Consider the following 72089-nt stretch of genomic DNA (forward strand, 5'->3'; position numbering starts at 1 on the left):
TCAAATACAAATTATTATCTGGAAACAATTAGAAATTGAATCTTAAGTTCTTCTATAGCCTTGTAGGCTTATACGTAGACAAGAATTCAAATTAGTAAACGTCAGATATTATACTATTTCTCTTTGTAATGATACTGCCAACTACAGCAATAGCATTTATTGCTGAAATGACACTAACAAGCAACACCCATGCTCATGGCGGGATTAGAACCCAGGACCCCTGGCGTTGTAGTGTGCTGTTCTAACCACTCTGCCACGGAAGTAGGTTATATTTATGTTTGATTCTTCAATATAAGTAATTCAATGTGTATGCAGAGAAGAATACTGAGGAACTAATAGGCACAAAGTTTGCCAACAACCGTTCTTTTTTTTTCCAATTTTAGATATAGGCCACCATAAATGAAACTGAAGAGAACGTATGTAATCATGTACTATATACATATACATATATGTGTGTATATATATTATGCATATACATATGAGAGAGATAGCTATGTGTAAGTCTTTTCTTCTCATAGTGGTTCGGATCCCACTTTAAACTGTAGGTCCAGTCCCAATTAGCCTGTTTGTGCTTAAAAGTAGTCATAAAAAACTCAATATAAAGTATTTTAAAGTAGAATAAGCATTTAAAACTCCACTTTGTTGATAATGCTTGAGATTCATCAGGTAAATAATTGGAAGATTTGGTTATCTTGCATGCCAACCCAACGTGAAAATAGATATATTCTGATTCTTAGTTCATTTGACCTCACGTTCTGCACACGTGTGTAAAATCTGTTTTCTATGGCAAATATTTCTCATTCAAAAATTTCTTTGTTTCACATTATGAGCACTTGAATTATTATATTTTGTTTTCATTCGCTATTAAATAACTTATGTGCCAAATGCGATACAGATCGATGAGTTACATATCAATGGTCTTGTCTAAGTAATATTTCATTTTCCTTTGTCCATACGAGCATATATTAGATCACTTAATTTTCTCTATATTTTTAGAGAATGGAAATGTACAGGTAACTTCTTTTTGAAGAGTTTGTTTTAACCTAGTGTTATTAAGATTAATATTATTGTTTTATGGAGCATATGAGGACTGTAGTTGGAATTTAATAAGTGGATGTATTTTTCGGTTTATGGCTGTCGAAAAAAGAAGTTCTGTTTGTAGATCTGAATTCTGTTCAGACAGAAATTCAGAATCTGTACTATGAAGATCTTTTATTTATTTATTTATTATATTTATTATTTTTTTATTATGGTGGAAGGTCTGCCATCATAATTGATTGATTGGTCTTAGATTTTGACAGATTTCTAATTATAGTTTCATGCTTACGGTTTCTGCATAATTTTTTGACATGTGGATTGTCTTTCGAATTTAAATTTTATGGTTGAAGCACTCTCGACTTTAAAGAGCCTTCACATGTTAAGTGACATAAACCAACCATTTACATGACTGTGTCATTTCTTGACTACAAGCGTGAGAAATACCTAGTGCTTTACAAGAGACTCACTGCGTTCACGTCTTGGAAAGACATTCCACGGGACATAAAGTCTTGAAGACGTTTACACGTTATATTCTCTTCTGATATGAATCCGCCGGCCATCTATCTTAATGCGTTAACATGTGGAAATACTCAACTTTTTAAATCTTAGTCTTAGATTTGTTTTCATCAAGAAAATCAGCATTGTTTATTCTCTTAGGTAACCTTCACAACAGAAGTGAGCCATGTATAAAAACTTTTACACTGACCAGATAACTTGTAGGTAATTTTGGGTTTGTTCTGCAGGGTGGTTTCGAAGAGTGTTTTCTCATAATCATACATCCTATAAACATACAAATTATACTTTATGTTCTCATGCAAACGCAGATCAAAGATCTAATCTTTCTGGAATCCATGCCATAAACACTGGGTAATATATACCCGTTTAGTGACAATGAAACATAAACAGGTTTACTTCAGGGGTTTATGAGATTATTCAATCCGGAGGGTGTAAACAAGAGTTTACGGGTTTTGCAGATGCAATCTAGGGACAGTAGTTCGTAAATGAGGTATTTAGGCAAAATTTTGGAGATTTCTTTAAAAAAAAATTAGGAGGTTTTGAGGCGTGTTTGGTGTGTGTGTGGATAAATTACTGGTTTACTTAACCTCCCCTTCCCCAAAAAACAGGTAAGTAGCAGAGCGGTAAGTTCATGTTACTGTTTGGAGTCTGAATTGGTTATACGTTTGTCCCACGATAATCAGTTGTTCATCAGGAAGGTTAATGTTGAAATATTTACAAAATAATCTGTTTTCCCGTGAAGGGATAATAATTATAGATTTGAAACCCGTATGACCTGAATGTACTTTGCGTTTGCCTTCATATATAATATTTTATAACTTGCATTCAGCCTCATAGTCGCGATTAACATAAGGAGATAGATAAGTGAGGCAAAGCAACAAACATATATAAAAGAGAGTGTAGATTCCGTGCCCAAATATAGTGTTTCTGACAAAACAGTTATACTAATTAATGCATAAATCTCAACATTTTTTGGTAAACATATACATAATTGAAAGTGAAAACAAAAAATACAAAATTGTATGGGATTTATAAAGAACTATTCCCATACCTTGTGTTTTTGTTGCATCTTTCCTGTCACGATATCATTCTTTTTCAGTCATGACCCCTTTTTCGCTTCAACTTGAACATGCAAAAAGCTGTCAACAGTAAATTACAAACTATTACGTACGGTTGTAATACTTGGATTTTAATTTGCCATGATCACGTCGCTAACCCACATCACGATATCTTGCGGTTTGTACGTATACATAATACTAAAATTTGCAGTTCTGTAATTAAACTCCTGTTACTTTGATAATCACTACTTCCTCGTCCGCTGCCTTAGACACTGCAAACCCTATAAAACACATGACGTTGAAAGCCAGAGCCTGCCGGGCAAGATTTCCCTTGGGTCATACATGGTCGGCGTGTTGATGTCCAGCTCTGAAAGCCAGAATTTTCTACTTCTTCATGCTCATAGAGAGGTTAATTGTCCTCCGTTCACTTGATTGTACCTAAAATTTGGCCTCACATTAGGGAATAATATTTGACGCACCGATATGCGGAACCCAAATGTCAACCTCACTTCCTCGTAGTACACCCTGGTAACTTTAGTCTTGCAGGCAGTGTTTCTTTCAGAAAATTTGCTCCGGGGGGGCATTCCAGAGAACCGGGAGGGCGTTGTGAATCTCATCTGCGAAATACAACATATGTGCGTTTAACATTGAGAATTACCAGTAGTCGTTCGTGGTTTGTCAATGAACTTGAGCGTTACAGGTGGCAAATGACGTACAGTAACAAAAATAAAGTAGAATTCGTTGACCTAAGTATACTTAATTCAATGTGGAAAGACAAAATGTGCGCTCTACAGTGCATATACAGAATCTCTTTGTGAGCCTTTTCCGAAAGCTTCTTTCTCACACCTCCAATATTCCCAGCCATATTTGAGGCACCATCAAAGCCGAAAGCAACAATATCATCGTATGTTAAATCAAGAGCAGAGACCTCTTCATCAATAGCATTTGCAATAGTTTCTGCCCTTCCAATAGTAATTTTAACTAATGACAAAAACGTTTCCACGGGGACCTTATCCTCAACAACTCTGAACATTATACTTAACTCCGTTTTATTTCTCGAAGAGACGCATTCATCTGCTAAAATGGAGAGCTTCTTGTGTTTCAACGTTTTCTTCAGTTCCTCCCTCAATACTTCGCCCAAACACACCAGCAATTCACATGCTCTGTCCTTGCTGCTGTAATTTGATCTATCACTCAGAGTTTCTCTCCACACCTTAAATTCATCACTCATTTGATCCAGAATACTTTCAATGATGCTTTCATATTTAGTAGTGAAACCTACTTCTTCCTTCACCAAAAGTACAAGCCCCTGCAAAGTATTTTCAAACATTTTCTTTCTGTTTAACCCTCTTTCACTTTCACCCTGTTGAACAACTTGAGCATAAACGGGTTTCTTCATAACCTGCCTTTTGAGGTTTTCCACTTGTAGTACACTTACAGTATGAGCTGAAGAGTGTTCATGTTTCTCTAAGTTCCCATTTTTTTCCAAAGCTTTTCTGATAGATGTGAAAGGAGCAGTTATGAACACGCCACATGACTTTTGCAGAACTTTTGCGTCATTCTTAATGAAATTTTGGAATAGTTTACAAAACACGCCTCCTTTTTCTTCACTATACTCAAGCCAACTGTACATTTCTTCCCACTGTTTGTTGTAGTGACGTTCTTCTTTTGCACTTGATGATTTTTCGAAGGATGCAGGTTGGAACTGGACGATCCCACGGTAGGCTGTGACAACTTCCCAAGATTTATTTGCTAGCTCCTGCCGCTGAAACACTAAAATAAAAGTATATTGTTCTCTTCGTTCTTCTTTTGTCGTGCAGCAAATCCCACTGCTACAACTGCAATGCAGCTCAAATGCGTCTTGTCTTTTGTAGACCACCACTTGTATGTAACGTTTACCTTCTCGAAGGTATACAAGAAAGCAATGCGGTGGCTAGATTCTAACAATCGCATAAATATATATATATATTTAACTCAACCCTTTTCAGTCAGTCCACCTTTGACTCAACAATCGATTTTCTTATCGTTTACAAATATACTGTTGTGTATCAATTACAAAGAAAATACCGTGTCGGCTCTGATGACAACGAGTCTGCGCTTTTGGTGTGGAAAGCACTACTGCACATTCGAGATGGGAGAGAGTAGATAAGGCTAGTGCGGTTCCCAATTTTATTCTGTTTCTTCTGTAAGATGGGACAAGTGTGGGCGTTGTTATTTACAGAGGGAAATACATATAAAGGCAAACATATTCGCCACACAAAGTAATGCGGTCCGATGCGAGGGAAACAACGGTAGCAGAAAAGTTTTATACTTTGTTCTGTTGTGCTCTGCACCCCCGGAAAGGTGCCTGAAAAAAACACTGCTTGTAGGCGAACGAGGCTTTGGCGTTTGGACCTACGGCCAGTATAATCCTCTATAGGACTTAGTGTTTGTCCTATATATGTGCCGAGATTCCCTTTACAGTCTCGGCTTTTAACTAGATAAGGAGATTTTAGTCCTCAGAGACAGCTATTGATTTTATCTACTGTAAGGCGCTGGACCCCGTATAATGTGACAGGTGCAAATAGCCAAGGTGCTAACGCACCCACAATTTTAATTTCGATCAGTCAACATCAGGAGAGAATTAACAATTAACTTGACCAACATTCAAGGTGGTTGACAGTCGTATAATATTCCATCATCGAATCACTTCGATTGATTGATTTGGTTCATACTGTAGCCTCAACGTGGATGTTCCTTTATGTTAGTCTATTTATCTTAATCTTCAATGTCATCGACCTCCTCGATGGAGTAATGGTAGCGCTCTCGCTTGGTTATCAATGGGTTCCGGGTTCGATGCCTGCTGGAGTGTTTCGGATCTAACTTTAAACTTCAGGTCCAGTGACGATTAGTCTACACTCTGTCTCGAGAATCGGTGGAGAATGGTCGAGCATAACGGTAGAGAAGGGTAGAAAGTGAGTTGCTGGAGCAAAGCAGGGCGCAGCTGCTGTCTCTCTCGCTAGTTCATTGGTCTAGCCTTCTGGATTCACTACTTGCGCAGAGGCTTGTTTTCTTTGGCTTGCTCCAGAGATTCCTGGAACAGAGTACATCTGAGCGTAAGGTGAACTTTGGCAAACTTTTGGGCATGAATTCGCGTTAGTATGCACCAGTGGCGTATGATGAGTCCCAAAACCTGGACTAGCTCACTATGACACGTGGATCTAGGCTATGGAGGAAGGGAGAGGACTAGGCTCGCGTAAACTCCAGGTAAAGTGATTAGACACACCCATTTTGCTCGTTCTTGACGTCTTAAAGGAAGTCACGTTGCCATCCCAACGGCAGCCGGGTTGCCACTTCTAAGAATTGAGGTTGCCAACCTCTAAGAATTAAGATTGGCAACTTCTAAGAATTAAGGTTGCCAACTCCTAAGAATTGAGGTTGCCAACTCCTAAGGGTTGAGGTTTCGAACTCCTAAGGATTGAGGTTGCCAACTCCTAAGGATTGAGGTTGCCAACTCCCAAGGATTGAGGTTGCCAACTTCTAAGAACTCAAGTTGCCAACTCCTAAGAATTCAGGTTACACACTTCAGAATCGCCATCATTATATTTAAATTAGGCTTATTCACAGTTTCTAATCGATTTTTCTTCAGGATTTTACTCTCTAGGCTTCAGGCTATGCACCTAGCTAGCCTAGAATATACCATACTGCTAGGCACGAACAGAGGAGAATGGGCGTTTTGTATTACGTGAATTGATTTCTTACTCATTTAACGAAGGACGTGGATTGCATGAAGGTCGCTGAGCACCCGTTGAGGTGTGACTTGAGGAGCAGTCTTTCAACTAGTGACGTCACGTAATTCTCTCTATGCATTCGTTTCTTTCGAGGAATAATGCTGTCCATCTCCTTAGCATGTAAACACAAGTGTGCAAAGATAGGAGCGGGGATTTCTTATTGTATTACTTCTTCCCAGGTATCTTGTTGCGAGAAGAATTAAGACGTGTCTGTTGGCACCGAGGCCAATGTCAAACCTTGCGTGCTTGGGCCAGCATCATTAATCTTAAGCTGCGCAAGCGCTAAGGGAAGAACAAATGCCTTTAGCATTGTTGAATGACAAAGCAGCACGAGTGTGATTTTTTTAAGCTGCGTCAAATTCGATCCCTATCTAAATCAATACTGCTTATTTCTAATTCACTTTTGAAATACACCGCGCCTCAAACGTGAGGATTATTAACAATTGTTTGTTGTACTTTCTAATTAAAAGTAACAGGAAGATTTCATACCGAAGCGACACGTGTCTCTTGGTAAGCGACTTGCAGAAATAAATGCAACCTTTCGAACCGAAGCGGCACGACTAGCTACCGTCGCTTGAGTGTTGATCGGACTGGGCCGTTTTCTCAATGTGAATGTTTTGATTTACAATGAAAGGGTTCGTCTCTCTTGTCGCTTTTATATGAGGGAAATTTGAGACGAAAGCAACAAGCTACACAACGACAGGTGACAAGCGACACGGATAATTCACACAGAAGCTCCTAAGTGACAAGCAATACGAGACAATTCAGTTTAAAGCAAAATATACATCGCGCGAACAACAGAGCAGTCCGAGCGGCACGCACGCGACAAGCGACATGTGCAGCTTGTTTTATCTCTTCGGTTTGGTAGGTTTCATTTATTACTGTAGGTTCACATCCAAGCGACACGTGTTCCTTGTCAAGTGTCGTTTATCGCTTCGGTGTGAAATCTCCATGAATTCTCCGTGTCGTTTGTTGCTTTGGTCTGAAAACACCCTTAATTTTAAAGTAATGGACTGTTTTGCTTTAAGATTTGATTAAAATGTATTTTAGCATTCTGAAGAAGCAAATATTTACCTGTTTGAAATTTAACTTAGTTTGGATGGATTAGAAATGCAAATGCTCACCCAGCAAAGTTTTCACTCTTTGAACACACTGATAATTTATTTGGTGGTTTAATGTGTTCAGTTCATTGATTAATCAACATTAGCTTGTGCACATATTTTACAATAATACTTTCGTCACAAGGGAAAAATATATACATTAAGTTTGTTAATTGAATTTCATCAGATAACGGGCTGAATTTCTACACTGTCTACCGAGACACTTACCGGAGCCACAGACAGTCTATTCACATAGAAACGCTATTTCTTCTCTGGCTTAATGCTATACTGAGCGCGGGATGTAAACCGTGTTTGGCCTAAGCTGTCACTGTTCTCACATTCACCGAACGTTGACCTTTCTAGCAGAAGCCACGCGGCGTTGTGGCTGCCTACTGCTAACTCCCAGTGTTGGGAGAAGCTTAGCTTCGAATAAGCTGCACAGTAGTGTACAAATTTGCATACAGCGCACGAACCGCTACGACGATAATTGTGCAAAATGAACTTATTAAATGACATGAAATAAAAGTAAGAAATTAACTAGGAAGTGGCAACAGCGCGTCCGTAAACGTTGCTTATATGCTTCCCATTCGCTCCTCGCTGTCCAGCAGACGACATTTCGTTCCGATTGGCCTAGAAACTGTCGAGCGATCGCTAGCGCGGGAAAGGTGACAGGTTGATACAGAAGGCGGTTGATGAGTGACTTTACCGTAAGCACCCAAATGTCAATTTCGCTTCCCTGGTACTGCAGGCCAACGAGGATCTGGCGTCTGCACCTACAGCCAGTATAATCCTCTGTGTGATTGTGTGTTGCATTGTGTTTTATATGTATATGTGTTGAGTGCCCCTTTACAGCCTCAGATTTTAATCTGGATAAGGAGATTTTTAGTCGCCAAAGAGATGTGTTAATTTTATTTTTGGTAAGAGGCTTGACCCCGTACGATGTAACGAGTGCAAATAGCCCAAGTGCTGACAAACCCACAAGTTTCAGTCAGTCAGTCAATGAAAACTTTACTGAGCGAAGCGAACTTTCGCTCGCCGAGTTGGTGAGCAATGCACACTGTCAGTCAAAATTTAGGGAGGGGGCAGAGCTCTATGATCCCATGACTGACACTGCCAGTGATTGTTTTCACAATACACACAATGTTGATTGAATTATTTAGTTTATTTTACTTTACTTTTCTGCCACTTTTGGCTAATCGCGATGATGGGAATGAGTGATGAAATGATGAAAGTGAAGAGACCCTCGCAAGGAACACCCATGCTCAGGCCGGGATTCGAACCCGGGACCCCTGTCATCATAGCGCGCTGTCGTAAGCACTCAGCTACGGAGGCCGGCAATACAGACAAGAAAATAACATTAACATGGCTTTATTATAACAGTATTACCCAATAATAATGTTAAAATTTGCATTATAAATAGCTGCCCGGTGGAGACACAAGTGGTTCGGATCCCACTTTAAACTGTAGGTACAGTCCCTATTAGCCTTCATGTGCATAAAGTGGACTTAAAGTCAAAACTCGGAACCACAAAACTCATAAGCCAAAACTCGCTGTAAACAGTGATTTGGAGTAGGAACTCACGGAGGCGATCTAAACAGGAAATTGGCTGTTTAGAAAGCTACTACTGTCAGCAAGTAGTATTCTTCTAAAAATAATTTCACAAATTTTACACTCTTGACTAACTAACTTTTATTTTTATTTTCGTTCAATTTCCACGCATCAAATCTTTTGAATGAAGGAGATTTCTAATCGAAATCAATTTTAATCCGAATAATTTTATATTAATGCTGCGACTGATACATGCTGTTTAATAATAGTATAAATTATATACTAATACAAAATATATCTTAATTTTAATTAAATACGTTCTGATTTAGCTTCAGATGAGGACATTTTTATGCTCAATCTATTCACGTTCCCCTTGCTCATATCAAATTTAGGAGGATCCTACTGTGACAGCATGCAATCCTTCTTACATAAATCATTTGACATTTGCTTCTACAGAAGATAAGTGACCTCACTCGCCGAAGACGCATACGACTAATTTATTTTTCATTAGTGCTTGTCTGTGCTTTCGGACTTAATGGCAGGGGGGCAGATATACTGATTTGCGTGACATGAGATCTATTCATGGATTTCATAAGAGATATAAATAATGCTCTCGTGTAGTATTAATCCTTTAACGGGTATTCAGTAAGCAGCTTCTTTGACAAATTGTATGGTCATAAAACACAGAGGAACAAGGAACGAAGGTAAATTGAAGGTTACTTGTCGGTTAGGTTTTCTGCATAGCTAAGGGTACAAACTGCAAGTTTGCAGACACACGTAGTGAGTGTTAGTTACGCTTGTCTGTTTGTTTAAAATTTACTGCTCAAAGTAATTACCAGTTTGAGTTATGTTCTCAGGCCCACACAAGCACACACTTAATTCTACTGTGCTTTTCGTCAAGAGACTCAAATTGGTTTTATATTTATTTGTTTGTCTGCTCATGTTACTTAACAATTAAAGCACACGGTTATACTTCAAGAGGTTGCTCTTTCTATGAATCTCCAATACGCCCAACGATTGTCGAAAACATTGCTGTTAAGGTGTTATCGAATATCAAACTCTACAGACCCAATCAAAATACGTCTTTTTCGTAATGTGCATTTTTATATTTGATATGTTGGATAGCACGAGGGTGAAATGGAAATGAGAAGCAAGTTATGATAAGTCCACTTCAAATATTGAATTTTTAAATATGTTGTATAATCAATATTTGATTTTTTGTTCTTAAGTCCACTTTATGCAAGGATGGGCTAATCGGGACTGGACCTGCAGTTTAAAGTGAGATCCATACCACTATGTGCCTCAACCAGTGGCTGGTAGTCTGGCTCTATGGGTGTGCATTTCACCCCTGTCAATACTCACAACTTCTTTTGCGTACATAATGATGCTAAATGTATTGTCAACCCAACTTTTGATCATCTTTCACTGAAAATGAGGCTATGACAGAGTTATATTTCATGTTGTATTTTTAACACAGAGTTTTTACAAATTTCAAATATTTCGGTAATTTTCCAGCCAATCACGAGAAGAGCGATGTTATTGTGCCATATGTAATTCAGCATTCGTAAACCTGACAATATCACTCAAAACATAGAAATACCGATCTACAATATCAATACTATTGTCGACTTGCAAAATATTTCGTAAAAACTTCCTCCCCCGCTCCGCTGACATAAATGAAAAAGGAGAATAATAACATTGGCGTACACCAAAGAATCCGATCCAATTACCCATGGAGGAAACCAGTTGTAATCTACTAGCTGTTTATTTCTAATGACAGACTGATCGAACCAAGCAAATCAATCGAAATCAAGAGAATAATAAATCTTAAAGAAAAGTACAGTACTCAATCAGTCCACACTGCCCTGCTTCGTAGTTCAGAATTTTTCCTTCCCTTCCGCCATATCCATATATTACTGCAGTTGCTACAGGCTTTGTAGCTAACTTCCCTCGAAAATTTCAACAACGATAAATAATAAGTCTCTGCTTTCGCTATGTACAGTTTCCCTGTTCATCATGAAATCAAACACTTTGCACTGAAACAGGAACGACCGTTTGACAGCGCTAAATAATTTTGCAATGCAGTAACAGGCACACGATGCGTAACAGCTGACTGATTGATGTACGCTTCCACCGCGCAGGTTGATAATTCGGCTACTGCGCCGGACGGACAGTTTATTTTGGACAAGATGCACTAAGCAAAGGCAAAATCACACATGTTTAAAACACCAGTCTCGCTTTCAGTAGCCCTACTCCCCTTCCCCTTCTTTCTTGCCCCTGCCATGCTCGGAACAGGATGAGAGGGTCAATATACAATCGAAATTTTAGTTTTCTAAAAAAATACTCAATTTGCAATGATGTATGGGTTCCCTCGACTTCTTCACACGGTCTCGAATGGAATGGGTTTGAAACACTACATTTGCTAACACATTGGGTTTCATTATTATGCAAAATCCCCAGGCACCGCCCCCAAGTCAGAAGACTCAATCAGCGTTCTCTACGCGACTGCTGTAACAGTGTCAGGAGTAACGAAACTCGCATAGTGCGAGCTCGCCTCGGTCTACGCGGGTTGATATCACTGATCCCACGCTTCTCCACCACCTCTCTTGGTGAAGCGGCGTGGGAAAACTGGATGTTTCGAAGGAGTTAGAGTTCAATGAATTAGTATAATAATAATGATTTGCATTACAGATTTATTTAGGTGTGCACGTGCGAATAGGCAGAAGCCGCTATTGCCCTCAACCTTTCTCATATTAGACATACAGTAGCTATGACCAGTTAAAGAAAACTAAGCAATAATATATTATTATAAGAATGATAAAAAAATGTAAACTTACTTCTGGGAGAAAACGCACTACGTATAACAAAGGAAGAAACAACAAAAATGATTTGCGAATGATACAATAAAGAATTCGCAATAAAAATTCAACACAAGGGGACGGTTTGAAAAGAAGGTCATGTTGTGCACATGGTGGAATATTGATGGTCCAGTGTTCTGGAAACTCGTACTAGACGGTCGTGCTGCCAATGGGAACCTTTACGCTGTACAACTGCAGCGGGTCCATGATGTTATGCTCCAGAAGTGGCCAACATTGATGCGTCGGAAGAGAGCCTTCTTGCAGGTCGATAACGCCCCATGTCACCGGTCATGAATTGTTACCCAGAAACTGCAGGACTTCGAAGGAATTGAAGTGTTGCCTCATCCTATGTACAGCCCTGATCTTGCGCCATCCGATTACCATTTTTTTCACTTTCGCACGCATTTCCTGCAAGGATTACAGTTCGACACATTGGATGCTGTGGAAACAGGGGTGCGCGAGATTTTGGCCTCGAAACCAGCCGAATGGTATCGTCGTGGTATCGTGGCTCTCACGGAACGTTGGCAGAAGACCATACAACAGAATGGCCTATACTTTGCCGAAGAAGTCCGATGTGACGCCTTGTCTCCAGTCTCAATGTCCATGTGCAAAAAGGAATGAACTTTTGACTCACCCTGGTAATTGAGGGGTCTAGTGAGAGAGGGAGCTATGCCACTTCGACAAGAAATGTAAATAAATTGAGTTTTCTAAAGCATTGCGTTGAGTCATAATTTGTATAACAAAGGGTATTTTTTTTCTGAACATATTGTTAGGTAAATTATTCAAAAGGAAAAATATGAATTTCAATATAAATACCATTTATTATGAACATGTATGGTATATTGTTATAGTATATCCATGTGGAAAAATCAATCTAGCACATCAAATACTTCGAACAAGGCTTAAATACTTTTACCTGGGTGTAAAAACATGTTCACAGGGTTACATATGATCTACATAAAGACAACAACTTCATATGTTTTCTGGAGGATCTTCAATGTCCATAGTTTCTGTGGATTTTAGTTTTTGGAAAACCATGAAAACCATGAAAACCATGAAAAACTGGAGGAATATAAGGCATTATTGCCATGTGATCTTTTAACTTCAGAGCTGATATTAAATCTAGCACCGGTTACTGCAACACAACCTCTGCCACTCCTATTGCAGACACCATCAGTAAGTGGCATAGCTCCTTCTCTCACTCAAAATGCTGACGAGGACGTATTCAAGAACTCAGAAAATCTGCTGCAGAACAAGCGGGAGGTATGCAACATGGTTGTAGTTCACATGATAGATGGCAGATTGTAGGAGAGGACTGAAAATGGCAAAAAATAAAATTTTCATGATTTGTGGCATAGCTCCCTCTCTCACTAGACCCCTCAATTGTATCCAGTGATACAGACATAAAAGGTCGTGACTTTCTTGGATAATTAATAAACCATATTTCAATCAAACGTCATGACATGATGTACCCGTTCCCTTATATCATAACTTCCAATCGAAGAGTGGCCCACCTTCTCTTAATATTTCTTTCTTAAGTACATAGTCAAATTAATCTATTCATTGATAGCTCGGTCTTTCCTCTGAAAGAAATACGAGTACCTTCCGTCAGTTGCTGCGAGCTGGCCGCTGTGCTAACGAGATTGCAATCGGCAAGGCTTCATTCTTGCTAACGTAAGGCGGAAGCGAGTTTCATTTAAAATATGATGGATTGGATATGTGCTTAACGTGTTCTGCAATTAGCTTTCTATTAATTATGCCTTCTGATTCAGGTTTGGTTCAACCCAACTTGCCATGGAAGACATATGACGTCATTGCGCTTCGGGGTCTGCTTGGCCACTCCCATCTCAGTTCGGGCTTGTCCAAATGGAGAGAAAGACTTAGAGCCAACACAAGGCCAGAGAAAATATTCATGTACAGTACTCTTGACTGAATAGAGTTTGAAAGCAGATAACAGCCGGGAGAAGAAACAGAGGCAATGTATAGAGTTTACAGAAGTAAAGATCCATAGATTCTTGTCTACGGTTCTTGGAAGAGGTCATGTGTGAGCGTTCATACACACACACACACACACACACACACACAGATCATTATACAGAAAACGTACCTTTAAGAAGGTACATTCGAAAAATATATTAACCATAACAGCTTAAATTCAATTTTCAAATACATTAAATTCTGTTAACTGTGATGTAGATGTTTATATTGTGTCTCTCTAATTATGAATTTATACAGCAAAGAAAGTTCGAGATGTGAATGAAGGATATAAAATTGTGAAACAAGAAAATATCATCTTATTTGACACGTAAGAGCAAGAGGGGTGTAAGGGGTGACCTTCCACGTAGTACACCCAAATGTCAACCTCACTTCCACGTTAGTACACCCTGGACTGAAGACTAACGAGGCTCTGGCGACTGGTCCCATGGCCAGTAAAATTTTGTTTGTGTTGTCCTGTGTTTTGTCCTTATTTGTGCTGAGTGTTCTTTGCAGGCTCGGCTTTTAACGAAAGTCAGAACATTTTAATATTTTATGATTTTAATTAAGCAACGTTAGAGTTGTTATGTGAAACGGTAAGGGGCTGGACCCCGTATAGTGTGACAGGTGCAAAATAGCCTTAGTGCTGACGCACCCATAATTTTAAAATCAATATCAACGTAAGAGAAAGAATATATGAAAACTTATACAAAGTTTCATCAAATGGTTTAACAAATTGTAATAACACATTAACATCATGAACAAAGAAATAAAATTTACATGCACTTTTGTAAGATTTGTCACTCATTTCAACTGCGTTAAAACTTGTAACACATCAATATTATTTCCAATAGAGAAAAGGACACAACAAATTAATGTACATAATACTTTCAAATGTGAATACTGTGTGTTGAATTTTTATTGCAAATTCTTTATTGTATCATTCGCAAATCATTTCTGTTGTTTCTTCCTTTGTTATACGTGGTACGTTTTCTCCCAGTAGTAAGTTTACATTTTTTTTATCATTCTTATAATAATATATTATTGCTTAGTTTTCTTTAACTGGTCACAGCTACTCTATGTCTAATATGAGAAAGTAAATTATATAAAATTAACATGTTCATGAATGAGGTTGACAAACCTCTTGAACACTCTTTTCAAAAAATAGATTACTGGCTATATCTACTGTGTTACCAGTCTTGCTCCCAGATTCGATTCTATGCCTGGGTATGGGTGTTCTTTGTGAGTCCCCCTTCATCAGTTTAATGATATCTTCACTAATCCTCATCATTGTGATTAGCTAAAAGTGGCAGAAAACGGATGATAGACAACAAAAATTAAACTAACTGTGTACCTCCGTTATATTCATATTTTAATTGATGATACAGATACGGAAGATATTCTCCCAGGTTTTGCTCTGTATACATGTTTCTATAGAGGTTAGAATGTAATAGCTCTCCATATGACTTTATACAACACTCTTGCATATAACTTATGAGCTTGTTAGTTTGTTTAAATTACACTTAGTTTTTGTATGGTGCGTACACAAGATTCGTACCATGTTGACCAACTATGAAACACTTACAAACACCTTTCTCCTGAACAATATTTCTTGTCAGGAACAAAGGAAAATTTTCTATGGCTTTCTATTCTGTTCTACTGCTGTATTTGAACATAGCTACCACGTTGAATATCCTTATATTCGCAAAGGTATCGTGGCGAAGTACGGTGAATATCTAAACAACAGCACACCAAAATTCACGTGAATTCTCTGGAAGGAATTCTAAGCAGGTGTAATTTTTCATAGCGGATTTCTAGAAGGGATAGAAAATATCTGAAAAGGCTTCGCTGGCGTCGGTCAAAGGTCCATGGGTGCCTTAAAAGACTGTAATTCATTGGAATTTGGAATTGTTGTTATATATTGTATGAAGTAAGAAGAAAAACAGAAACCAGGGGAAATGTTTCTTGACAATAATTCAAACCTGCTGGATTCCCCGAGATCAAACAACCCCGTTACCTGACAACATTCCAACGCGATTCCCGTTTCTGATCGGATCTTGCTCTGCGTTTGTCTGCTGTATTGTTATATTGTGTTAAATTTTCTCATTTCCTTTGCTTTACATTTGTTGTTTATGTCACTTAAATGTCACTCTCCTTTGTCTCTTGGTTAACAGAAGATACACAAAGAAACTTGCATACCTTACCAAGGATTCAAACCTAGAATCCTTTTCTTCACAATCCGTAATGTTTACCACTCACCCAAAAATTTCAATTCCCAAGATATATCTCTCGTTTTCGTTTCTGCTTTTATTTTTACATACTCAAATACAAAGAGCTATTTTTCAACATGTTACAAAGAAAATAAAATCTGGTTTTGTTATGAAACCTTGTCGATATTTGTTGTAAGTTCAATTCATGCTCAAATAGTTTAATTGGGACTGAACTTACAGTTTAAAATTAAATCCGAACCACTGTGTAATGTGCCTCCATCGGCGATCGAATCCGGGACTTATTCATTACAAGGCAATAGTGGTAATGTTGAGTTTTTATAATTTTCACACTCAATTCTTTATCAGTATCGTTATCACTTTGGTTGGTTGGTTGGTTCGTTGATTTGGTGTTTTAAGTCCACTTTATGCACAGTAAGGCTAACCAGGACTGGACCTACAGTTTAAAATGGGATCCGAAAAACTTGTACCTCCACTGGGTATCGAACCCGGGACCCCTTGATTACAAGGCGACAACGCGTTATCACTTTGGAAAGAAACATCTCTATTTAACTTGTTTCTGTACATCTATATTTATTACAGGGGAAATAAATTAATGAACACAACTTCAAGTACTACATAATAATAAAAATATAGATGGAGTAGCATTTATTGTTGACAAACACTGCCTAGATTTTCCAATATTCATCAACAGCGAGCTGTAATTCGAAGTATGCTCACATGAACATTTCTTAATGTATTTCTCTTTTATTTTTTGTGATGGAAATCAGTTAGCCTATATCTTGCAGCAATGCGGGCAAAACGAGTAAATAGCAGTAATTTATGCAGCTGTCAAGTTTAAATTATCTTCAGCACATTAGAGGAATTTTTATGAAGCATTTATTTATCTAGCACCACGCATGTCCATACATGTCGACAAAGACAAGAACAAATTATTCCTTAAAAAAAAAAAAAAAAAATTCAACATTTCGTCAGTTTACTGCTCTACTTCTCTATTTGCTTTCAGAACAAGTAAAAAAAAGAGCCTAATAAATAGCGTAGTGGCTGATATTGTCGCCTTGTGATTCCAGGTGGAGGAAATGATTAGGACGGGCCTAGTCCCAATTTGATTATTTGAGCATAAAGTGGACTTGAAACAAACTTTTCGTCCTTACAGAAAGAGTAAAAACACTGTAATTGAACAACTGTACGTTTCCTCTACGTGGTTCAATAACAGGGGTTTACAGGAATAAGTCATACCCACCAAAACATTTCAAAACAAAAGGGCCCAGAATCGCCTCATTACTTCCCGTAAGTGTATAAAATAGTCAGATTCAGAATTTAGTTTAGTTATCCGTTTGGATGGTGCTAACAGGTAGTAAAACTCGTGACATTGCACTTTGATAAGTTTGAGTTTGTTTTTAAAGTCTACTTGATGCGCCGAAAGGCTAATCAGGAATAGACTTACAGTTTAAAGTGAGATGCGAACCACTGTCCCGATATCGAATCCGGGACCCTTTGATTACAAGCGACGACATTGATATTTTGATAATTATGTATATATTCCATTCCATGTTAGTAGAATGATATTTAAATGACCAAATTGCCAACCTCCATGTATCAGTGATTAGAGTTGCATGCTGAGGGGTCAGAAGTCCTCGGCGTGAATCGTGTGTAAGGCATGACGTTCCTTTGTGTTTTTTGTTCCTTAGTCGATTTCATCAATTCACCAGTCATTCTCATTGTCGCGATTAGCCTAGAGCGTCAGAAAGCAACGTAAACTAATACAAAACACAAAAAATTGAAAGCCATATGTGAAAACTTGTCCAAAATTAGGTGTTTTAGCAATCTTTTTAGCTGTCCATTGAACTGTGTTTGATGAAAATTTTAACATCTTAAACTTCTCTTCCACTTTTCTAATACTCAGTTTTAATTGTAATTACCAAAACGAACGTGTTTCGGAGTTTTATATATTTTTAGCAAGATCTAGCGAAATTTTAGAAATTTTTAAAATTGTCACAATTCTAAAAAAATGCAAATTATCCAAACTGGCTTGTAAATATTTGTTTCCCGGTTCATAAATTCTAACAATTGTATAAAAATCCTCAGAATTTAAAGCAAACCACGTGCTGGTTTGATGTAGAAAATATGTAGATAGATTAATTGAAAATAAGTTATATTCCCAAATCAGTAACATTCTTTCCTCACAAAGTCCAAAGAGAGTACTCGCCGAGAACATACACCAAAATATCAGTAATGATATTACTGCAGTTAATTTTGGCATTGTGGCCCATAGATTGTTTCACTTCATACAATTGGTAGACGTGATTTTAATAAATGCAAATACTTCCACTTCATAAAAAAAAAATCTATCTGAGAACTGGAACTATCTTGATACGATGAAGCAGATTGAACTTTTTATACTGGTCAAGGTGTGCTCGTTCACGTACCAAACATTGAGAAATTAATTTTTGATCGTTGAGCTCTGGTTTTCCATTGCATAATCGTTTGCGATGTAGAAGATCCTCAGTGATTTATATCTTACCACGACGTAGGTAACAATTAACTACAAGTGTGGTAAGATTGTGTATGAGATTAATCACAGTAATTTCTCCTCTCATTAACGCGACCGCGTTTGGTTTGCATTTTCCATATTCATTCGCTACACAGTAGCTTCATTTTATCTTCCTGTTCTGTTCTTTTTAATTTGTTGTCAACCTTTTTTACTTTTATTTATAGCTTCTACGTGTAATTGTAGATGAATTCGCCTATATTTTTGTGCAAAATTTAATGTATTCATAAATAAAATTAAAATAATCGCTTCGGAAAGACATTGATCACTTGATTTTATTCTTCCGAGAGGCAAACTGGTATTAGAAGTTTTCTTCATCGTCTTTTTAAGTCCTCCAGTTGAATTCACGTATCTTTAAAATGGTTGTTTAATTGTGGTTGTATATCTAGATCTTGTTCATCCTTTTTCTCTCTCTCTCTTCACGGTCTGTCAGGGAAAAAATCCAGAGTGTTCGGGAAAATGCACTTGTAAGTGAAAAGATGCAATTTTCAAGCAGTCAGTTTTCTATGTTCATCCTTTTAATAAGAAATATGATAGAAATGATATACATATTGGATCATCACTGTTAAGAATCTTTACACATGCCTAACTTGTATTAATTTTCTTTAATTGATTCAGTGTAGCTTAGATGAAATCAACAGATAATCGAATTTTGTGTCTTTTTCAGAACATCCTAGAATTGCTTTCCTGCAAGATATTTACAGTATATTGCAAGAAAACAAAATAAAAATGTATTGCATGTATGTGTATATGTTAAGGTGTCCCTTATTTTTCGACTTTGAAATTTTTGAAGCCATGCCCACTAATATTGTTATATTTGCTCTAAAAGCACTTTGGAGTTCAATTTCATGCTAATTGAGAAATTTAACGTAATCAGTTTGCCTGGAAAATTCGGCGACACAAGAAAACAGTAGTTGTATAAACGCTAATGTAATCATTTCAAGTGTTGAATTCTATCAAATTTAACAACATATGATTTACTGATAATTTTGGCGAAAATAAGGGACACCCTAGTGTATGTATGTAATACCGTTATTAAAGTAATGGTTTACCCATCCAACTCCGAAACATCACTTCAATTTTGATCATTACACTCGGTAATGTCTCAGTAAGTGATGTAGTAGCATATTTTAGGATTCCCATATTTAAGATTTGAGAGACCTGCAAAATGCTCACGCCACAAAAATTGTTCTGGTTATTATTTGCTACATAAATTATTTCCTAAAAGTGAGAAAATCTTATTTGTAATGCTTAGTGAATTGTAATGTTACTATTTTGTAATGGGGAACGAATGGTAACTTCGAAGTTAATTTATACTTTGAGGATCAGTATTCTTACCACGATACAATCATGTACTGCAAAACCACGCTAATCAGCATCTATAAATGCTTCTTATTTTCAAATAAAATTAAATCGAAGGTATACCATTTTTCTAACTAAGCAATAACAGAATCTATCGGCCCACAAGCAATCATAGGTCGTAAGAAAACTTGAAATCAAGAATGAAGGGAATGATTATCTGTATATTTGCATGTAATGTAGAGGCAATTATTTTTGACAAGTTTATCTTTGGATCACCATAAATTTTCTGCTTTGAATTTAAAATTATAAATATTTGGATATGTCGGGACGTGATATTACAGGGCCAATGTAGCATTGAAATGAATAGAGAGAATTTGGTTTTCATGAACTGGAGTCAGAGGTAGGCAGTTCCTTGCAAAGCATATTGCTCCAATCTCACTAAAGAAGGTGGGAAGTGTGTCAATTATGTAGGTATTGTTAAAGCCGGGCTCCTTTCCAAAAACGGAGCCGATGACCCTGTGTCAACTCCGTGATCACAGCTGTTCTGCGTGAGTGAAACGAAGTTTGGGCGTTCAGCTTCATTTACCGTCGTGCCCACTGGGCTGTCTAGCAGGGCACGAAAATCATGATGAATGCCGCGCAAATCTCTGCTATCCGGGGTATCTGATCCTGCGGGAAGCTGTGAATGCGTTCGTTATCTCGAGATGGTTACCAGAGATCTTTGTCTTTGCGAGCCAATCATATTTCGTGCATCAAGTGAGATTCGTTTGTGACACAATTCATCATATTAAAGATTAACAACCGCGTGCAAGAATAAAGTCGGAATTGGCATCGCTATGTTCCATTGTTTCAATTTCCGAACCACCTACTTTTTCATTGTGTATGGATTTAGTTTGGAGAATGGGTTGATAAATAACTACGTAAAAGATTTGAATTGTCACTGACTTAACTACCATTCCTGGAATAACTTAAAGAATAGCTATGGCAAATTTTTTGGTGCAGATTTTACATGGCATGTATTGAGTGTTATTCTCGATAGATACTCAGATGTAAGTGTCGCTTGCTCGATAGAATGACATGCTAATTTCATCGATGCATGCTGACTAGTCTCTGGCGACTGTACTACAGCCAGAAGGATATTTGTGTTCTCTGTTGTTTTTCCCTGTACGTTGTTGTTTTGACTTTTATTTGTGCTGAAATATCCTTCCTGCCTCATATTTAATAGTATACATGGTAATTATAACGCCTTTTTGGTGGACAAATACGTTGGCTGGTCGACTCAAGATCTCACCACCGAAGGTTCCGGATTCGAGCCCCAGCCAGGCCATGGGATTTGCTGTTATCTCTTCCTCAATATCATCGTATGAACTTAAGTTGTCCACTAAGGTAAAAAAAGAACAACTAAATTATGCATTAAACCGTGCCTTGGAGTGTGGAGGTAGAACTCTCACTCGGGCTTGATCTCGTCCATAGTGATGGATGATGTGATCAGCACCACCCTCGACTGCTTTTATGATCCCTCATATCAAGGGTTATTAACGAAAAACACCCCACCAGCCCGGAAAACAAACTCTGGTCTCCCACGTAACAGTTTCCACTATGCTTAATGAAAACACTACCTCCAGATAAAATACGAAAGTGGCACTTGTATTGATTTCGGCGTAGTTTGCGTGGTTTTATTACTCCAATTATAATACCTCATAAGAGTGAAAAATTTTGATGTGAATAATTTATCAGATAAACACGTAGTGGCGTTCCATGGGAGGTGGCAAGAGTCAGACACATCACCCCTTCATTTGGTCCAGCTTTCCTAAGGAAAAGAACATCAAATTCTGGTAAACGGGACAAAATGTAAGTATGCTTCTAAAAACAAAGAGAAGACGCAAAATCTTCCATTTAAAGGGTAATACCGGATCCTCGAAAAACTTAATCATATACTGAATATATGCAACCGCGTTGCAGTGCACTAATTAATTCACCTTGGAATTATTATAAACTAAATATATCATTGTTTATAAATAATCAGATGTCTGCTTGGTATGTCTGAATACAGTAAATTTGGTTTAGGTAAATGTTTCAAATACCATACCAAAATCTCGAACGACAAGGAGAACCTCGTACACTAAATCTTGGTCTCGTCTCGATTTTACAGAGGTCTGTCTCTGTCTCGTCTCGGCAAGTCTTAAAGAGCCTGGTCTAGTGCTCGTCTCGATTTTTGCAAAGCCTTCGCAGTATGTACCATCCCCAATCCATATTTATATTCTCATTAGAAGAAATTTTCCGCGTTATTTCTTCAGGTAATATTTTTGAGTCTGACTTTTTGTATCTCTTGATTTCTCCCCAAATCATACTTCGTCTTCTGTTGAAGAGCATTTTCTTTCTTTACTCACATACTCGAGTGTTTCCTTGCAGAGATTAAGAGTTCCAGGTAGGAAGTTCCAAGGCAGTTGTTGAGCATGTACTGCATTGTTTTCTTAATCAAGAATATTTGCATTGAGTAGGATGACGCGTGCAATGTCAGCTTGAGACAACATCCCGCGAACAAATAATGCTACCTCCAACCCTTTTATTCACATAAGACTGTGTTTGGGTTACTTGACTTGAGAGTCTTGTGCAAGCAGCATTGTTGTTCGTGGTATTAGGTATCCTATTAACATTTTCCCAGATTAATTTTTGCAACACAACATTTATTATATTAAATAAATTTTCGTGCATAGCAGCAGTTCCTTTTTTTATTAAATCAAATATTTACGCAATCCATTCTTCAGCATATTTCCCACTATCCCAAATTTTATCTTCTTGGGATTCGATACAGAAAACTCTCAGAGGCATTTTCACTCTTTCTCGTATTGCCTTATTTAGCATTTTTAATGTATTTTATTTTGTGTCGCAGTTCGCTTTTGGTATTGCTTTTCTGCCATTGTAACATTTAAATTTTGTTGCTTCAGCCATTGTATTACTGCGTTATATATTAAAAAAACTCATGTATCTGAAAATTGGATTTCAGTCATAAAATATGGTCTCAAGACCATAATAATTTACCACATCCTGCACCCTTGCAATGTATTGATGTTGAAACCTAGAGGACCTCTCCAGATTTTAATGGACTCACTTACATAACTTATTTGGTGGTAACCTCTTATTTTTCAGAAGAGGAAAGTACCTAAACATGGAATGGGTTTGTAATATGGAATAGCGGAACGGGTAATAATATCCAAGCTGTCCAGCCTTTCACATTGTTACGTTCCCGGTTGAAACTCGATGAATATACTTACAGTTAATCCATTCCGGTGAACACAAGACGTATCAGCCTACTATGAGGACTCTCAAGACGTGGGAATCAATTACGGGTATGTTTATGTAAAATATATTAAAGCTCTCACAATTAAAATACCTTATAACTTCAGTTGATCTTCATAACACACAATTGAACTCGAAAATAAACTTATTTTTAGAATTAAAACTGTATTAAGCTCGAAATTATTACTTGAGTACACAAATTAAAACATTTAGTTTAAAAGTCACTTACTTCAACAATCAGAATCCATAATATACGTACCTTACATGTCAGCCAACATTCAATTATATCAATGTTAGCCAATAACCAATTCACATACTACAAAACTGAGTAAAACAAATTATGACATCATTGAATAACATTAAACACTGAAATTGATAAATGAATTGGGTGTGTATCATGGCATCCTCCCACAAACAAAAAGAACATTAACAAAATGAAAATGGAGTAAATTTTATTTTTCAAAACTTTGGGGTCATTCACTCAACTCAACAACTGCTTCTCAGTTTTTTGGAGTGTAGGACAGGGCATAAGTATTGCAAGTGGTAACATCTAATTGTTTAACACTAGTTTCTTCACTATCGAAATCTTCCGTCTGTGTAGCACTTTCCTTCCTCCTCCAATTGTAGTTACCTCTATACCGGTTATCGCGATGTGGGGAGAAATTATTATTACCATAAGAACTTCTTCGGAATGGCGTTCTTCTTTCTTCTCCAGAGGATCGCTGTGATCCCTCGCAGTTCGTTCTTCTGTAGAACCAGCTTCTATTTGCTTCTCCTGAAGGATTGTTACTTTGTCGAGCGCTACCACTGAAGTTCTCATTATCAGATCTTCCGTTACCTGCAGGCACCTTCTCCGAATTCGGTTGATTTCTGCAGTAAGTCAATTGCCTAATTCTAGCTTGGTTGGGTCTTCTGTCCTCAAATCTAGGGTTTTCTGTCCTCCATCCCCGAGTTGCTCCGAGGCTTCATATCTTCCCAAAAAGCAGGTAAGTTGGTCCATGTTGCGTGGATCGCGAGTAAGTACCAACTGACGCACTCGCAGCGGAATTTGACTAATAACCAAGTTCAGCGCTTCGCTAAGGCGAAGTAAAATAAATCAAATCACAAATCCTTTCCTAAATACGCGTATAAACGTAATGAGGGTTATTCTGGCTTCATAGCACGTTACGATTACCACTCCGTCATGGATGCCGACAGAAGGAGGGTATCAAATGGCTAAAAATATGTATAACATACCCGAAAGAAAGTAAGGAATGTCTTGTTAGCAGTGCATAGACTTTGTTCAAACACCATGACTTTGAACTGCAGGATTATTTTGTGAATCATTAGTTATGCATTTAATTTTTGTTTTCCGTTTTTTGTTTTCAAACTTTTTCATGATATGTGATCTATTAAATATGTAAAACAATTCATGTTAATCAATAGTAATGTGTTATTTTTAAAATGTAACTTTATTGTGTATTAATATTGTAATCGCATACTAGAAATGCAACTTCCCGTGCTTATTCTACACAGTAATATGAGTAAAGTGGTAGAATAGTTTGATCCGTGCCCACGTCAACTAAAAGAAAAAAAAGCTAATGTTAAAAGACTATATGTATTAACAATCGCATAAATTTACGTAATGAACATTTTACTTCTGTTAGGTTACTCTGAACCCTGTAAAAATAATAATCCATATGTTGTTGATTTATTTCCATTTAATTTCCATTTATTTATATAAATGATGATATTGAAATGATTACTCTCCAAAAGGATTCAACTCAACACATTAATATGGTTCCTGTAACTAAGCGAGGTGCAAATAGCAGTCATTAATTGTTGTAACATACTCATTGTTTCATTTTATTTTCCAATTAATGCCATATTGTTCAGAATTCGCCTTTTTTGAAAAAAAGAAAAAACAACAACTTAAATTTACCTTGTCAAATGATATCTGACGATCTTAGTCATGGACAACACTGAGAATCACAGGTTGAAGCAACTTTCAGATACATATATTTTCAAGTTTCTCATGGCAGTTGCCTTTCAAAATTTGTTCTTGAAATCCTCTTCTTTATCTGCGAGATACAAACTATTGTCAAAGAAGCAGGCGTCTTGGGAATCATCTTCCTCAACTTTATAAAAGTTATGGCTTGTTTGCAGCTGTTGGTAAGCACGTGTACACGTGTTGTGCCGGTGTTTCTTAAAATCCAATATTTCATCGGCGAAAGGAGAACGTGCCTTTGGAAGTTGAAGAATGTGGCTTCTACCAAAGGAACAAAAAAATAAACAAAAACGAACAAAAAGAAACTTAGCAACGTTCGTGCAAATCTTCGTTCTTTGGCTTCCTTATTCAAGGTTGAGTGTTCAAGTTTTGTGTCATTGCTGCATTTAGACAAGCCTTTTTCTCTCTAACAAGACTAACAAGATTGGGGTGGCCAATCTTCAAACAAAGAGGGAAGCTGGTTGCTATCCTTTACCGTAATTATTGTCAATGGCTCTTTGAACTGTTCGGTAATTTTTCCTTCCAATTATCTTCCTCGGCATTGTTTTTGCCTTTGAACGAACAAGATTTGCCACGCTGGATGAGGAAGCTCCTCTCTTCATTTCACTTCGTAAGTTTCTTTTAATTAGCTAATTAGCCGAGCTTGCCTCGCAGCATAGCGCCAGACTCTGACCATTTACGCCCTTCCCGATGTCATAATGGTAACGCTGTCGCCTTGTAATCAAAAGCTGCCGGTTCGATCCCCGGTGTGTACATATATGCACAGTGGTTCGGATCCCACTTTAAACTGTAGCTTCAGTCCCGATTAGCGATATTATGCATAAAGTGGACATAAAATATCAACTAATTCAATCAATAAACTGTAGTTCCAGTTCCCATTAGCGTATTTGAGCATAAACTTGTCCATGTTCTCTGGGATCGAGGGTCAAAGTTAGGAATTTACGTGAAGTAACATGTTACTTTATAACATGTTACTCTTACTGCAATTGCAGTACGAACATCACATATTAGCTGTAACAGTAACGCGGTATTTTTAAATGTAAATATTGTTACGTTACTTTCCTTACGTTACCTTGCTAAATTCAAAATTGTCCAATTTACTATGGGCTACAAGTTTTACAGACTAACGAGACACTGGCGCCTAGGCTCTCTGCCAGTGTAAACCTCTGTGGGGCTTGTCTTGTGTCGTTCTGTGATTGTCCCTTCATCCATTTCATCCACCGTCGCTATTAGCCAAAAGTGGTACAAATGCGACGTTAAATAAACTATTATTTTTTAAAAAATCACAACTTCATGCAAACTTTTTCTTTAGAACAAAACCTTATTTATCACAAAACAAAGGTAGTTTTATTTTCTCAAATATTACTAGCAATTGTGAAATACACACGCGCGTGTGTTGAAAGTGTACCATATGTCCATGTTTAGTTGAAAATGCTTATATATGTGTATTGTAAGACAAGTAAAGTAAAACAGTATTACTGGGCAAAGTAAGTTTCAAAGTTTCTTTGAGTAGGTTCTCAAACACTGTCGTCGATGCCGAATTGTTCAATTTCAACGCTTTTGTGAAAGCAAGCAATGTACGAAAAGAAGGCGAGAACAAAATTAGATGTGCAATTTGAGAAATTTCAAAGTTAAGTGTTGAGCGCGCTTAGTAAATTTTATTTCAAAGCCACACTGTAACTGGCACGTGTGGCACGCCACTTCAAAACAAACCGTTGTGAAAGCTACATTTGCTCTTTAAGGCTTCAGGGTGCAATTCTGCTGAAGCAAAACGTGGCATGCGACGCAAGTGGCTGGAGTCTTTAAGCTCGTGGGAAAAAAAAAACTAATCGACATGACATGACACAGCAAAAGTGTTTTTCTTTACAATTCAGTCTTGTTCAAAACTTTTTTTTTCTTTCATTGCAATTAAAAATTTTGGGTGCATCGACACTTGCGTTATTTTCACCCGTTACAATATATGGGACCCAGACCCTTACCGTAGCTAAAATCAAGATCTGTCTCCTTACTTAGGTAAGCTGAGGCTGTAAAGGGGCACTCAGCACGTATGTGGACAATACACAGGACTATACACAACCCTAAATAGGATTATACTGGCCGCAGGTCCAGACGTCAGAGCCTCATTGGCCTGCAAGGCACTTTTGAGTTCCTTCTCAGAAGATCACCCCTTTACACCACTCTTTTTTCTTTGTTTTTTTTTACCAAAAGTTGAATTATACTATTTCTGTAGCTATTCCTTAGACACATACGTTCACAAATATAAAGCAAGAATCATTTTTCACAAAACCAAACATTATTGTGAAACAAAGGAACTGAGAACGAGCAAATTGTAAAATCTGTTGTGGAACTGAATTTATAATTTTTTGCAGCTATATGTTTCACAACCAAGTTTAATGTTTATTTTTATGCATAACGTGGGGCCTGATACAATTTTAGATTTGCATCATATGCAATATATACATACATACATACATATATACGTGTATATATATATGTATATATATGTATATGTATATATATATATATATATATATATATATGTGTGTGTGTGTGTGTGTGTGTGTGTATGTATGTATCACTTGTGTGCGTGTGTGCATCCATGGTTATACTAAACTCCTCACACGTGAAGAGTACAGCAACAAAAACTCGCGACGAATTAAGTTGTCATTTTCAGACAAGAACGACAGAAAAAACTTTTTCCGTACTTTCAAACAACCCAATGCACTCACAGTTTCCTGCTGTTTTCAGAACATCTACCAGAGAAAGCAATTCACGATGTCAACTTATATTTATCTGCTACACACTCCTGCCAAGACATCTGCATACCTGCTTCTTCCGTCGCCGTACAACACCAACATACTTTCACAGCATGTCCAGGACACCAAGGCAAACAGCTTTTCTTATTAACTTTTCCCCTTTGAGGTCTCTCTCCGATGCTATAAGCCGCGAATAAGATTTTTTTATCCTTTATGCAAGGACAAAAGCAGCACATGCACGGTTGCCATTGGCACTTATATATGTACGTACAACATACAAAAGCAATAATATGCTTTGCAAACGATATCATACAAGGAAAGTTGTCTTCAGGGTAGCGCAAGGCCACCTGGAGGGGACTTGACCTTCCGCCCCTCGTATAATGCATGTAACACTCTCCGTACACGCGTTTCATATTAGATTTGAAACTTTCGCATCGAATATATGCTTAGTAACATTTGTTCACTCCAGAAGCGGCTCTTACCTGAATCAGTACGGTCTGCCCCTAGTGTACCATAACTTTTGGTTGGGCCTATGTTGTCAGAGAAAAAAAAAGTAAATATTAGGGGCAATAGTAAACATGGTTGCATACTCACATACTGGATTGTAATATCGTTATCAATGGTTCGTAACAGTGGCGGTGATAAGCCTCTCATCTCTCGCAGGCCTTACGATGAGTTGTGTGCTTTTTAGTTAAAGATGGTCGGTGCAACGGTTGGTACCGCAGCTTTTACAGAACCTGTTTTCTAACCACTGGTAAATTTGTATTTTTAAAATATATGAATTGTTCAAATAATTAAATTGAAAAGCACTAAACTCTATTGATATGGGGGCCCTTATTCGATTCTACAGGAGGACCCAGAGCCGGTATCGTTACCACTGGTTCGTAACATCGAAACGAGGCCGCCAAAAGGCAAAGGTTATTTCTGGGAGTTCTCTACACGTTTTAAGTGTTTGCACTGTTGTAGCCTGTACACTATAAATAATTTTATTAATTTATATGATTAGAAAAGGACAAGTTTACAGTGATCCGGGAATTTCCTCACAATTTAGCCGAGAAAAATCAAATTCAACTTCAAATAATGGCAACTGTGGGCTACATCTTCCTCCCTGCATTTTCAAGGAAACTTATTGTTCAATATTCGTATGTTTCTTATTCACTTCTTAAACTCCTTGTTAATGTGTGACATCATCGTTAGACAATACACCCATTCATACATCCACACTTGAAAGGGTTGTTGAAGGAGGTCGTTTATACACAACTTCTCTGCTGACCGAGGTCACACACAGTTGACACTTCAGTATTATTTTCCTGCCTTCTTCTTTCCTTGTTGCTTGCCGTCTTGATGGACGATCAAGTGGCTATTCATCATTCACCTTTTTTTACTAGTCAGCATCTTCCCGTTGACAAATCCTTCTTACGATTGTAATAAATGACTACCATTGAGACCCTGCCGAGGTTACTCACTGAGAGGTAAAGAGAGTAAGAGTTACCTTGAACCTTATGCTACATCATTCTTAAACTCTCCGAAGATATCGATGAAAAAAAATGGAACTCGTTGAAACCCAACTGAAACCAATGTCATTAATCTCTATAAAAGTAACTTTTGACATTTTTAATATTACAGTCTACACGAGAGAATGATTTGTTGTAGTCTGTCATCGTGAATTGGAAGCGAAGTGTGAGTCCGAGCATTTTGAGACCTTTTTTTTTTTTTTTCGAATCGCACAAAGATTTTGTCATTCCTTTCAATATCTTATCTTGCCCTCTCAATGAGTAATTTAGACTCTGTAATAAGCAATTACAGTGTATTCACAAATAACTCAGAAACTGTAGTGACATATTTTGGCAAAATATATGATTATTCTATGGTTTTGTCATGAATCAAGCAACGCTCTTCAAGGGAGTCACATTTTGTTTTCTTGAAAATGTAAGTCACATACTATATGTGAAAAATGCCGTATTTTAAAAAAATATATGCTATGTTTATTATTATGTTGTACTAGCAATGCGATAATGTTATAATTTTCAATTTGACGTGAAGCAAAATATGCTCTTCATGTTAACACTTTTGTATGACATCCTTTTTGAGTCATCCTAGGGTATGTGCAGTGACGCGTTCTAATCAGGTGTTCCAGTTCTTCTCCTAATAGGCATTGTACACTGGAGGCAAGGCTTAAACAATTCTCGATCATATTCTAGGATATATTGGAGGTGATGTGATCAGCACCACCCTCAGCTGCTCTTTGATTTGTTACTTCGCACCAAAATTTAATGGTGTATGGTCAGAAATAGAAAGAAAGAAATAATAAATAAAAGACAAAGGTACTTCCTCTTTACAAAATAAATCTATTCATGTTATTACCAACGCAAATTTGAATTCTGGTAAGCCAGTTGAGTGAAGTAGCCGTTTTCTCAAGTAGCCTGAATCTCCGGCTTTGTGAAGGACGCAACTGAACGAATTACAAACAATCTACAATTACCGGACATGCTAACTACAGATATGCCTTCAGGATGCAACAGAACCGTTTGCCATGTGTTATGCACCTCATTTACCACTGGAATCCACGTGTAAAGCCAGCCGAAAATAGCCTCCAAGCCAAATCTTCTTCCTATGCTTTTCTCATTCTATCCTGATGCCTCACGGCTGCGTATCTCGGATGAACGCTTGTGTTATCTTTGATCTGATTTCCTCATGTCTTTTGAATGTCCGTCCGCCGTTAGGTTCTTGGATCCCTTTTTTCCTTTTTTTTTTTTTTTTTTTTTTACGTTTCAATCAAGTCAAATAAAAACGTGGTCATGCGTTTCTTAAAATCATCAGGGGTGACCTTCTGTTTAGGCACCCAAAAGTCAACCTCACTCCTACGTAATACACCCCGGTAATTGCAATGTTGCAGGCCAACGAGGCTCTGGCGTCTGGACCTACGACCAGTATAATCGTCCGTTGGGCTGTGTTGTCCTGTGTGCTGAGTGTTCCTTTACAGCCTCAGCTTTCAATAGGTAAGGATATTTTAATCCTCAGAGAGAGTATAGTTTTAGCTCGTGTTAAGCAGTAGAATGATTGAATTAGTTTTAAAAATTGAATATTCAAGTTTGTAATAGAGATATTTTATTTCCTTTTTCGAGGTCTATGTTCAATTTTGTTTTAATTAAGGGGCATATCCCCTTATTGCGTGACGGGCAAATATAGACTGAGGTGCCCAAAATATGAAAATGAGTCAAAATCGTCAATAATTCTAGTTTGTTTTCAACAATTTGTGCTTTTCGTACTTACTTTTATTATTGCTGTTGCTTGTCGCTTGGTTGTCTTGTAATTAGGAGACATGAAATTCATGAATATTATACAGTTTCTTAGGCCGTCTCGGTGGCTCAGTACGCTCCCGATCTCACCACTGAATCTCTTCTTCGCTGTGTGTAGTTTCATAAATTCTATCTAATCATAATTACCGTCGCGAATAGGCTAAATTGGCAGAAGAACGACGCCAAATAAGAAAAATACAATACAAAGTTATGCAGTCTCGATTAATCTCATTACATCAAACTTTAAATAAAGCCGCAGGAAACGCACGTCAGGCCCTTCAGATTGTCATTTTCAGCTTGGCATATTTAAGGCTGTAATTAAAGAAAATATACACGTTAGTCAGGAGGCACTTTGATACCTTATTGCAATTACATTGACACATAAAGTATTGTATTTGATCAAAGAGTTTACGCTGGGTATTGGAAATGGACTGACAAGAGTGTGACAAAGATACCTTCATTGCTGGGAAATGTTTACACGTTCGTACATGCATACACTGTATTTAATTTTTTTTAAAAAAAAATATTACTTATTTGGAAATCCTTTGGGTGAGGTATTATCTATCTCTCACGATATCACAAAGTTCTATCTCATTTCACAACTATACTCTATACCGGGAATCTCTGGAGTAAGCGAACGAAAACAAATCTCTGCGCAAGTAGTGACTCCAGAGGGTTCGACCAATGGACACCTGAGAGGTGGAGTTAGTGCATGAAGAGGAAGATGTGGCTGCAGATACCAGCTGTCCCGGGAATCTGTGGAGAAAGAAAAAAATGTAAATTTTTATTTAATTTTTGTGTTAAATTCTTATAAAATTTTGTCGGCCTCCGTGGCGGAGTGTTTATCACGCCGCACTACCACGCCACAGGTCCCGGGTTCGAATCTTGGTCTGGGTATGGTGGGTGTTCTTTGTGAGTGCCTTCTTTTCATCATATCATCATTCATTCTCATCTTCGCGAAAAGTGGTACAAAAGCTAAGAAAAATGAACCCAAGCAATGAATCTGATAAAATTTTGTTACATTTAGGTTCAATGTGACGATGGCTCGGGTGGTTCCAAAATATTCACTCAAAATGAACATATCAAAATATTTTGTAGACCAAATTTTCAATTAAACATGGTGAATAAGCATCACTCAGTATTACCTCACTTCGAAAACTTCTTACCTATGATGGTTACCATATGAAAACCTCAATTGTTTGGTACAAACAAAACATTTAAGTGCAAAAGACGTGACTTGTTCCCGTGAAGAATTCTTTCGATCGTGTGTAGGCTTGTCCCTCTTCTACAAAAAAAAAATAGTGGAAGTTCTTCAAAATGTAAGCAGTAATCACGTAGCAATTTGCTTAACGTCCACTTACAAGCGCGACAAAGGACGCTTCTATGGGTTTCAAACACTTAATTGAATAGCATCCTTTTTTAATTGCCTTCGAGTACGTTGCCATAAATGCACATCCTATTGACTGTACACAACATATTTGAATCTCGAAGTGTCTTGTTGTTAGGGAAAGCGATAATTGGTTAAAAAGTTCAAGCACTTTTGATGATCTCATAAAGATCTCTATCTCATCAGTTACAGCATTCACCTCACACAAATGTTTCAAGACTGGTCGGACAACGGTGCAAAATATACCCAGCATTCACGAGAAACACTGTACAACAGGACCGTTCGCTGAGCTTTCAAAGCGGTTCACAAAGCCAAACGGGACTTGACGAGAATATTGCATGACTATCAAGCCTATCCTTGAGCAAGCTGCGGGATTCAGAAAGGCAACTTTCAGTACTGTACACTTCGCAACATCTTGATTTGCGCGCCCCGAAAGAATTCTAAGTCCTGAATTCGTACACTTAGCAACATTGCACTTCAGCACCAGCTGAGAGTAGCCAACTTTGAATCGGTCATTCAACTAGACGAAAAACGTTGCGGTGAAAGGTTTCCAATTGTGCACATTCCATGAACTTAGAAACTATAAACCGCTAATATAATACACACGCTCCAACAGAAATAGTAATTTGGATTAAGAAACTTAAGGAATTTTTACGATTCTGCGTGTTCGACTTGAAATTAGATAAGTTAGAAACACTGAATAAGGCTTTTCTCCACCTGGAGGAAATCGCCATCACGTCCGAGCAAAAAGAGGCAAATTTCTGAGTTTATACGACATTTTATTTATAATACCCTGCATAATATCGAACACTTCTTTAAAAAATCATCTTTTTATCGACTTGTGGAGAAAATGTGCTTGGAACACAGGAAGGTGAATGCTTTCATAAACGTCAATGTGTTTTTAACAGTAGATCGTCAGAAAGTTTATGTAGAGCAGTTGGTTAGGCGCTGATATCCTAATTTTTCGTCAATCATGAAAGGTCCCAGGTTCAAATCACACCCTCTCCCTAATTTTCTTGTCTGAACACAGACCGTTCAAATTAGAGCACTGTAAAAATTAATCCGATGCACTTCGCGAGAAATGTTCCTTTTTACTCGTTTTCTTTATCAGAAGGTTAATCGTTATTCAGCTGATTGCCAGTATTTAAGGTTAAAACTTTTTTCATATATCTAGGAAGGGATTTATAAAATTTGGGCCCCTAGGCTGTCTTTTATTTTAGGGTCTGCCGACATTATTATCATTATTATTATAATAATTATTATTAACAGTTTTGTTATTACGGTACCGGTACTTCACTTCCACTAATTGCATGCTCTGTATTAATAGCATTTGTAAACTTCAAAATATAGACACATCTGATTAGAAATGTATAATCAAACATAAAACATTCCTATTTAGATTTTAAAACAAAACTCTCATATAAAACTATTTCCTTCTGACTTTTCATGGCAGAAAACATGAATGAAAGATTCCACTTCCACGTAGTACAACCTGGACATTATTTTGCAGACGAACGAGGTTCTGGCAACTGGCACTATGGCCAGTATAATTTTGTGAGTGTTGTCCTGTGTTTTGTCGCTATATGTGTTGAGTGTCTCTTGGTAGCCTCAGCTTTTAATTGGTCAGAAAATTTTAAGATTTTAGTTACAAAGCATTACAGTTGTGTCATTTTAGTTATGGTAAGAGGCTGGACGCACCCAAAATTTTAAATTCTAAATCAAAATCAAGATTCAATTAATGATATTTGTCTCTTCGAGGAGCAATTGTTTACATTCGAGCACTGTTACGTGGAAATAGGGTTATAATGTAAGAAGTTATTTTAACGCTAGAAACACTTTCATTCCTGCAAGTAAAAGAACTTGAAATGTTGTTTTATTTTACTACTATCACAATATTATGAAATTTTAATAGTCGATGGTCTTTGTAACTTCTACCCTTCGAGCGTCTCATTTTTGTGCAGTCCCTCTCGACTTGCGGCCCCTAGGCTAAAGCCTATGATAACCTAGCGGCAAATCCTCCTTGTCTGTAGCTAAAGCCCCTATGCGGAAGCTTCCCCCATCACACTTCAATTTCAGGACTTTTCTGGACAGACAATCACAAACATCCATGTCCAAGCCAGGATTCGAACCCGGGACCCCTGGCGTCGTAGCGCGATGTGCTAACCACACCGCCACAGTGGCCGATTCTCCATTGAGAATCGAACCTACCACCACACTCGTCATGAGCACGCACGCTACCACTTCTGCAAACATCTCACGTTAAAACTAGCAGGTACAATTATGGAGAAGCCAATGCACACATGATGTCATGCTCATCATTTCCTCATGGCAATTTTAAAGTGAAAACATATTCAGCAAAAATTGAGAAAGTTTGAAAGGGAAGAATGATGAACATTTCTATTAGTGTTTTGTCACATTTTTAAATGGTGTGTAAATGCCGCGTTTTGAGCAAGTAATCGTTAGTTACGGATTTTTTCTTGCTTGTTGAAAGTATGATCTCGAAAGTAAAAAGTAGGCAGTTGAACCAGCATCCGGTTGCCAAAAAACTTCAACCTTTCCAAAGACTTGACAAGTGAGAGAGAGAGAGAGTAAAGGGATATTCAACTTCTGAAATATAAAATATGTGTGAAATTAAAACAGTGGAAAATCTTATAAGTGCATAGTAACGAACTTCAAACTATGGAAAACCTATTTTCGTGGAGAAAAACGGCATTGGTCTTCAAGTTCTTTTCGAAATATGAAACTGATTTTTCTGTATTGTAAAATGCTGATATGAGATTATACTATTCCTCAGCAAGGATAATTTACGTAATTCGCTGCCTTGCCTCCAACTTATGCAATGGCCATGAAGTTCAGCCGGTCCCGTGGCGGAGTGGTTAGCACATCGCGCTACGACACCAGGAGTCCCGGTTTTGAATCCTGGCCTGGGCATGGATGTTTGTGAGTGTCCAATTCATCAACTTCAACATATCATCACTCATCACCATCTTCGCAAATTAGCCAAAAGTGGCACAAAAAGCGAAGTAAAATAAAGCAAGCCAATCAATCAATCAAACCATGATGTTCAATCCCACAAGCATTCCTCATCTAGCCTAAACGCTCTAGCAAACACTCTTGGCTTAAAACTTTCCACTTCACACTAAACTACACAAATACAGAAGTGTGTATGTGTTCCTCCCTCGAACGGAGTGCTTAAAATAACGTGAAAGGTGTAGTGCAGGGATTGTGTTTGCTTGCCGAAGGGAAGGTCGTGTGTTCAAACCTCCTTCTTTGCATTTTTTTTCGGAAAGTAAGCGGCCTTGGACGAGAATACTGATCTACATTTCTGGGAAATTCTGTTGATATATGCAATTTACGTCCAGCATTTCCGGATGACATTAGAATCGCCATAAGCAAGGTGCAACGTGGAATGTGCAGAAACATGTGACGTAAATTCCGAGGTAATAGAATCAAACTTTGAATATGGAAGAAAATCTGTGGTTGTATCATAGAAAACCCGATGTATATTTTAGGACCGCAGTAAAGAGCACGAACAAGAAAGAACATTCTGTTTGCTTATATACTTGTATTGTTAAGTCCGTATTATGCACAGTTAAGCAAATCGTGACTGAACCTACAGCTTAAACTGGAATTCGAACTACTGGGCAATGTGCATCCACCGGGTATCCGACCCGGGACCCGTTATAACATAAATATCTGTTCTTAAACATCCTGTTTAAGAAGATATATTTGTCATATAAATTCTTAATGTGTATTAATATACTACTGCGCAAGATAAAAAATAAGCAAACTGAGGAAAAGCATTCCTCTAGGAACGCATAAGCATACAGTGATTTAATATAATACTATATTCCATTATTACAATACTTCGTGCCGTACCCAGTAAATAACAAGAAAAAAAGAAACAGGAGAGGGTGGAATTTGAACCTACGATGCTTCATTCTTGACGAAAAAGAGTACCTGGTCGACTGTCTAATCAACTGCTCCATGAGATTACTGATAAGAAATTCTCTAAAACACGCTGATCTCAGTGGAAACAACTCTGAACCGGAGTTCCGAGCCATTTTTCGCCACAGATCAAGGAAAATACACACTCGGCAGAATCGTCTGATATTGTGCAAGATATCTTTACTGAAATTTCGTCTCAAATCGTGAGAAATTAGCCTCTTTGCATTCATATGTAACATATGTAACCATTACACCATCGCGGAGGCCTTAAGCTAAGAATCCAATCCAAACCTTCATCAATATATTTGTAGAGCCATCGATGTTTCAGAAAGAGGATTAAAAAAAAATCCACCAAACAGATTTCAATGATTTCAACAATATATAACATGAAGAAAGCGTAGTGTAGAGTTAATGGTAAACCTTATGAAACAAAAAGTGACACATTGATTAATGTTACGAATACCTACAAAAATGCACATTAATATGTTAATATTCAACTTAGTCTATGTCCCAACATCTACAGCACCCCTCGTCGCAATTAATCTACAGAAATTGGAAAGCAACTAAAATAACAAATTCAAAAGGACATAAGGAACACTATCCCTACTAAAACTTTCTGCTGCTTTATTCTATTCCTTACCTTGGTTTCCAATAAGATGGCATTTCATTGTGGCGGGAATAAATGTAGGAAGTAAGATTAATTTCACTGCTGATATTTTGAATGACTATTTGCCATACTAATGATAACTAAAACTAATGTTGTGAGCCATTTACTACACATGTCATGAAAAGTTTTCCTTACATATTTTTCTGAATATCCCAGTGCATTCTGGGGTGCTGATGAAATACTTATTTACGCGAAGCAGAGAAGTTCAAATGGGTTGAAAGCTATTCATAAGTAAGTTATTCAAAATTGAAGACTAAATTGAACACCTAGAATCGGGAATTGTAATTAGTCTTTTCGATGAATTCAGCTTAAGAAAGATACAAACTTACAAATACATTTAATTTGCATGAACGGAAAGATTTAAATCAAGATTAGCCTTCCAATGTGTATGTCACCTCGGATCTCCAGATCACCAGGCAATGAACCTCAACACTCTCCTGCATGGGATCCTAATTAAGTTCAGGAGACCGAATTAGCAAGTTATGCTCTGTTGGAAGACTCGAAATATTCAAATGACCTAACGTTTCGACCAACCGCCGCCTTACCATGTTGTCTGCTTGATGGACATGGGAACTCCATTTAGGAACTTCAATCTTCAAACCTCAATCATGGTAGAAACTTGTTCTGGAAATGTCTGTTCGTTGACCTTGTATGACCTCTCTATTTCGAATGAAAATTGTATTATTTCCATGTTTTGGCCCAAAATTCATTTCGCTTTAACCGTTGGGAAACTTAAAATATTTTAAAAGTAAATCAAGAATTAAAATTTTTGTGGTAGGACACTAAATGAGAATTACTGACATCATATCAAAGAATCAACTTAAAAAGTACTTGATAAATGAAGTTTTATTTCTAATAATTTTACAATTTGAATTGGGTGGATGCCGTTGATAGATGTCTATTTTTTTTTCACACGTTAGAATTATTTGTTGTATCTTACATTGTTATTATTTGACACGTTCGTTATCAACGTTACGTTGATCGCAATGGAAGCGGTTGAAGCGTTAAAGCTGGAATGAAATTTATGAAGAAATCGAAGAAAATAGGTTACACGTTAATTGTGTTGATCTGCTGTTTGGCTGAAATGATTGATTTGTGTTTGCAGTTCCCTTACTTTACGTTGCTTTTCTGTCTCTCTGGGCTAATTACGACAACGAAGAAGAATAATGAAGGAACATTTGCAAAGAAACACCCAAGACAAGGACGAGACTCACCAATTTTAAACAAGGTCATTGTGTGATTTTGTGTGTTTCTCATTATTTACACTTAAATAGAAGATGCAACAGAATGTTGGACTATATTCAAACACTTGTTTAAATAAACAAAGAACTCATTACCTTCGCCTCAGAATGCCAAGTTCTTCTGGTAACGAATTGTCTGACTTGCTTTCTGCGGAGGTAATTGCTTTCAGGTCGAGAAGAACGTGACTCTCATACGAAGCAGGTTTCATAAGAATTCCAGGATCAATTACCACTTTCTGGCGTGAAGAATTTAATTAACCCCTTCAAGAAGGTGTCAAGAAGCTCGGACCTGAGCTTGCCTTTCAGACACAAAAGTAGCTGGTTATATTTTCCCAAGGTCACGTGGTTTGATGCATTTTCTAATTGGTCTAATGACAAATGTATAATTAATATCAGAGTGCCACGCTTCAAGCTTTGAAGTCAACTTCACTCTCTTTTTCTTTTTAAAAAATGTAGTCGTTATGTCTTGACTGTAGTATGAATTTGCTTAATTTATTTCCATAATTCTTTAACTAACTTACTGAGAAGCATGGTGCTTATGTCAAGTGCAAATTCTACCGGTTTAAAAACAGAACTTGCTCTGACGTTTTCTCAATGAGCCCTGGAACCAAATAAAAAGTGTCCCAGCCATACTTTATGAAGCAAACCAACTGGTTTACATCGCCATTCAGTCTTTTTATGCTGACGGTGCGACAACATTTTTGTATTTGGCTGTATGTCCTTCAGTACTTCTTTTTCAGGTACAATATATTTCTTTTTTTCAAAGTGTATGTAGTTCGTACTCTGGCTGTAAACCGTCTTTACCTTGGAGGATATAAAAACAAACTTCCATCTACTCAAATAGATATAGAAGCTGAAAAAGAGCATTTAGAATTTCACTTATAAAGGGTTATAATGAGTGGAGTTCAATTTTCAGCATGCAAATATATCACAATTTTAATAAATTACAATAATAATAATATATGTAAATTTTGATATCTTTAAACATCAGCTTAGCTTTACTATAATAATGATCAAAACACATGTCATTTAACCAAAGTTTAATACACGGATTGTTGAAAGAATTTAACAAGATGTTCAGTAAGGGACAAGTATTTCAAGTAATTTAATTGTGTAGAACTTGCTTAATTTATTTTATGTGCTTTTTAGATCCACAAAGTAGACTAAAATTAATTCAAAGATTCTACTTACATTTGTAAGTATAAATCCAAATATTACTTACGTGACTGTCTTGTGTGTACAAAGTGCTGCATTTTGGCCACATTTGAAACAAAATGAAATTAAAGAAATTTAAATTAAATGTTTTTAAATTATTTGAAAGTATGTATATGTTCGTTTTCATTTTGAAAATACCCTGTGTTCATTATTGGAATTAAACATGGATGGACAAATAACATACGACATGTAAAGGTTAATAATTTATAGTTTCCTAATAATTGATGGAAGTTGCACTAGAGTTATGAAGAAAATACATTACTGGAAATACGCAAAATATGTCTGCCCATGAATCACGTGGAAAACCATCAATGAAATTCTTTCGGAACACTTTTGAGCAAGTGTTCTGATTAATTCTGGGATCTTATTGACCTAGTTTACTAAGCCAATGAAAGATATTTGGCCCCATAAAACCCTCCCCCTGTGTACAGCCATGACCCTTATGATTATTTGCATTACGATATCAAATAAATTTAAATGTATTTTGCAATCTGAAAACAAAGCTTAGCTATATCAAAAATTGAGCTTTCTTTCATCTGTATAGTAATGAATCCAGACATTTCAACATGTAAAGATAAATGTAAATTAAGCACCAATAGCATAATACTGAGTATGTCGTTTTGCAGATGTCGTGTCGTTTGAGCCGAGGCTTCTTATCGGTTCATTTCCGCCGTGACATATGTCAAGATCTTCCTTGGCTGGTTTTCCCACAATCCAGAGTGTCATCACCGCCACGCGCACGTGTGTTAATGGCCACATGGTGCATTGTGCATAAAGTGGATTTAAAAGATAAAATCAAACGTGTGTTTATGACGTTGCAAAGCTGTGTTAGATTGAAATGTTAAACCTCTCCAGAGAGTCAAATATGAGTTTTCTTTACTTATTTCAAAAGACGTTACACAGGATTACTTGTATCAATTTTATTCCACAACACAAAATACATAAATCAGCATCAGCTTATTAATTATTGTTAAAATATTGCAAGAATTTTACAAGTACTACGTAAATGTACCCTTGGGAAGCAACAGAAATGTGCCAGTCTATTGCACTTAATATTTAGACTATACACTACATAAAATCGTCAAAAACATTATAAATACAGTGTTATTTTTTGCAAACATTATACAAGTAATAGCTACGTATATATAAACACAATATTTCGATACACTTGCACAACAACAATACTAACGTTATTTGAATTCTTGTAGGTATGCAAATGCTCGAGGGCATCCTCGAAAATCGCCCGAGCGTCTGCACTTCGAAAGAACACACTCAACACGTTTGTCCATTTCGATGTATTGATATTTGTGTGGCAGTGGAAACACGTTTCTTAACACCTTAAGTACTGCACTTTCAAAGTCTAGCTTGATCACTTTCGGATTAATCTCAGGACAGTAGTTCTTAATGAATGACAATAATCTTTGATAAGTTCTTTCGGTTTTGTCCGGAACTAAAGCATAAACTACTGGTGCTACGTTAGTAGCAGTATTCGTACTACCGATGTTGATATGAAGGGTATACAGCTGATAAAACTGTTTGGAGCAGACGCCAAATGTGCCATCACGGTTTCCGAGGCTGCCAAAACATCTTTGGATCTGACCCTAGAAAAACTAACAACCGCTTTCCATTTTCCGTGTCGTCAAGGTGAAGAAATGGAGAACCGTCATTAAAATACTTCAAAGATTCTGGTAAAGTGAGATGATCTGCATCTGGTGCATCTTTTTGAACACCTAAAATAGATCTCCTTTTTCTGTTCAGGTACACTTCTGTCTGTCGTAAACACGTTACTAACAATATTCAAACCTCGGTGTAGACATTCATCCATTTCTTGTCGGAATATTTGCCAAACAGGCGTTAACACTTCTTCACCAACTCTCTTCTTGCAATTCGTGAGTTTCTTCTTAATTTCAAGCCCAGCATGGTCTAACACACATGTAAGTTCCGGGATGCTCACAATTCTTCCATTTTTGACGATTAACCCACCTCGATATTTAGGTTTATCCTTTGCCTTAACGCAAACCTAAAAGAAGATTAACATTGCAACATTAGGTCTCAAGAATTTTATGATGAGATGTAACACACGTTTTCTAATAGGTATAAAAGTTTACATGTGGAAATTTGCTTACCCAAACTATCGAACCATCCTTGTTCTCCCTCTTCTTCCTATACAGCTGGCCTTCGTAAATAAAGAACGGCTTTCCACGCGTTGTTTCTATCATGTCCATATTCTCAGCCATCTTACCGTCTCTCTCAAGTCTCAGTTTTACATAAATACTATTTTCCCAATGTAGATCCCTCATATATACTTTCATCTTACATTCATTTATCAATCACCTTCCTTTTCAATCAAAGATAAACACAGCTGCAGCTGGGCAACGTCATAAACACACGTATGCGCGGCGGTAATGACACTCTGGATTGTGGCTAAAACCCACCAAGGAAGATCTTGACATATGTCGCGGCGGAAATAAACCGATAAGAAGCCTCGGCGTAAGCGACACGGACTCAGTTTTGCAGTCTGAAGGAAAATTGTTTTATAGATTTAGTTTATCACCTTGTAATCAAGAGGTCTTCTGTTATGTTACTTCAGTGGCTTCTAACTTAATTTAAACCTAACATCAGCCATATTAATTTGTGTGAATAAAGAAGTTGTCTTTAATATGGACATTAAAATAAAAATATATGAAATTGTTGTTTTAAGTCCACTTTATGCACATATTGGCTAATCGAGATTGGTCCTACAGCTTAAAGTGGAATCCGAACCACTGTGCAATGTGCCTCCACATGGTATCGAACCCAGGACCCCTGATTGCAAGGCGAAAAATAAAAATACATAAATAAATGAAAAAATAGACAGTGGTTTGTTTGTATACGATCCATTTTAAAAGGTTCTAGATTGGAGTCATTTATTTATTTATTTATTAACGCCTTGTTTTAAATGGCGGAGTTAAGGCCGTACAAAGCCTTTTCTTCCACTCAACCATACACATAAAATTATACATTATTATATTATACACAAAGTACATTAAGTCATTTCACATAGGTCCACACACACACATTATACTCATACGCACAAGTCTTAACGCCCTGAATATAACACACAAAATACAAAATATATAATACACAAAATACGATATATGGAATGCAAAATTTAAAATTGTATATAAGTAATTACAAAGTATTTGAAGATTTAATGCACTTGCATATGCCCTTTAGTCTGCTTCACAGGGGAAGATCTAACGAGAATTCTGAAGAGAGTGGCGAACACGTCTGCTAAAGGAAGCGACGGAGCTTACTGTTCTAGTGCTTTCTGGCAACTGATTCCATAGTCTTACAGCTGATATGGAGAAAGAGTTGGAGAAGAAGTTTGATCTGTGGACGGGGATAGAGGGAGAAGAGGAGCTGCGTGATCTGGTGTCGCGATCGTGAAATTCGTGAAGAAATTGGAAGCGAGAGAGAAGATAGCCATGAGTAATTTATCTATTAATTTATCATCTACATAATCACGATTAACCTAAAAATGTAGGAAACGTTACATAAAATAACTAAAATATAAAAAGAAAAGAATTATATACAAACTCCACGCCATGACAGAATTCATTATCTGAACGTCATATCTGTTAGTCTTCCAGGCATTTGTGGCAAACTAGCGTGCTAAGATATCAGAGGTCGTAGGTTCGAATATTTGTCAAGACAAGAACAATGACAGGTTCTTGTTCCTGCAACAATTTTCATAATTTCTTCATCATCCTCATCGTCGCCATTAACCCATAGAGCTAGAAAAACGACGGAAAGTAACATAAAGTACAAATACAACACTCGATTCATCTTGCTCATATCGCAAAATTAAGTGAATGTATGCTTGCGTACACAAAAATTAGTACGAAAAGTGAAACATGAAAGATGTACAAATGGAAGAGGTTTGGGCAAGAATAAGGCAGACTGATAATGATGCTTTGTTTGCATTGTGCGAGAGAGTGTAGCACGTGGATTACAAAAAGAAGTCCTATGAAAGAAATCGTGTTTGTCCGGTTCGCAGAATGCTACGATAAGTTTTATAACTACCCACACAGGAAATATACTGAGAGCAGACAAGTGGCTGTCGCACGCTGCTTGGGGAAAGAGAAGAGCCGCGGGCAAGAAAGGGTTGCCAAAGTGTGTTTGTTGCTCATGTTCTGAATGCGAATGAACAAATGTTCCGCACCCACTTCCATCGTATTCTGAAATCTTGAAGTTACTCTGTTCTAAAATTCAGTAGCAAATACTTCCTTGGAAAGAGGGGTAGCGTGAGTTACAAAACACCCACCCATTCCCTTATCCCTTTACATATCAAGTGCATGTGTCTCTTCTGTATTGTTTTAGGTTTGAGATTTTTTTGTTTTAAGTCCATTTTATGCACAGAAAGACTAATCGGGACTGGACGTACAGTTTAAAGTGGGATCCGAACCACTATGCGCCTCCACCGGGTATCGGACCTGGAGCCCCTTGATTACAAGGCGGCGACGCTACCACTGCGCCATGGGGGAGGCCTTTCTGTATTGTACCAGTATGCATAACACTTCATCTTTCTTTTCACACAATATTGCAGAAATATTCAATAGCAGCTAACCACCCATCATCTAGAGAGCGGTAGAGCGCACTACTCATGAGTTTTGGTTTTGAGTCCACTTTATGCACATAAAAGATAATCGGTACTGGACTTACAATTTAAAGTAGGATCCGAACCAATATGTGCCTCTAGCGGGTATCGAAACCTGGAACCCTTGATTAAAAGGCGACGACGTCACCACTACGTCATCAGGTGGCCCACTACTCCTGAGTATATGATGTTTCCGCGACTGCTAGAATTCTACAATTGTGTTCAGTTACATATGTATATGCGTATGTGTGTACTGTAACTTTGTAACAGACTAATAGTTTCAATCGGATAATAAATTGCACAGACAGTTGTTGCAATTTTGGCACGGTTAGCATTCTCCACAAAGTAATCAAAGTAGCGTTTCTCTTTTAACTAGTTGCCATTACAACTATGGATAATTTGAGATGGGCTTCATGCGAATTTAGTGTCTTCGTAGATTAATGAGATTTGTCAAACTTCCGGAACGTACACAATGTATTTCGAATGTTACTTTAATTAGGGCTGAGCCGATGCCGATGTATCGGTATCGGAAAGTATCGGTTGGAATTTATTTATCGATACCAACCGATACTATTCCGGCATATTGGTCTCTCACGGGGTCCGCAAAAATGCCGCGAGGTACTTTCGCGGAGTCTAATTATCCTGAAAATTTTGCAAAACTCCAACTTTCTTTTTATTTGGCACAAATTATGAAAGAAAAACTGTATTTTGTATTACGTAACATCTATTTTCAATATTCTGATGTAATTCTGGAATATTCTAAAGCAAATTTTATTGGTAAATTCATGCATGTAATTTCAGATTATTTACACACCAATAGGTATTGATCAATATTTTAAACAAATTTTAATTATTACAATTTTCAAGTGTCGGTATCGGTATCGGTGGGAATCGGTGAGAGTATCGGCATCGGTATCGGAATCGGTTCAAAGTGGTATCGGCTCAGCCCTAATTTTAATGGAAATGTTTGTTATAATGAGCATTTTTGATAATTTTAATAATAATTTATTCCACATTGAAGGTTGCCGACCTTCGTGGCAGAGCGGTGAGTACAGCACGCTATGACCTCCCCTCTCTCTCTCTCTCTAAGGTTACTGGGTTCGAATACCGGTCTGTGTGGCGTAGCGTTTCGTCCGAATTCCAGGAACAGGCAGCTTACGGTTACCTGACCGAGTAGCGTTTCGTCCGAGGGCTACCATCCTAATAGTGTTTAATGAAGCTTTAAAACCTATTGTTCATTGCATAGGTTTACAGTGCGATAAGGTTCATTGTTAGCGCCAGCCAGGATTGCGTGCCCTCTTTAATTGGCACCTCTATGAAAATAGAGGTGGTCCTGCCGTATAGCCTCGCACTCGGCATGCACGACAGTGACCCATGGACCCGCACGGATAACCCATGGATATTTTAAGTTATTTTTAGAATGTTTAAAATGCTTAACAGCTCCATGGAATTACCGCACTCGGCAGCTGTCGCTTTGTCAGTTAGTTGATATAAATATAGAAAACATCTTAATAATAAACTATAATCTCAAGGTATTTTAATCCATTTGGATAAAGAAAGATACATTTCTTAAAAATTTGGCTATGTCTCCTGACAGCTCCATTGCTTCAGTGGCTCTTAAAATTCTGTTGTCCATCGAGACATACGTATTTCTTCTTCCTTTTCACCGCTTCTAAATTCTGCTCCATTCTTACAATCTTAGCATCTGAATGTTCTGCTTCTATCTTCAAATACACAATCAAATCTTTCACCCGGGGGTGTGTGGTTTACCCACGACTGAGTTCAATCGGTGGTTGCACCCTTCAACCTGTGTCTCCTTTGGTGGCAGTTCCACATGCCAATTGAAACCTGTGTATTTTCCAACCACTGGTCCACAAAGTAGTCGAAAAATTCAGTCAATTTTTCATTTTCTTCTGCCTGACTGTGGATATAAATCCATCCTCCCTCCACTTCCCGTTGACTTTGAGAATGCTAAGGCAGCACACATCCTGATGGAGATCCGAACTTCCTGATTGGATTTGTACATACTTGTATGCCCAATGTTCTGTACCTTCCTCCAGAGACTTTGTGAAAAATGGAAAAAACAACCTTGTACTTTAGCTCTTGGAAAGACATGTTTGATTGCTTCAATAGCTCCTACATCGAAATCAACGTCCACTGTTTCAGGAATCCATTCCTGTACTACTTTAAGGATAGCTTCAAATAGGCGAATGTAGATAACCTTTTTCTTGTCAGTAAAAACTGCAGGCGTAACATTTTTTTCTTCTCTAGTGCTTCCTAAATCTACGTGAACTGTGTACAACTGAGCAAACTGCTTGCTAGTACACTTAAATGTTTCATAAGAATTTTTTTTCCTAATATTTCTTTCCCTCTGGAACTTGCAAATATTAATAACCTCTCATCTTTACAGTCGTCAGCTACAGTAGTAAGAAAGTGTTGCCATCTGCCATGACTAAAATTTCTGGATCCAAGCTCGGACGAAACGCAACTCATTAAACCGTCGCGGACGAGCTGTAGCATTTTTCTACGAATTTTGCTTTCGGACGAACTGCAACTCGGACGAAACGCTACTGAACCACCGGCCTGTACATGGTTGTTCTTTGTGAGCGTCCCTTCATCAATTTAATCATCACTCATCCTCATCTTTGCGATTAGAGAAAAGTGGCAGAAAATCGAAGTAACATAAATCAATCAATCAATTACATTGAATGTTAACGTAGTTTATTGCAAGCGGAATGAAGGGATATTTTATAAGAATCAACTTTATAATTCCTATACTGTGTAAAGGAAGTCGCATATCAATCCTTAGTTATCAATGTTTTTCCGAAGCTATTTATATGTGTAAATTTTAAGGAGGCCATGAGGATCAAATATAACAATAGAATATGAAATATGTCATGATATAGTCAGTCGGTCGATTAGAAAACACACCACTTTACACAGAGTAAAACACTAATCTCGAAACTCGAAACTGAAACTGGGTTTTTACAACAGTATACCGAAACCGAAAAACAGTTTCGAAAAAGACACAAAACAAGGTTTGGAAAAGTGAAACGGAGACAGAGTTCTTAAAAGCTCGAAATCTGGTTGTGTTACTTAAAAATATTTTAGTTTCTATTTCGGAAAAACTTATTTCAACAGCATTAATAGATAGTAAGTACTATGTAAATATGCATGCTGGTAAAGATGGTGGAGTGATATATTCAACTTAGTCTATGTCCCAATAATCACCAATCAGCTGCAGTAAAGCATATTAAAAACTATATGGAACCTGGAACTATAAATTTAATTTAAAACAAGTTGTACGAGATGAATAATGCTAAGAAACTGTATTAGTAATTATTATAATATTATAATATAGTAATAGGAAGAAAATGGAAGTCAATTATGATTTCAGTCATGTACAGAGCTCCGTGTTTTCGCGTAGAGGTTAAATTTCATTCCATCAGTTTTCGATGGGTATGAAACAATTGCCCTTATCGTACTTTTCTTCTTTTACTTCTTTAATTTCTTTTTTAACGATGAGAGTAAACGATGGTTAGAGAATATTGATGAACGAACACTAATGCCCAACTTGGGCCTAGAACTCGAAACCATTGCAAATGGTCTTGGGTCGACCACTCAACGTTCTCGACCACCGACGTGGCAATTGATTCTATCAAATGAGGAGGCAAGGTTGAAATCCAGCGAGTCCAACGGGGACTGATATATTGATAGACAAGTTGTAGCTGCCCAAACCATACGGGTTATTGGAAGAAGTCGTTGACCTTGCAGATGTAGGTTTGTACGTAAAGCGAAGCGATATGGCCACAAGCCAAAATGTCAGTAGCATTCACAATTATGGGCCCTAGGAGTTGTAATTCCACGCAACGCCACCGAACCGGTCAGTCTTCCGCAATAGAAGATTGGAGTGAGTGTGTCATCTGATGAGTACATGAAATGCAGACTGAAACCCTATCCGTAAGCTATGCAGGTTGTATCATCCAGAATGGGAAAAAAATCAAAGAAGAGAACGACAGGCAAATGTATTCTGGAAGTATCCGATTAGTTCAGGTCTTCATTAGTTTCTGGTTGTTGCATTTGTATTCTGGATTACGTGTGTTGGATTGCTGAAATGCAGCACAATGCGCTTATAATAGATTCATCCAACGTAATGTAGAACACAGTACAGGAAAACTGTAATGAATAAACCATATTATCTCTTTCCTCTGGGCAGGAGGAATATTTTATATTTTGTGTGCGTATGTATGTGTGTGGCTTAAAAATACTCATGGCTGTCCCAATTTCATAATTTAATTTTCCACGTTTATCCTAGTATTGAGAACAAATGCATAATAAATATTACTCGAAGCTGGGATAATAAGTCATTAAATTAGACATGAATGTCTCCCTAAACTTGTATTTGTATATATAACAGAGATTTAAGACGGTACGTTGCTAATTGCACATTGTACCCTCGTAAGAAAAGGGTGTTTGAATCGTTCTGTCTATTTTAACAAAATAAAATTAAGATTAATGTGCAAGAAAGCTAGAAGGATATAGCTGGAATCAAAAGGTCGTAAGACAAATAATCCTAGTAAGTAATTTTAATCCTGAGGATTATTACATTCTTCAGGCATTCTCCCATTATATTATTTTCATATTTTCACTAATTACGCTACTTACATGGGACCACATAAATGCAACACTTTAATTTTGATAAAATACATATTCTGGTAACGAAAGAAGAAGGCAGGAAATTCACTGAGATGTAGAAAGAGCAGTGTAAGGTGACTTTAACATTCTATTTGATCAAATATGGCAGCAGTTGTGGTCAACATGTATCAACACTGTAAGCCAGTGTTCGAAGTTGGCCGTCGTTAGTCTCAAAATACAACTGGAATTTTTGGTTTTGCACCAATGTTAGATTTTCAAGTCAACTCTTTGGGGACTAGACATCTTCCTGAAGTACAATATACTGAATGTTAAATAAATTACGTGTGTAATAAACTGCAAATGCTAATATCATTTTTAGTTTATTGTTAAATAAAAACGTTAAAAATAATGGTTCACGTCTTTCACACGGCGACCACGGTTTCAGTTTGATGGCTACACTTCTAACTTTAACCTAATAGACGCCTATGTGTCAAGATTCCGTTGCGAACACTGCTGTAAGAGTTCACTTATCTTGCCTGTAGTAAATTTAAACATCCACAGAACATGCCTTGTAAATGAATTTATTCACGTAGAGTCTGCAGACAGCGTAAGGCAGCTTGAAAGATGGATCTGTGGAGTATAGCAGAGGGTAACAGTCGAGTTGAAGAATGAATAATTTGTATAGACCTAAGGAGAATGATATCCACAAGCGAGATGAGTGCACGAACGAGTTACGGTAAGTGTCATATATTTTCATTTCACCTTCCATTTATTTTTCGTTGTGTATGTTTTGGGTTCTTGTTTCAGGTACCATGTTTATGTCGCGCTTGACTTTTAGCATGCTTAATCCGATAACCGTAATTTGATGATTGATCAGGATAGGTCAGTTTTGAGAAAATGTGCGATTTCTAGCGATCGGGAGTGGCTGGTGACGGATCTGCTCTGCTGGTGAGGACCGGACTCACATTACATAGGTCGTTCGGAAGATATATGGTGTGAACTTAGCAACGGGTGACAATCCATATTGAGGGATGACAAGTGCAACAGCCGAAATAAGTAAGTGCTGCATCTCTTCATCATTTCATTTTTTCTTGTATGTGTAAGTTCTTCAACTTACTGCGTTAAACATTATGCGGGTGGTATCCATAACGATTTCATGTTCTGCTCGAAAAGAGATCGGAAACTGCGAATAGTTTGTTTGCTTGGCGCGTTGAGATTCGCATGGATGCAAACCAGAGAGCTGTGCGTAAATAGAGCAAACCTTCATCAGAACTCAAGATTGTGATTATTCAGTGAATGGGAGGTGATACACGGTTGCAGTAATGAAACATCGAGGATTACTCTGGTAAGAACGATAATGCACGCATATTATGTTGATAATGTTCACTTTTATCTCTCATATGAGTTACATAGCACTTTGTCTCAATTGACCTTGTTTTACTGTCTGTCACTTTTGACTAATCGTAACGATGAAGAACAATGATGATTAGGTGAAATTGAGGAAGGAACCTCGCAAAGAACGCCCATCCGCACCTGGAACCTTCGGTAGCGAGATAATGATTCTCAACTCACTCTACCACTAAGGGGGCTGCTTCTTCCATAGTGTTAGTTATTTGGGAAGGCTACCTACTCTTTTCTACTCTTGTATTCATAGCTGAAATGTGTATTTTCCGATGTTGTGGTGGTCCTAAAATGATCACGATGCGTGGGTATAGCAGGAACTATATTTTTCTTATTAGAGGAAAACGCTTTCTCTTTGGAATTAGGACGATTGAACTTCAAATACTGGAGACCTAAGACATAATTGGTCTTGATATGAGAATTATATCGAGCATTTAATAAACAGAAGTAAGCGATACCTCTCCTTCAGCAATCACAAAACATAGCCAATTATATGTTTGCCTCACCGGTAGAATCAAACTGCGATGATTGCATTAATATTAATAAGTAATTCTTAAATAGCCTTGATTCTGTTTACATTCACTTACTTTGTGGAATTTTATACGTATATGATGCTTTCGTTAAATTAAAGACTTCCAGGAAAAATCTATGGACAAAATTTGGCACACACGTTGTTACATACAGTATTCGAATCTAGACTGTTGGTTAACAAATTGCTGGAACTATCTCTGGATCACCAAACGAAAACAAGTCTCTGCACAAGTAGTGACGAGAGACGGCTTCACCAATGAACACGCGAGAGGGAACTGGATTGTGTGGAGGGGGAAGCGACTGCAGTTACCAGCCTTCGCAGCAGCGTGTACTGCTTCACTCTGCCCACTCGATTTCACCCACTTCTCTGACGCTATGCGCGGCCTTGCTCCAGAGATATATAGAGTATAAATGAAATTTATTTGAATTAAAAATATTTTTTTTAAAAAAAAATAGGCTGTAATCTAATAACAATATTAGATTATAGATTCTTAGATTATATATTCCTAGAATATATATATGCGACATATAATCCTGGCTTTTATTTTTGGCAATTTGACTGTTGACTGTAATTCTGATTGTTGTTGATGAAAAATAATTAATAAATACCACAAGAATATTATAATTCATGTTGGATAATTTATTTTATTTGAAAAATCATGAATTCCTTACGCGTTCGCAATTGATATATCACGATCGGAAGTAACTTTTAATAATTAATAAATTCTCACTTCTCTCTCACGCACCCACACACTCAGGTGTCGTTATCTTAACGGATGAAAAACTAATTTTATCATGCTGTAAACTATATGAAAATGTATTTTTCTATCACAACTGAAGTCTTTCTTGGATAATGGAACGAAATGGTTAATCATATGTAGAACATTCTTTTACTCTCTCGTCCTTTTCATAATACATTGTCAGAGTACGACTGAGAAAATCACCTCTAATACAATCTCAAACCCTTATCGTTGAATTCTATTAGTTTCTACTTTGTGAACCGTATATGACAGAGCGAGTTGGACTTCTTGTGGTCATTCTCTGTTCATCTGGCTGTCAGTTGCTCTTTCTTCGAGGTTACTAGAAGGCTTCAAGTTCCAGTCCACACAGATTGAACTCTCATGTTGCCGGAAAGAAAAAAATAACAACACTCGGTGGGCGCCGTGTTCATCATATTCTCGAAAAACTCGTGCAACCTCTTTTTTTGTGCGAGGCACTGAAGAAGCAACCTCTTCTATTCTTCTCATTTCATCTCCATTAGGGATGGTCCTCGTCACTTTTTTGTGGTGGCGTGATTCAATGCTTCTGCTATCAACATCCAGTTTTGGCAAGGTGTTGTGCGTATACTTCCGACGATGAGATTGATTTTGGTACTGAAGCTACTTTCGTAAGGGTCTCAGGTTTCAGCTTCAAATTCAACTTGCACCTCTACTACGTCAATGAAATTTGAGGAAACTGTGACTATGGAACATTTGAGACACTTTATCTCAACTGAAGTATCTTAGAAGGGTAGGAAAGGTTCGAAATAAGAGGTATATTTGCCAATGATGATAAGTATCTATAAATCACATACCAAATCAGTTATATAACTGCAGAGTGACTTGCAAGAATGCTGTTCTTCAACTTTTCAGAAATGAATGACAGATTGATTCACGTTTGTAAAGAATGATTGATAACCTTTTATATATCATCCTGTGCAAGAAACGAAAACGTGACCGAATTTAACGGAAGCCTCATTCTATTAGCAGCGAAACACGCCTGTTAACCAATTTTCATATTCGAATAATTGGGATGCAAAGTGGATCAATGACGTAGATGGATGCAAAGATTTATCGGGAGTACTTCCTCGAAACTTACTCCCATTATATTCTCTCATCCTATTAAACAGATTGAAGTATTCAGGCACATTGCAGATTACACTAACCCACAAAAGATATACACATTTCTCCCACAATAGCCACTGACCCGAGGTTGTTCTCAATGCAAGATAATGGGAAATCCACGAGGGAAATAAGAGTCACTTTGTCATGTTTTGCAAACTTTCCTGTAATATTATCTGCATTGACGTGACTCCGAGATCATTGGCCGTCCTTCACTGTGTAGGTTACTCTGCTTCAAGGCCTACACTCCTCTATTTACGCATGTGCTTATGCTCTGAAGTATATCTGGCCATCATGTTTCAGAAGTGAGTGAACATATATACTCCATTTGTACAGTTTATTTACAGCCTACCCCTTCTCCTTATGTAGAATGTTCAAATCTATATCACGCATCTCCGATGCCGTAGTGGTAACGTTCTCTTCTTGTAATCAAAGGGTCCGGGATTATATGCCCGGTGGAGGCACGTTGTGTTCGGATCCCACTTTAAACTATAGGTCCAGTCCAAGTTATCTGTGTATAAAAAGCACTTAAAGCAATCTCAAATCCATATCAATTCTTCGCAACACTTTACTAAGAACTGAGACCTTAATTGGACTACAGTCTGAATATATCATAGCGCTAACCTACTCCCGCTGTTTAGTACGTCTGAGTCCATAGGTGCCGACTCCATGGGGCTTGGGGGGGGGGGCTCAATCCCCCCCAATGTAATGATGTGAGGGCAGAGCCCCTCAAATAATTTTGCTTAGGAGGATCTAATGTATTATTTTGCTTCTCTTGTAAAGTTTACTCTGAATTGTGCAACATGAACTTAACTTTAAATACACATTTGAAATGTTCTAGACCATCAAATTTGGGGGGCTGAGTCCGCTAAACCATCAACTTTGGGGGGGGGCTATGAACGGAGACAGCAAAACACACGACTTATTACTATATACTAAGTATATAATTATGAGTATTGTTAACATTTTTACTAAAAAGAGTTTCAAAATAACGAGGTGATATGACAATTATACCAGTATGTTGTTAAGTGAATTCTGAACAATTTGAGGTCGTGAACACGACTTTCAGGCAATATTGATATGTACGATATTTAGTTATCCTCGAAATCTCTTCCTTTAGTCCAAAGAATAAGGGGAAAATAATTCTAAAGTCTTTGAGTTTATTTAACACTGGCTTGCAGTAAAGTACGCAAGGAAAGCTTATGAAAAGTCTATATTGCGAAAGCGGGAACGGCTATTATCAAGGGCATTATTGCATTATTGCATTATTATTGCAAAATTAAATTTAAAAAGTAAAATATTGTAGCAAGAACAAAAAAGTAAAACTATTTGCCTTCGATTTGTGTTAGCATTTATGTAATTAATTAAATAAAACTGTTAAATATTGTAAATATTCGCTATTTTATGGGTACGTCAACACTAAGGTTCTTTGCACCCGTCACATGTCCTTTCTTTACAAGTCTGTTGCGGACATTGAAACACACCCATGCCCTCGCCGGGACTCGAACCCGAGACCTCCGGATCAGAGAGAGTTGAGCCGACCACCCAACACGCTTGGCTACCGAAGCCGGCATAAAACTGTTATGTTGGCCTCTTAATGTAAATACATAGCCTACTTTTAAAGAAAAATGTTAATTGTTATCTAAAAAAACAAATGAGCAGACACACGTTTTTCATGTTACATTTCATTTGCATGAGGAATATAATAGCTGCTTAAAAACTGCTATACGAAGACGTAATTTTTATTTTTAAAAAAGGGAGGGAGTGAGTCATTCATTCATTTATTTCAGTGATCAGAGCCCCCCAATAATTTTGACAAATCGGCGCCCCTGTCTGAGTCCCTAGAAAAGGAACTACCCCCCAGAATAAACGACATTATTTGAAAATCCATGGTTATGAGAGACAAATAATCCATTCCTCGATATCTTCTCCCGTCTATCCACCCGCAGAATATCTCGCAAGGTGTAAAGACCTCTCCAAAGCTCCTCTGACTCTCCACTCATTTTTTCTTCCCTGCTCTGTCTCTGAAACCGTCACTGCTCTTACATTGTAATAATACAAAATAGGCCACACTATACTTCATCTAAAATATTGTGATAGGGAATTCCTTGGTTGTACAACACTGTGAAGGAAAAAGAGCAAAGAAACAAGTATAGAGTATTTCATCAAGGAGATAAGGAGGATCAGTTCCAAGATCAGAAAAATAACACTTGGGAAAATTCCTTTCTTCCTTAATTTCTTTTCGATCCCATCTTCGACAAAAAAATGCAATTCATTCCATTAGTCATCTCTTTTTTATGTGTGTGTTTCAGAAATTGCGAGAAGGTTCATTGCCTATCATCCTCCCACATTACCAACCAGAAGCCTTTTTGTCCCGTTCAGTTTCGGTTGAGACTATCCTCGTCTTTAGAACATCCAACCACCAGGGATAATTGTATTCTCTGAAGTCATCAGAGGCCTTTACACGCCAAATACTTCAGATTGTAGTATCGAGGCTGGACAAAAGTCGGCTCTATGCATCGGTTAACGCGTGAAAAGGAGGTTCCTTTGCGTGCCTTATACACAGTCGAACCGAAGTTCAATGCACCTCGGCTCGGAAAACAAAACGAATCTAATGCTGTTCTGCAAGCTCTTGTGAAACTTCAACCCTTTCGGACAAAACACCAAGAGACCTGCGCGGCTCTGGTCGATTCCTTCGTCTTATTCTTTCTTTCTGGACGGTGGCATTCCTCGATCGGCTTCTTACCATACCCAAGCGAGCCGACATTGAGTTGTTGTTTTTGCGGGGACTTCTTTCGGAAAACAACTTGCCCACACCCAGCAACAAACATGCGAACTGAACAATTACAAGCAGCGTCAAGTAGACATGGCTTTACTTTGGCCTTTTTTCCTCGCTGAATAGCTAGCTAGCAGGAAGCAAATATATGATGTGCAGTTTGGCCTGTGCCGAACCGGATTTACGAGCTGCAAACTTTGTTTGTAAAAGGATTAGCATTTATAATGAAATCTTTACATAATATTATGAGGAAGTGTTTTTTTCTTGTTAGAAGATTTTTAAAAGATATTCGCAGTATGGATTTCAACGAACCTGACAGCTTCTTTCATTCAATTATTTTATAATTGGTGGTTATTAGCGGCTATATTACATCGACTTGATAAACTAGCAAATCTTTGGTTGCGAGTAAGTCTCCCATGCAATTCATTGTAAGTGCCATTATGTTGTCACCTTATAATTATATAGTTCAAGATTCTAATAAAGACGAACTATATTTTATCTGAAAATATATATTGAAGCTTTTCTTGTTACGAATAATGAAGTTCTCTCGGGTTAGCGACCTAGTGAGTTCATGAGAAAGAGAGAGAGAGAGAGAGAGATGATACCAAGCTTTGAGAGCTAGTCACTCATATTTTCAACTATTTTCTTTTTATTGACTTCAGTCTGAGGATGTGGATGAAGTTAGCCATGGAAAGCTTTTGCTCGTTAACCGAGAGAATATATTTTCATATTTTGAATCATATATGGAACTGCACTGAAAACGAAAAGCTTCCACATGTTTCGTCGGGTTAATATAATTAATTTTACTAATTTTTAATATTATAGAGCAACCACAGGCCAAACATTTACGCTGTGACTAATTCAAGAAAAGTGCTATGAGTTGTTTGCAGATTCTAAGGAAACATGCCATAGAAAAGGAGAAATGAAGGTAGATATATATAAAGTTTTGGAAGAATTAGAGATGCCTACAAAGATCTCTTAAAATTAACCAGAGGAAATCGAAAATAAAGTAAGAATACATCCTCTTCAGAATTTCAGGTAAAGAGAACTGAGACAAGGTGATGTAATATGAACAACACAGTTCAGTTAGTATTTTGAAACAGCAGTACAAAAGATTTCGACAAATCCAAGAGGCACAATTGAACAGAACAATATATTTGCATTCGCAGGCAATGTGGCCATATTGACCAGGAATCAGAATGGATTAGATGAAATGGCACGTGGGTACGATGGGAGAATGAAAAATAGCTCGTAGTGAAAAATAACCCAGTGAGGAAGAGACGTATGCAACAAAGAAGGGACCGTTGGATATTTAGAGGAGAGACTGTAAATTGGAGTCAGAAGATGGAGAAGAAAGGGATCGTAGAGAAATAAATGCTATCGTGAAGGTTGCCTGTTAATGCTCTTCAGGAACTGAACCGTCGAAGGAGCGTGTGAGTAATAATGCTTTTTTGATTGATTCATTTTAGTTTATTTTACCTCTCTTTTATGCTAATTTTGGATAGTAGCGAAGATGAGGATGAATAGTGATAAGATGAAAGAGATGAAGGGAATCACAAACACATATGGCCACACACATTTGGGTGTCTTGAGAAAGGGTCACCCCTTACACCCCTAAGTAATAATGCTTTTACACAACTTCTTCCTCTGAAGTTTGGATAGGTTTCTCTCTCTTTCTCCCTCCCTCCCTCTCCCTCCCTCTCCCTCCCTCTCCCTCCCTCTCTCTCCACCTCCCTCTCTCTCCATCTCTCTCCATCTCTCTCTCTCCCTCTCTCTTTATCTCTCTCTCTCTCCCTCTCTCTTTATCTCTCTCTCTCTCTCTCTCTCTCTATCTCTCTCTCTACCAAGCAATACCCGCTGAGTATTTGCACTTTCGTCATATACCCGGGAACTTCTGTGACGAGATCGAACAGATGAACAGAGATGTGACAGATGTTCAACGCTCGATTAAGGTCTGGCCCCAAGCTTCAGGGATGGTTCAGGAATGGGGTTCTTTCGATCACGTAATCCTCCGAACTGAAATTAGAACAATAGAAATGAATGCGTTTGATTCCACATTTACGTTCCTTGCTCAGAGTGTCAGGAATTTTTCACAATGAGCAGCGAAAAATTTGGGCAACGCGTTTCGGGTTTTGTTCAGGAACGGAGAACTTCCAATTTACATAAGTCGCAGTGGCGTACCCAAGAGGGGGTTGTTGAGGTCATACTCCCCTCCCATTTGGTACAATATTTCTAAAAAAGAACGTTAAGACCAGGAAAAGATGGCAAAATTTGGACAGACCAGGGGTGCTCACAGGGGGAATTCATTCAGGGGAAGTTTTGTTTGATTCACTTGTAATTGATGTTTAGTTATGGTTATTACGTACAGTTTTTTCTGCTTACCTGTGGATGATCGCGGCGATGGAGTTGAAATGAAACACCACCTCTTATGCCTTTAGAAACGGTTTGGAAAAGGGGTCACGTCCTGTTCGCATTAATACAAGGTTAGTCAAGCAAACAAACTGTGAAGAATAAGGTTCAGTACACAAAAATGGCAGTGAGCCTGCATAGTTTTGTACGCTTTATGTTAGCAAACATGAAAGTGTACCTACAGTAAACATATTGCTTAATATGTCTGTATTATATTGTTCTGCAAACTTTGTCTGACCAAAATAATTCGAGTAAATAATTCGGCATAAAGGGGGGCAATTGTAATGTTCTCCCTTTTTGGGGGGAGTGCATTATAGGCCTTGGGGGGATGGGCACCCCTGGGACAGACTACAAAAAAAAGTGTAAGGGGTCCCGGGTTCGTTACCCGGTGGCGGCACATAGTGCTTCGGATCCCACTTTAAACTGTAGGTCCAGTCCCAATTATCCTTACTCTGCACAAAGTGGACTTAAAACACCAACTCAATCAAAACAAAAAATAGTGTACGTAATCCCCCCTATCGATAATACTGGGCATGCCACTAATGAGTCGTTCTTATCGCGATTAGTGCTACAGAAATGAATGCGCCAGTAGCGGACACGGCAACCATCGCCAGAAAAGACGAAATTAGTATAATTTATTTTTTCTGGAAACCGGTTTCCCAAACTGGAGAAGTTGAGCAGATTTTAGGGTGAAGGATGCTACAAAGCTCAAAATGACCATACAAATTTCCAAGTTTAACATAGTCTACATACAGCATTTATTTATTTATGTAAAATCTGTACGCACTGTTAAATTATCTGCATTTTGCTTGAGGGGATTTGTAATGTTTTCGTGCATTTGGTTTTGTTATTTATTATTCGTATCATTACTATCATTTTTAAGGTTGCGAGATGTCTGTAAAAATATATGTAAATCGCTGAAAATTGTTCGTGACCGGTCCTTTGTGAGGAATAGTGGAGCCTCTCAATTTCGATTCGGGCGCTATGAGGAAATCGAACAACTTATGTTCCCAAATCAGTTCTGAAATCTGTGGGCAGAGCTTTAAGCAGCATTAGTTCTCACAAAAGAAAAAAAATATAAGTGTTAATATAAATCCTACTTTTGATATTACAATTACTACAAATGAATTAATTATATTATACATTTCGATGTCGTTTCCAGCTCAGAGAAAAAATTTAAGAACCGTCCTTTGGAGCAAATTTGCAAAATTTACATTAATATTTTCTAGATAACACGTGTAAAACTAACATTATTCCAGTTTTCACTCCTTCGCTACATTCATTTTAAAATTTTCTTTATCATAATTCATTCCTCAGTTGTACACAAATAGCGCGAAACTATATTTCTTACATTCAACTCACGACTAAACCTATATCCGTTTGACCAATTTGTAGAATTACCCGAAGTTAAATAAGGTAACAAATCAAGGTGTCCCGGGTTCGATACCCGGCGGAGGCTCATAGTGGTTCGGATCCCACTTTAAACTGTAGGTCCAGTCCCGATTAGCCTTACTGTGCATAAAGTGGACTTAAAACACCAAATCAACCAAGCAACCAAATAATATAACAGAAATAAAACACCATTACGAGTAACCTTAATGAATTAACTGACAAGTATAAAGTCAGAACATCACACTTGGGTATTTCATTACTTGTATGCGTGTATAAATGGAATTGGATGTGGAAAATTCAACTCGAATGCAGACATAATCCAGATGAAAGCATGAATAGAAGGTTAGAATAGAACGATAATATTTAGAATTCAGTGCAGGACATGATGTAGCACATCAACAGGCCCATGATTAAATGTAACGCAGGAAATATGCAACCTTATGTATTTTTCTTGACTTTAATTATTGAAAACCGTGAAGAGTGTACCTCTCAAATTGTACTTCTGAGTGGGGGGTATTCAAACCTTGTACTCACAATTACGCGCGTTCCAATTTTTCCTCATGGAGAACATCTTACAGTACCGGACACACAAAGTTTGTTGATTATAATTAGAAAATAGATAGATGTGATACAGGAGCTGGAAACAATAATCTGTTACTTCAAGACGTGTTTTCATTCACAACAGGAAATCAGCACTGAAAAATAGTATGCCATTGGAAGAACTAGTATGTTAAGAAATACGAAATCGTCGTCCACTACCGGACCTATTTACTGGTCGATGTCCTAAAGTCTATGGCTCCGAGAACCTAAAATCATTTTCCAATCTCTAGTCTATATAGCATATCATTGTTCTTAGAACGTTGACATGTAAATTGCCATATGCTTTCTTCGTCTATATTTGACATGGATCCAACCATTAGGCAAGACACTGCGCCATTCATCATTAATAAAAATCTGTACAAGTGATTCATTCTATTTTTTCTTCATTAGGTTCACCGTATTTTACTTTTTTTTGTCTTTTGTATAGGTGGAATATAATCATCATTCTTATCTTCTCCAGCAGCAGTGCTTGTTTCTTGTTTTGACTATTCCAGGGTACTTCATCTCTCTTTTAGTTTACATTTTCATTTCTTTTCTTCAAATAGTTTCACTTTTTGTTTGTAAGTATTATCTGTAAGGACTTTATATGAGGATCTCACTTTTTGTGCACGTCCTTTACTTCGTAGTACAGCTAACAAATATTTGAGTGAGAAAATTAATGATAGATTTATTAAAGTTTTTATATTGTTATTTTTTTAGCAATTGTGAATAGTAATAATAATAATAATAATAATAATAATAATAATAATAATAATAATAATAATAATAATAATGAGCAAATAACTCCTAACATGGAGATTGCATTTCATTGCGAATTTGTGCATTTCCTTTGAATACCTGAATTTAACATTCATTGGATGTTTACTTCGTACACTGGCTAATTCAGATCATGGTTTATTAGTAGGGCTCAGATGTTTAGGTAATTACACATTCTTATCCTTTGTATGCAATAATGACAAATAACGGTGAATCACTTTTCTAGGAACGATATGCATGAATTTCATGTTACATATTTTCACATATTTTGAGTCATATTACATATTTTTACACATTCTTACATAGAACACAATACTTGTGTTTTGACTGAGTAATGCAAATATTATTGTAGGACAAGCAATCAGAATATGATTTATCTTAAAATTTCTCTAAATTCTGTCATTTTTATCTGATTGTAACTAACTGTCACCTTGCTTTCAGTTAGTCTCGTTTTAAACAATGAAAGATTACACAGCAAAATCAAGGTCTCGGGTGCATTTTCTTCGCTACTACCAAATTTCTCAAATAATCCCTGCTGATTCAGGGAATAGATTTGATTTTTGTCATTTCTGCCACTTTTGGATGATCTTGACGATGAGGATGAGTGATGAAATTGATGAAGGGACACTCACAAAGAACACCCATGTCCTGGCCGGAATTCAAACCTTGGACCTCGGCGTCGTAGCTAACACCTCCGCCACGGAGGTCAACAATTGAGGAATGGTGACTGTAGGTCGACAGTTCAGCTAGCGGCCCTGATGAAATTTCCCATAAACCCACTAGAATGTGAAAATAGTACAGGAATTAAGGGGACGATCTTAGACAACGAAAAATATTGTTATACTTACATATTTATTTACACATTTCAATTATTTATTCTACATATAGGAATAATTTGGGATCTTACATTGGGAAGGGGGGTGCAGGATCGAACTTGGGGAGGGAGACAGAATCAAAAAGTTTTCAAGTCCATAAAAGCACTTTGATAAATTACAGTTACATTTGCAAAATCATAAAAATTACTCATTACTTTGCTCCTTAACAGAAGTACCATTAACTTCTAAATTTTCATAAACATGAATTTATTTTTTGGGGGAGTTCTCCCCTTGCTCCCGCCAAGTTACGCCTATGATTCTACATATCTATGCACACACACCACAAGTTTTTGTCTACATAATAATCCATAACTAATAGTAAGAAATATGGTTCAGTAGGCAACGGCGTTTGGTTGTGGTGAAAATATCTTAGCGGGAAGGTTAAACAAGAGGCCCAAGTTGCAGTTTTGAGTCGTTGTTCGTAAAGAAACTTTACGAGCTCGTGTTTGTGATGTCTTATTTCCTTCTCCTTTTTTCCCCATCCAGAGCGACGGTGACTTCGCACTTCCAACAAGAAGTGCCTTCCATTGAGAAACTGCTTCGCAACGTTTTCCTTTTTTTGTGCCTTCGACTTCTCTTTAGGGTTAAGTCGACTAGCAGAGCATTCGACTGCGGAAATGGGCGAATTCTGCCGCCAGGTTGCAAACCTTCTTCGACAGTGTAAAAAAAAAATCTTTACAATCGTTTGTTGTAAAGGAAGTATTCTAGATTGACCGTTAGACAAATTACGCTCAGGTTACCAACAAATTTAAGTAGTCTGAATGAAAATAATGGATTTGGAATAAACTTGAAACACGACAACCGGAAATGTCTCAGAAAAATGAGGACGGTGTTGAGGGTTCATTGTTCTAAGGATCTGAGACTTTGTATGGGGGTATTCTTAAGTAAACAATTATTTATAATAATAATTAGTTTCACCAATAATTACTGTGTAGATGAATTTTGTGAGACGGGAAAAACACAAAAGCAAATACCATTATTCAAACCCGAGTTTCTCCATCGTGCGATTTCCCTATTTCCATTTAGGTTGTCCAACTGAAAATACTACACTTATGTACCTTTCTATGTTAATCCCGAAGGTGAGGTTGGATAATCAATTAATGATATAGATGATCCAGGATAAGAACGTAGGACCCGTCGTAGCATGACGTTAAGCAGACCTCCTTAAAACCCATTAGTGCCCAGCGTCCCTTTAAAAGGACGTTAGAATGAAACTGAAAATTTCTACACCGATTGTTATGTTGGTTGTTTTTTATGTGATTGCATTGTCAGAACATTTTCTTTTAGTTCATTGTTCGCTTTTGTTATTTCATTCCAGGTCTTGTGTTTTACATACAGTTGAAGTCTAGAATTCTGCAATATGACAGCAAAGGAGCGATTTGGGTAAGTAATTTATGAATATTTAATTGTTTTAATTATTTTTTTAATATTGTTTACGTCCATTGACAGTAAAATGGATCATCTGTTAACTGAAATCATGAAAGTGAAAAAGTTTCTAACAGTGTCAATACAACAACAATAACAATTTAGGTGTCCCTTTAAAGGGACGCTGGGCATTGTCCCAGCAATGAACCTTTATTTTCTGTTTTTGAAGATGAATAAAAGTGAGGGCAGCATAGAGCCGTATATTCAATTCTGATTTAAATTATGACAGAAAAAGAACAATAATTTAAAGAGGCTTACTTAACAAAACGTTTATTAGTAGCTATATGTTTTACGCATGCGCGTATCTACATAATAGATGTACCAAATTCTGTCAATATTTTTCTTTACTTTGTAGCTCAGTAGTAGAAATCCTGCAAATTCTGGAGGAAGAAGAACAGAGTGATGATGACTTAGATACTTTCATGGAGCTCCAGAAGAGTCTGGTGGAGTGACATATGAAGATTCTGATGATTCGGATGACGAGTGCAAGGGAAATCCCAACCACTTTGGTCATCAAACACTTATTGCAAATTGTGAAGTGCGACCGATTCGTAAGGAATATTGTGACAGTGTGCAACCTGAGGAATGTGATACTGATACTGATAATGATACTACACATAACGTATAACAAAAAAGGAAAACTTTTCCTCACCCCAAATGGATGAATTCAAAAGAGACCAATACCGGAAATAAGTGTCAAGAGTTTTCATCACAAAATTTTTCTGAAAGTAATATAAAATCTTTTGTTCAATACTTCCAGTTGTTTTTTGACAGTGAAATGATGGACCTGATTATTTCACAAACTAATTTGTACTCCTCACAAGAAAAATGAGCAGCTGTCTGTAACAAACGGTGAAATGTGGGTATTTTTTGGAGCTTTACTTTTGTCAGGGTATTCTAAATTACCCCACCGTCGTTTGTAATGGTCCCTGGAAGAAGATGTTCCAAAACTTCTATCAAAATCTATGAGGAGAAACAGATTTGACGATATAATCAAGAATTTTCATTTGGCTGATAATTGTACGCTAGATTCAAATGATCGTCTCTACAAGCTACGCCCATTCCTTACCATGCTGCAGGAACGGTTTCTGGGAAACAATATCCTGGATAAGAATCTTTCTATTGACGAAAGTATGAAACCATATTATGATCGTCATTATGCTAGGCAGTTTATACGAGGAAAGCCAATAAGATTCGGATACAAGAATTGGGCTTTGTGTTCGTCAGATGGTTACATGTATGCATTTGATGTTTACGTGGGGAAATCTGAAGATGCTTCTCGGGAATTTGGACTGGGAGGTAATGTTGTCTTAGGGTTGGTGGACCAAGCTTCAGTACCAGCTTATAATGGGCATATATTATACTTCGATAATTACTTCACTTCGTACCACCTATTGACACATCTTCAAGAGGAAGGATACCAATCCAAGGGAACAATACGTGACAATCGGACTGCAGGTTGTCCATTGACAAAGCCTCCTGATTTCAAGAAATAAACCAGAGGAAGCTATGAATGCATGTGCAGTTGAAGAGTGGTTATTGTCAGATGGCTGGACAATAATGTTGCTAATGTAGCTGCTAACTTGGAAAGGTGGAGGAAGGCACAGTGTCAAGGTGGTCACTTACTGAAAATAAGCGCATTCAAATATCTCGCCCCAGTCCTTTCAAACTCTACAATAATAGCATGGGAGGTGTTGATCAAATGGATCAGCAAGTTGCAGCTTACAGAACAAGACTCCGTCAAAGGAAATGGTGGTGGCCAATTTTCGTGTATTTTTTTTATGTTAACTGGTGGTATCTAAAGAAGAAAGTATTTGGATCAAATGAAAGTTTGTTCCAGTTTCGCCGAGAGCTGGCCATTATTTTAATGAAACAGTATGGTTGTCCCTCAGAACAAAGCAGGAGATCTGCCACACCTCAACGAAGTGTTCGCTTTGATGGACTGAATCACTGGATCGTGAAAGGTGCAACTCAAAGAAGATGTCAACTGTGTGGGAAGAAATCTTACTATAAGTGTGAGAAATGTGATATTGGACTCCATGCTGAATGCTTCAAGAAGTATCATCACAAGTTATAAAAAAACACAAAGAAATTACAATAATCTTTGTAATGGAGTAAAACTTGATGTCATTATATAAGAATGATGAGAGTGTCACTAGCTTATATCTATTCTGAGTAGTTAATAGCAATGAAAAATACTGCATATTTTATTTTGTTTTTGAAAAAATTATATTAGAAAAATTGCCAAGTGTACTATTAAAATAATTTCTTATATATCATCTATGTATGTGAATGCAGTACAAAAAAAATCACTTTTTTACATTGTGAATCTGCTTTCAATTGTAAGAAAAGAATGTTGATACGTATGTTATTTTGTTCAAATATCTTTTATGAACAGTTTTTATACATGTATAGACTAGAGACAGCAGTCCATGTTGTATGTAAAACAATTATTGTGATGTTCCAAGTCTAGGAAAAAAATCGATAAACTGATGGAAAAAGAAATACAGACTTTCTTGAAAAACACGACATTTATCTAAGGTGAGTGCCCAGCGTCCCTTTAAAGGGACGCATTAAATATAGATAATGATTTGCAACTGGGATCAAATATCAGTTGTTGGGTCGATTTATATACAAACAAACACAAATTACTAAATAAGATCAAACTCTGATGAAGAAATCAACTTTGGGCACTAATAAAGGCCGCCGTGGCTTTTCACATCAGTAATTTCAAGTGAATGTGTGGATGCTACCTTTATAGGAGGTTCATAAATATGAATTTCCTTTCTATTACTTTATTTACTTTTATTTACTGATTTGAATCAAAAAATAAGAGAGAAATCATGTGGATTTTGAATTATCCCATAATGCATAGTTTCCCTTACTTTATTTAGAACTAATATTTTTATCTGTACAATCTCATTTTACTGTAATGAACCTGAGATAGACAGTTTCCAATTTATTTTGTTGATGCTGCTTGTTACTTTAAAAGTAATTTGTCTGTGATTAATGTAATATTTTCTCGTAATATAACGTCCAGAAATATGTTGTGATAAAACATTCCAACGCCATAATCATTTGTAATCGATGTTAAGAATGATGGAACGGATACTGTGGAAGACTCGAGATCGTTTGCAGTGAGAAATCGCTTAAGTACTAATTTCCGTTTCCAAATACATGTTGAGAACAACCAAAAATTAGCTTGCGACTTTATAGTTTGGAAAAAGTTGACACAATTTTTCTCTATTCTTGTGACGCTTAATGGATGTAAATAATATAACTTCTATACCTACTACAAATATTACATTTTTCAGAAACTGCATCACACATGCATTTCATATTTCTATACCTTTTTGGATTGTATGCTACAATAATGTCTAGCAGTACAAACAGAAATAGAAACAAATTATATTTATTTATATGTTTTCACTAATAGTTCGTGTTGTTTTCCACTTTCTCAAAATTATTTTGGATTGAATTGTGACAAGTGGGTATACTTAGATTTCTATGATGTTAAAAAGTTACCAAATGTGTATAAACGCGCGTGTGTGTATGAACTATTTTCTCGTGTTTTTGCCTCCAGTACGTTGTGTGTCCACCGAAGATTCTGGGTTAAAGTCAAGTCCAGGGAATCGTTGTGCTTGTTCTTTCATCTGATTAATCTAATCCACATTCATCGTTGTTTTAACCTAATGTAGCAGAAACATAACAGTAAATAACCAATATACATGCAAAAAAACAACTGTGTGTAGTTTTCTGAAATGACGTCACAAACAGAGCGGCACGTGTTTTGACGGAATATTTAATGTATTCCTCACGTGAGAAGAAATTCAGCTGAACACGCAACTCTTCCAAGATCGGAGAAATGGAAGATGCCGATTTGCAAATCGTCTGACATCACGAAAGGACACCGCCACTGTTGTTAACTATATTCATGTGTGATGGAACTGCATGCAACGTTTCCTGAGTGGCTCCTTGCATTGGTTCAAGTGCATTTGTGATTCCTATTCACTTTAGAGGGGGGGGGGGGTAGTTTAGTTGAGTCAATTAAACCGTAACACTAAACGCACTGCCATGAAATTAGGCGGGTGGCAGAAGTTCTCGCTGTTGTCACGTCGGAGCACAACCCCATGTGTTCGGAGGTTTAAAAGAGCAGTCCGGCGTGTAGATATGGGACTCTATTTCAGGGGCGTGTAACGAAATATCAATTCACACGATCACAAGCTCTGTATAGAATGGGACCCGAAAGTGACCCGAAAGTGACCCGGAGAGAGATCTGTCTGACAAAGGGTATATACCCTTATCTGTGGTCTGATGCTCGAACTAGGCAACACAGTCCGGTTCACGTTGCCACACAGTGCACGACAGCCAGCGACTTTTGTTCCGCTCTCGCTTTGGTTTTCCTATATGTGGCACCAGTGCAATTCTGCCCAGCTGCCTATTTTCATAGCCGTGCCTTTAAGGATGAAATGATGAAAGCTCACTCACAGTTCTTAGTCTTATCAATAGTTGGAATACACGAGGATAAAGGCTAGATTTGGACCTTCGGAAGACTTAGTTCTAACGTATCACGCCGGAAATGACCGGAACGCTGCTAGGCTGTCCGATAACTGGAAACTGGACAGGAACGGTAACGCCATCACCTTGTAATCAAAGTGTCCACGGTTCGATTCCCTGTGGGCTGTAGGTCCAATCCCGATTAGCCTGTCCTAACAAATTACCAAACCGACTACATGCACTACACTGATCGCATTTCCAACTGGCAGCTGGGAAACAACGAATCAGCGATCAGTTAAATTCTCTTCGACTGACATCGGGCATTTTCGAGTCACAAGGCACCGAAAGTTCCTGGTGGGACGAAATGAGCATCGGATACACCGAATGTTGCCAAACGTGCTGTAAAACGGGAGAAAGAGAGCTGATCAGCGCCGTCAATGGAAAAAAACAACTTGCACAATAGTACACAAAGCACGGAAAATTAGTACACTAAACACTCAAACACTCAACAAACAAGCTAATAAAAACAACTGACAAAAACGGAAGAACGCTTGGCAACGGTGTAACGGGAGAGCGATGTTACCCCTACAGCTTTTAATTCGCAATTGAGGTTGTTGACACTCATCGAGGCAGACAACCCCGAAGACGATTGGTGGACAGATAGAGATATATGTAGCCACCAGTTGGCCCGTGATCGGTATAGTTTTCCTCACCGAAAGTCCGAGTTATCCGTAGCTACATCATCACAAGAACACTATTTAGTACACCCTAGATTGCATATTGCAGACAAACGAGGCTCTGGCGTCTGGACCTACGGCCAGTATAATCTTCGTAGGACTGTGCGTGTGTGTTGTCCTGCATTTTGTCCTTGTGTGTGCTGAATGAGCTTCAGCTTTTAACCGAAGTTAGAATGTTTTAATATTTTAGTTAACGACATTACAGTTATTTTAGTTATGGTACAATTGTGTTCTTATATATGTTTTGGATAAGGTAAGGGGCTGGATCCCGTATAACGTAACAGGTGCAAAATAGCATTTAATTGCTGACACACCCAAAAATTTAAATTCAAATTGAAAACAAGAACACTATTGGAAATATTGTATCCATTGCAAATTTTAGTTCTACTGATCGAAATAGTTTTTCTATCATTGTCGGCTAGCCGACGCGTAGAAAGTTTTGAAATAAATAGGAACTAGGAACAGAACTATCGTGGTCTAGTCTGTACGTTGTCTTCAAGCAAGAGTCCCGTGTTTGGTCCCCTGTGTAGGTGACTTCATGTGGGAATTTTTAACTCAATATCCTTGCATACGTGGACCTCTCATGTATGGGTACCTGAGACGTGCTTGGAGCAGGACACGTCACGAATCTAATAGATGGCAGACTGAGTCACAACCAACTATACTCGAATGTGGCTGTCTCCATGCCCCCCCATCCCCCACACTTTTCCAGTTTCAGAAGAAAATTACTATTTGTGTATACCCAGGTAATGGAATCATTATTACTACATACAATATTTTTGGTCAGGTTTCGAATTTCTGTGAATTTTGAGTGCCTCCATTTTACGTCTTCTCCCTTGCTCCTCTTCTATACTCTATCCAGGGAGTCTCTGGAACAAGGTCGCGCATAACGGCAGAGCATGGAAATGAGTGGGTGAGCGGAGCGAAGAAGAATACGCTTCTGCTTCTGGTAGCTGCAGTCGCTTTCCCCTTCCACGAAATCCCGTTCCCTTGCACGCGTTCATTTGTCGAAACCTCTTGAGTCACTACTTGCGCAGATACTTGTTTTCGTTCTCTCGCTCGCCTTGTAAACAAGGGGTCCCGGGTTCGATACCCGGTGGAGGCACGTAGTGGTTCGGATCCCACTTTAAACGGTAGGTCCAGTCCCGATTAGCCTTACTGTGCATAAAGTGGACTTAAAACATAAAATCGATCAATCTTTCGCTCGGTCCAGAGATTCCCGAGACAGATAACAATTTTATATTTGGGGTCATTACTGGCCCGGGGTGGGGTGGGGGCTAAAACTAGACGGAGAAAGATGCTGATCATATCACCTCCTCTATGTCTGAGATCCACGCTCTTACGTTCCTTCATGGCACTGCGCAATGTGCAGAGGTTTGGTTACTTTTGTACGTACCTTTATTAATAGGGAACAGAGACAGGAAGGAAAGGCAATACTCATTATTAACGATTATTATTAACACAGAACTTGAATAGCCACACAGGCGCCTTAGCAGCCAGCCATCCTTTCTACCTGGTAGTTTCAAACCGTCCCACCATTCCAAGAAAACTCCTCTTCTAACCGTCACCGCCTGGCCTCTGTTGGATGAACGCAGCTGTATCTACATTTTCACACAGAACGCATCATTTTAAAATTGTTATATTTATTCTATGACATGGCAGACTTCAATGATATCCACCACTTCAGACAAACCGAAAATATATTTTTAATACATTTAATAAAACAAGGCCGCCAAAGGTATATACACCTTTAAACGAGTATATATGTATATGGTCTATGTTGTTACGTTACATGCATGAATAATTTTAATGTTGAACAAGTCCTTGTATAATTTTTAGCATGACAAATGCTGTCTGTCATCAATCGTTACCTTCAGCAAAGAGTAAAACAAAAAACAAACAACTGTACATAACTGAACAAATTTCTTGCCTTTGAATGGGCCAAGAGCTTGTCTCCTTATTTTAGTTTGTGGCGATGTTTGGAGAACTAAACTGGCAGTGTAATACTAGTATTTTTATTTTCAAAATCTGTATTCCTAGTGGTGTAATATTTTCGTTACGTTGATGGATCCCACTTGAAAAATATCTTTACATCGCATCAAACTCATATAGTAAAGAAATACACAAAGAACTTCCAACTATTAAAAATTATAAATTTGCATGTTTCAAGAATTGACTTTGAGTACCAATACAAGAGAACGTTACCATAATCAATTACCTTGACAAGAACAAATGGGACATTCTTGATTGAAGGGTTAAGGAAAACGCAGCAACAGAATTGCGCACACTTTAGAACCAGGATTGCACACAAATCTCACTGACCTGTTTTGCGCACAGATTTTGATCGAACGTCGCCACTTTGATAGCTTTAAAGTCTGTGCGCAAAACTGTTCCTTTCTTTAGACAAGAAGAGAGAGAGAAATTAGAAATAAAATAGTAAATCATACTAATTTACTCAAACTTAAAAGTTAGGTTAGGCTAGGTTAGTTTAATGACTGCAAAAACACGTGTAAGTCTACACACACACACACACACAAAAGTAACAAGGTACAAAACAGGACGATATATATATATACAAAAATTACTCCCCTTCAGACTATTAGAAAGTTGTTCTGGAACATTCTAGCAGGTGGCTTTCCCTTGTCAACTGTACTTTCACCTGAAAGGAAAAGAAAAGAAAGGTGAAGAAGACACAATGAACTGGAATGGGGGACTGAAGGTAAACAAAGAATGGAAAAATGTGTTAGAAAGAGTGGAAAGGACAAGAGAGAGGAAAGAACAAGGAAGAAGAATGAAGCAAAAAGATAGTGCGATAAAGAGTCCAACCACATTGCAGATGAAAGAAAATGTTTAGCTAAATCGCCTTTCAGGTGAAAGTACAGTTGACAAGGGAGAGTCACCTGCTAGAATGTCCCAGAACAACTTTCTAATAGTCTGGAGGGGAGTAATTTTTATGTATATATATATCGTCCTCTTTTGTACCTTGTTACATTTGTACTTGGTGCAGAGTCTAAGAAGACCTTGCTAGAAGGTTGAAACGTTACGTTTAGTTTATGTTTTATAATAAAATAAATTTCTGCCTTGGTCAGCATATTGAGTTTTTTCATATCATGGAAACAAGGCTTAATGGTGTTATAAACACACACAAACAAACACAACAGAAGTGAGAACTGCTTGAGAACATTTTACATTTGACAACATTGCGCCATTTTTTTGTGCGCAATCCTGTACATTGTGACAGCTTGTCAACGGCTAATCAGATAGCACTGATAAAACCGGAAAAGTGTGCGCAATCCGGCTGTAGCCCATGAACTAAAATTACATGTAATAAGTTAGAAAAATATACATTTTTGAAGTTTTTTTTCCAGTATTTCCAATAAAAATTGAAACAATTAGATGGGGAGTGTTCCTAATTTTACAAATATGATATTGCTGAATTATCACATTACATAATCTATTGTCATTTTTCTTCCTTCATTCCTGCCTTACCTCTTCAGTGTAATTATTTACTTACAACAGCCAAATAGCTCCAGATGTTAAGCTTGAGGAATGCCAGAATAACGTAAGGTAATGAAAAGCCACGAGGCTGTAGGCAGAGGCCATTACCGATACAGAAGTTGCAATAAAATTGCTTCATTTATTGGCAGTCGTAATTTTAGCAACATTAGTATACCATTTTTTCAATTACTACCAGAAAATTATTGGTATACGCTGTTCAATCGAATTCGAAATGGAGCATTATGGTCTGCTCGTGGTCAGATTGGGAAGAATTAGGTTGAAACTATAAAATCGC

General features: G+C 37.5%; 1 protein-coding gene across 1 annotated transcript; it reads right to left on the reverse strand.

The window, feature by feature from the left end:
- Positions 1–1691: 1691 nt before the first annotated feature.
- On the reverse strand, positions 1692–41980 carry LOC145983735 (uncharacterized). The gene is made up of 3 exons (XM_083116785.1): positions 41870–41980; positions 3416–4377; positions 1692–1818 (listed from the first exon to the last, which is right to left on the reverse strand). The coding sequence occupies exons 1-3, from the start codon at positions 41978–41980 to the stop codon at positions 1692–1694; spliced, it is 1200 nt and encodes a 399-aa protein (XP_082972911.1).
- Between the last annotated feature and the right edge of the window lie 30109 nt (positions 41981–72089).

This window comes from Lepisma saccharinum, chromosome 2 (genome assembly GCF_977018435.1).
Source record: "Lepisma saccharinum chromosome 2, izLepSacc3.1, whole genome shotgun sequence".
Lineage (NCBI taxonomy): Eukaryota > Metazoa > Arthropoda > Insecta > Zygentoma > Lepismatidae > Lepisma > Lepisma saccharinum.

What these genes read in the sequence shown, in the direction of transcription:
- LOC145983735 (XM_083116785.1), bottom strand. Translation starts at nt 41,980, where the DNA reads ATGGCTGAGAATATGGACATGATAGAAACAACGCGTGGAAAGCCGTTC. An exon ending in AGGATGGTTCGATAGTTTGG is followed by an intron (nt 4,378 to 41,869) that starts GTAAGCAAATTT and finishes TTAGTGTTTCAG; the next exon opens with CGGCAGGAGCTAGCAAATAA. An exon ending in AAGGCTCACAAAGAGATTCT is followed by an intron (nt 1,819 to 3,415) that starts GTATATGCACTG and finishes GTATGTTTATAG; the next exon opens with GATGTATGATTATGAGAAAA.